Consider the following 72,089-nt stretch of genomic DNA (forward strand, 5'->3'; position numbering starts at 1 on the left):
ATCGATTTTGAATATTCCCCCCCATCAATTGATGTGACAAAATGTATGTCATAGGGTTGCAATCTGAAATGATAGTGGTCTTTCGGACCAGGATATAATGGAAAAATATCTGTACAACTTGAATTGTAGGCAAAGCTAGCCTTTCAGCATAAGACTACTTAACTTAAGTATAATTGAGATTGTGGCTCAATTAATAGATCGGATGTTTAGTCCCATATTCTTCTTGGACTAACACCATAGCAATGGTTGTATCTGCAGTGGCGAGATACAGGAAATAGTCATTTTGATAAATAGAGGCATACATTAATGATGCTTGGATCAAGATATATTTCGGAGCATCAAAGGAAGCTTGCGCAACCTGGTGCCAATGGAAGGGAATTCCCTTCTTGAAAAGAAAATTAAATCCTTTAGCCATTTTGACATAGTTGGGAATGAATCTCTTTAGAACGTTAGCCTTCCCTTGGAGTCTCTGTAACTGGAGTAAATTGGAAGGTGGAGGCAGATCAAGAATTTCCTTTACCTTCAAAGGGTCAAGTCTAATTCCTTCTTTAGACACTACGAAACCAAGAAAATAACCAAAATCGCAAAAAACACACATTTATGTGGGTTGAGTCGAATTTTGTAGTATCGGCACCGTAAAAAGACGGTTTTCAAATGCTGTGGGTGATCAACCCATTTCCATGAACGAGTAGGTAAATCATCTAGATAGGGTTGAACAATGTGTTTGATGTCATGGAAGGCATAATTAATTTCCCTCTAAAAAGTTTCCCCAACGTTCTTCAAACTAAAATGGAGTTTTCTATATGCGAATGTGCCCCAGGGACAAATAGAAGTAGTTTTATATTGGTCTTTTGGGCTAATATTGATATAATTATACCTGGAAAAGCCATCCATAAAGGAGAATATTTCAAATCTGGCACAGTCATCAATTATCTAGTTGATAAAGGGAGTGGGATACTTGTCTTTTGGACAAACATAATTAACATCCCTATAATCACCACACACTTGCATTGTTCCTTGTTTCTTCATGACAGGAATAAGATTGGAAACCAAACCGGTAAGAGAAACAGGGTATATGAAATGAGCATGTAAAAGTTTTTCAATTTCTTCTTTTATGGCAGTAGCCTTCTTCGGATGAATAGGACGAAGGTGTTGTCATACTGGTTTGACATGAAGATACATTTTAATCTCATGTTCAACTATACTAGAATCAATACTTGGCATTTCCTCATATGACCAGGAAAATATATCTTGGAATTCATGAAAAAGATCACGGTAAGTTTCAAGTTTTTATGGAGAACAAGATTTTCTAACATGGTTGTTTTCTACAATTCTAGGCCTGGTTGAAATATTGATAGAAATGGTTTCTTCAATATTCGATAGTTTCATTTGGAATCGATTCTGTCTATAAATACAAAATTCGAAGGGAAATCAACAACTGAAGGGTGATTTATTTCATTTGGAATATCTTCTATGTGATATGGAAGATGGGATCGATGATGATAATCTCCCCATGGTTCTTCTTCTGTCATCATTGATTGGATGATTCCTTCATTAGTAGAAAATGTACGTGAAAAAGGATCAGAGGAAGTACCATATTCTAACGAACGAACAACCAATACAACTGGTGATGATGGATTTGGATTTGTTGGGCAAGAAAAAGATATTGATTTCTATGCACGCTCAATGGGGCTTAGCGGCATGGTTTCATTACGCATATTAACTTCGTAATTGTTGGAAATCTTCCATGAATCTAATGAAGTGTAAGATATCATGTTACAAGTCTCAACTTTTGCAACTTCTGCCATTTGTGATGGTGACAATAGTGAAAAGGTACCCATTGGGGGAGAATCTTTGAAGAGACCTACTACGAAATTCTGAAGACATAGCGGGGGTACGTGAATTAAAAGAATGCTTCCAGTTGCATGTGAACTAGAGGCAAATAAGGTGAGTTGATCAATTACTGTGATTCCGCCTTTACGAGGGAAAGAGATCTATGTAAGTATGTTGAAACCATAGTAGCCATAGCGTAAACCCACAATATTCCTAGTAAATGTTGTAGTCAAGGGGGTACATCAACAACCTCAATTTCAATAGTTATAGTTTCCCCCCCTTGTACTATCTGTAGGTTACTTAAAATTGCACAATGTGTATAAGTGCGACCATCAAAAGCTTTTAATGTTGTTGGTGATCATGACAAAGGCAGTGAACCAAGTGTTTTCCAACAATTCATTGACATGATACTAGTAGATGCACCCTCATCAATAATGGTTCGGTGAATGAGTTTATGCAAAGATTTTACTTGGATCAAGAATGCTAACTGTGCTGGTAATTGTAGCGTATAACCTGCATGGTTAAAAACCAAAAGATTGGAATCCGTTAGATCAATTCCACCAATTGATGACAATAAAGCCCGCTTTTGGGAGGGACAATTTTGAAGCACCTCAAGAGTCGACAGAGCAGAAGGTGAATAAGGAAAATCTTATACTATGTTGTAATTTCTGTTGCTTGAGCTCGAGAGTTAAATGTAGATTTATGTACAACTCCCTTAGGTGGTTTTATTGTTAACTCTGGTGCAATGGGTGGTGGAATGGAGTATGGTGAAGTCGAAGTCAAAGCATTGGGTTGATCTGTGGCCTGGTTATTTGATGATGACAATGGATTACCATAATCTTTACTTCATGTAGTCACCAAAACATTAGTTTTAGGCTTCGTGGTGGATAGCATAAGAACTTGTGAAGTGGAAGCATGATCTATAGCAAACAAATGAGTCTCTCAATTCAAAAAAGGGCATGTCAACACAACGAATGTATTAGAAGTCTTATGAAGTTTTGAGACTTCATAGCAGTGAGGAAAGTCTCGTGCAAGGTGCTCCTCATTATAGATTAAACATGGATAACAAGGTTTCCTAGTCAGAGAAGAGGAATTAGATGATTTCTCTTGAGGGGGAGGATTTTGTTTTTTTTTGGCTTTCACCTTTTTCTTGCTTCCAGGTTCCTTTTCATTTTTACCTTTGTGAGATGACACGACATTTATTTCAGGAGCAAGTGTATTATTAGATGCACTAGAAGTTTGATTTTAAATAGAAAGTTTCTGACCAGATGTTCTACGTGCTATTTGGGTGCTTGAAGAACCAATCACACCATCACTGACATGACAATCCTTACTGGATGGAGGTGGAGGAATAGTAAAAGCTGGCCTAGGTGCATTTGCAATGTTATCATAGAGTGTGCCATATAGTACAACAGGTTAACAACAAAGGATTACATATTAGAATTTATAAATGGTTTAAGAAGTATACACTGGTTCATTTTGTCCAAGTAGCGTATACACTCGGGTTAGCCGGAAAAAGGGAGCATAGACATTTTCACGCACTTTCACAGAAGGAAAAGCTTGTATGGAATGGAAAATCAAGGTTTTGGACCAAGGTATTGGTCTGAGGTATTTGGTCCAAGGTATTGGTCTGAGGTATTTGGTCCAAGGTATTTGGCCAAATGTATTGGTCCGAGGTATTTGGTCCAAGGTATTGGTCCTAAGTGGTTTTGGTCCAAGGTATTGAGAAATACCTAAAACTATATAATGAGGAAAAGATCATTAGGCCATGGTGTGCAAGTCATGAATATCTTATAAAGAGTGAGATCAAAAGCAAATATGCATGTTATGGGTTTATGGTGCTTTGATCGATCTAAACTAAGGATGAACCCTAGCGGTTGATGGGGGGTGAGATCTAATGATGGATCAAGATCAAGAGATCTAAAATGAATTTTGATCATGGATATTCTAGATCTGAATGCTAATGTATGAGTTACACTGTAAATGTTCTGAGCTGGCTATGACTAATGTCTGGAATAGTTGTGATGTTCTAAGTTAGCATTTTCAGATCTGTACGCTAGTTCACTTCGGTAAAAGCATGTATACACACTGGTTCGACACATCAAAGTAGCATATACATTATGAAATGTGATATTTGAAGTTGCAGTTGGTTATGGTTGTTGATGCAGAGTTATGGGTTTTGCTCTGTGTTATCGTGAGTGTGCTTTTGTGATAGTGTTCTGAATATTCAGATTTATTGTTTGTGATTTGCTTTAGTGATGACAAATTTTCAATGATTTATTGTATAGTAGTAGTGATATATTTTGAGCTTCAATGTTGCTGATGGGTCAAGTATGAAAATTTGATGTAACGCAGCCTTCGTATTGTAGTGTTGTGTACCAGGAGTATCTAGTCCGAAAATTTATGAAACATGGTCCCTAGAGGAAGAGATAAGGTTGTAGTCTTTTGTAGGTCAACGCCTACGTACTGTTAAAAATATCAGCCAGTACAAGAGCCAGGTGGTTGGAGCTCCCTTCCAATAGTAGCTGGAAAACGAGTGAAGGTTGGAGCCCTCTATAGGCTAGCACCTACGTACTAGTAAATGGATTGGCTAGTACAAGAGATAGGGGCTTGTAGCTCACTTCCAATAGAATTTGTAGAAAAAGAGAAGGTTGTATCCTTCTGTAGGTGTGTACCTGCGTACTCATATGAGTCTTCACTAGTACAATATTGTAAATAGGTTTTTCTTATATTAAAAGAAGACAACAACAGGTGATTTTTGTCCCGCATTGGGTTTCCACCTTAAATCTTGGTGTTCATGTGTGTTGCTTACGTGTGATGGTTTAGTCTATTATTGTTGCACATAGTTACTATTTATATGGTTAATGAAGTACTAATACACTAATTAAATATCAACATATGATGAATTAACTGAATCATAAGTTTCCTAGATATGCGTTGGTTTCTTTAAACATAGATGCGTGGACACGCGTGTTACCTTCATTGAAGTAGCATATATAAATATGAGTATGAAATTAAAAAGTTGTTGATTTTATAATACTGAGTCAGCCCCCTCTTAGTATTATTTACAACAATTGGTGTCAAAGTGGGTCCTTCAGAAGAAGCTTAATCGCTTGAAGGAAGATCTTCGAAAATGAACAATCATGAAGGCATGGGATCTATTAGTCCACCAATATTCAATGGGAACAATTTTGTATATTGGAAAACATGAATTAGAGTGTATCTTCAGTCACTTGGAGCAATCGTTGAGAAAGGATATCAATATAGAGCAGCAGTCCCCACAGATCCAACAGAAAGGAAAGCAAATGAAATCAATGCCAAAGTTGTCAACGCCTTATTGGTAAGTCTACTAGAATTAGAATTCGTAAAATTCATGCAGCTCAACGCAGCCAAAGAAATCTGGGAAAAAACCATTCTGAGCTATGAAGATGAATCCCAGGTAAAACGTGCTAAACTATGAACTCTTAGAATCCAGTATGAAACTCTTAAGATGCATAGTGATGAAAGCATTTCTAGTTATCTCTTGTGAGTAGATGGGATTGTAAATCATATGAGAAATTTGGGTGAAGAGATAAAGGAAGCTACTTTAGTTGAGAAAATTTTGAGGTATTTGTCTTCTAAATTTAAGTCAAATGTGTCTTCCATAGAAGAAGAAAAGGATCTTAAAACTATTACTGTGACTCAACTCCATGGAATCCTAACTGCCTTTGAAATTAGAAAAGGAGGTCCCTCAGACATGAGAGAAACCACTTTTAAAGCATCAGAAAAGGGAAAAGAAAAGGAAGAGCATAATGAATCAGGACATGTTTCGGAAGAAGAAGATGACGTAAGGAACTCCAATGACAAATATGACATGTTGAACAAGGAGATAAAAGGTCAACCCCATCAACAACCAAGGAAAGAAATACCTCAAAGAAAAGCATTTCCACCTAACTATGGAAGGGATAATTGTTTCTTTTCTCTCATAAATAATATTGAATGTTTTAAATGTCATAACTTTGGGCATGTTGTAGTGAGATGCAAAAGTAGAAAGGTTCAAGACTGTCACACAAAAAGATCATCTGTTTCTAGGTACTTTAAGGGATATTGTTTTGATTGCAATATGTTTGGTCACAGAGCTATTGATTGCTATAGAACGAATATGAAACATCTAAGACACTACACTTGTAACAAGTTTGGACATAAAGCAAAGGCATGCAGGATAAAATTATGGCCACCATACCAAAAGGAGAAAACATCATCACAATCCAAGGTATTGAAGAAGAGGGAATTTTTGTCAGAAAGATGCGGCATAGCTTAGTTTATAGACATAATAAATCCAAGGGGAGCTGAAAGGATAAAACTTCAGTATTCCAATTCCCATACGTAGTTATTATGAAGAGAAGTTGCATATATACGTGAGTTAGAAGATCCACAGTCACGTATATTGTGTTTTGAAGAAAAAGCAGTGGGAGAGACTCAGGGAAAGGGGTCTGATATGCTTCAGTAAATTATCAAATATCTATTTTATTTTGATTGATAATGGTTATAGTTTGTTGATGATATCTGGAAGTATTTTTGGCCCTCCTAAGATTTTAAAAAGTTGATAAATAACTGGTTGATGGTGATGCCTTAAAGATTCTTACTGATATTTGCAATGATAAGATCTGACAATGAATAGATGGCACATGTTTAGGGGGGTCATATGCTTCTAATAATGCATTTTTGGCATTCTTTTAGAATATCCTTGTACATCAATATGCTTATATTTATTGATCCACATAGTTTTTTTGATTCAGGTGACTCTTTTGATGATGGACATATACAGGTTGTTGATCTTAATTCTCTTGGAAGATGCTGATGGTGCAGTTCATATATGGTGTATGATAGTTTCTGATGACTATCATGGTCTTGTCGAGATTGTTAATCCTTGTTATATATGTCATGTATATCATTCAATGTGAAGGTCATGTAAAGACCTGTGAGGTAACCCCACTATGTATGGGAAGGATGATGTAATAATTCCTATTTTTTAGTCATGTATAATCTATTGGTATATCCCCACTTGGTTGGGTGGATGAGTTAAAATTGATGTATCCCCACTTGGTTGGGAGATTGATGTATTTATGAGTCAGTGGTGATAGGACAATCATACTCACATAGTTTACTTATAAAGTCATGTTGGAAAGTATTTTTGTAGACTCTACATGTGCTCACGGGAAGCATGGACGGTTTAATTCATCTCAAAATGTACAAAAGGGGAGCTTAATCAGAGAATTTAGCATGTAGTCAGGGGGAGGATGGAAAGCATAATGTATATCAAAATGGGAGAATATCTTGGTCTACCTTTTCCCTTTATGTCAAAGGGGGAGAGTGTCTTGGTGTTGTTGTCGCCATCAAGTCCAAAGGGGGAGATTGTCGGCATTACGATACAAATGGTGTCCTTGATGGGAACTCACATAGATGATAGTTCACAGTGAAACAGGTTAACAACAAAGGATTACAGATCAAACTATAGAAATGGTTTAAGAAGTATACGCTGGTTCTTTTTTTCCAAGTGGCCTGTACACACAGTTTAGCAAAACAAAAGGAGTGTATACATATGCACACACTTTCACATAAGGAAAAGCGCACATGGGATGGAAAATCAAGGGTTTGGTCCAAGGTATTTATTGAGGTATTTGGTCCAAGGTATTGGTCTGAGGTATTTGGTCCAAGGTATTTAGTCTAAGGTATTGGTCCAAGGTATTTGGTCCAAGGTATTCGTCCTAAGTGGTTTTGGTCCAAGGTATTGAGAAAGGCCTAAGACTATATAAGGAGGAGCAAGCCATTAGGCTAGGGTGTGAAAGTAATGAATATCTTATGAAGAGTGAGATCAAAAGGAAATATGCACATTATGGGTTCCTGGTGCTTTGCTTGATCTGAACTAAGGATGAACCCTAGCGGTTGATGGGGGATGATACCTAATGATGGATCAGGACCATAAGATATAAAATGAATTATTATTATATGGTTTGATCATGGATAGTCTAGATCTGAATGCTAACACATGAGTTTCATTGTAAATGTTTTGATCTAGGTATGACTGAAGTCTGGAATAGTTGTGATGTTTTAAGTTATCATTTGCAGATCCGTACATTGGTTCACTTTGGTAAAAGCGCGTATACACACTGGTTCAACACGTCAAAGTAGCATATACATTATGAAATATGATATTTGAAGTTGTTTTTGGTTATGGTTGTTGATGCAGAGTTCTAGGTTCTAATCTATGTTCTGGTGATTGTGTTCAGGTGATAGTTTTATGAATATTCAGGTTGATTGATTGTGATTTGCTTTACAAATGATGGATATTTAGTGATTGGTTGTATAACAGTCGTGATTGATTTTGAGCTTCAAAGTTGTTGATGGGTCCAGTATGAAAATTGGATGAAACATGGTGTTCATATTGTACTGTTGTGTGCCAGGAGTATCCAGTCTAGAAATTTATGAAACATGGTCATTGGAGGAAGGGAGAAGGTCGTAGCCTTCTGTAGGTCTTGCCTACATGCTCGTAAACATATCAGCTAGTAAAAGAGCAAGGGGTTGGAGTTTCTATCCAGTAGCAGCTGGAAAACGAGTGAAGGTTGGAGCCTTCTATAGGTTGGCGCCTACGTACTAGTAAACAGATCAGCTAATAAAAGAGCTAGGGGGTTGTAGCTCCCTTCTAGTAGAAGCTAGAGAATAAGAGAAGGTTGTAACCTTCTGCAAGTGGGTGCCTACATACAGGTATGAGTCTGCACCAGTAAAATATTGTAAACAACATTTTCTTATATTAAAAGAAGACAACAGCAGGTGGCTTATGTACCAGATTAGGTTTCCACCTAAAATGATGGTGTTCATGTGTGTTTCTTATGTGTGATGGCTTATTATTTTATTAATACACATAGTTACTATTTATATGGTTAATGAAGTACTAATGCACTGATTAAGGATCAACATATCATGAATTAACTGAATCATAAGTTTGTTGGGTATACATCGGTTGCTTTAAGGATGGTTGTGCATACACACTTGTTACCTTCATTGAAGTAGCGTATATAAATCTGAGTATGAAATGAAAAAGTTATTGATTTGATAATAATGATTCACCCCCCCTCTCAGTATTATTTCCAACTGTAATAACTCCTCCTTTAACTACATCCTCGGTGATAGATTGCAACAAGGATTTGATAAAACACTCAGCTAAAAGCTGCTTTGGAACAAAAGTTTTGACCCTTCGATGACGACGATGCCACTCATGAATATGATCAGAAATTTGAGTAGCAGTGGTCAATTTAAATTTGGTCAACAATTCCGTTCTAGTTTCATATCTGATGGGTAACTGGAAGTGGGTTAGAAATGTAGTGGCTAACGATGTGAAGTTGTCAAATGAAGCTTGCGGTTTTCGAACCAGTAAGCATTCATTGGAAAAGACGTATTATAACTAAATCATCATTCAAGGAGTTGGATGAACACCATAAATGAAAAGTCATAACGTGGTTGAACATATCTTCTCCAGGGTTTCCATTGAACTTAGGAATATCAGAAGGCAATTTGTGAGGAATCACTGACCACCAAGGCGCATACAGAATGAGATCATTGGTAAGCCGATTTAAATCTTGTAATTCAAGTGTTGCGACAAAAGGAAACTGTTAGTTTAGGTTGGGTTAAGTGTAACCAGGGTAACATGGAATTACTTGGGCAATATGCCTTTGCATACCAGCATAAGGAATCTACCGCTCGTAACCTTGATAGGGCTGAGTTTTTTGAGGAGGTACGGTATAAGGTGTTTGTTTGGCACCAGGATAAATTTGCTATGGTCCAAACCCAGCATACGCTTGTTGACCAAGACCTAGGTAAATTTGTTGTTGACTAAACCTAGCATAGGGTTGTTGACCATGTCCAGGATAAGTTTGGTGCTATTGGAATTGTTATTGTTGATATTGTGGCTGCATGGTTATTGATGTAATTGTTGTTTCCCACCAATGTAAGTTTGACCAGGTTGTGAATAAATTAGACCAATATAGGTCCATGTCATCCCAGTTAATGGTAAACTAGCCTGAGGTGTTGGATTCCACGCAGAAATAGTTGTTGTCAAATGGCCTGAGAAGACTGGGTCTGTAGACCTGAAACTTGAGGTTTAGAGGTTGAAGCACTAGCTTGCAAAGGTTGACATACAATTAACTGAGCTTGCGATTGTGGTAAAGTGTTAACGATAGGCGTAGTAGGTATGGATGAAACTGGTTTCATTGATTACGATGGATACACAAGCCATGGTTAAATGGTCATTATATGTTACTACTAAAGGTTCTATGTGACTGCTACATGAAGACACACAATCCTGTAGCCATCTGCACATCCCTTATCAAACCATAGCTAGAGCATCAAATTTAGAATTCAATCACCATGACCACTTGAGGATTGCAATTTTGATCCTTTAGTAGCCACATGAGCTCATATCATCTACCACATGATACTTGATCACTCATCAAATAACAAAATCTAATTGAAAGAGAATTTGCATGAAGGACAAACTTGCATCATAAAGCATCAATCAACAAGAGAACACAAAAAATTACATATCTTTCTCAAGAAATTAGAGAAGAGATGCACAACAACCATACCTCTGTTTATAAATTAAATATGACTAGATACAACAAGCACACAAGAGAATCCTAAGAGAAGGGAAACAACAATAGCAAGAAAACCTAGAGTACCTTGCCATATTATCACATGTAGATTCAAGGTCATCAAAGGAATCCTCCCAAACTACAACAACGTCTCGCACAAAAAACACTCATGGTAAGGCACATGTACAGAAATATCTAACCACAAAATTTGAACCTATTTTAGCTTGAATAACATCGCAAGTATATCAAGAAAAATGTTTTTTTCTCACCAAAATTATTAGTAGAGCAACCTCAACCTTATTTAGAAGTTGACTTCACTTTTCCACCACGACACCCACATGTGTGGGAGAGGGACGTGAAAAAAGTGAAAAGGACTTGAGAAACTAGGTTGTTATGATTTAGTTGTCATGGATGACAAGGAGCGCGAAGTGTTAGTGAGTCTCATCTGAGTTAACAAAAAACTCTTTGAATTTATTTTGCATTCAATGAAAAAATGAGAATAAAAAATTGAAAAAAAACAAAATAAATAAATAAACTAAAATAAAGAAATAAAAGTTGGACCTACCATCTCTTGGCATGCAAATATTAGCTTCTATAGGAAGGGACAAATTTTCTATAGGAAGAAAATAACTTCTATAGGAGAAAAAAACTGCTACAGGAAGAACTATGTTACTACACAAAGGAATAGTTTGCTACAGGAAGACAAATTCTGTATAGAATAGCCACTAGAACCTTAGGAAGCAATGAAATATTCAAAGGAAATGGAAAGGGTGCAAACACAGATGCTATAGGGGAAAACAAAACAACTAATGGAAATAACATAGTTTCCACATGAAGCTTGACAATGGATAGAATTTCCCTCAAACCTTAAGGAGGAGGAAAGAATCATGAGAGAAAGGATAAGTACATATTTTCCTAAAGTACCCACTGACAAGAAGACTGCAAAACTCTTTAATTTTATAACAACACATCTTGTACTTTTTTTTTAATTAAAGTTTAGAGTAAAAAAAATGAAGTATGGGTGTTTCTTTAAGCATGATGAGAAGGGGAATTGAATTGTTTAGAAAATTAATAATGAAATCTTCTCTCTTCCAAACAATGTGAACAAATTTTTCATTCTTCCCCTATGTTAAAAAAAACTGAAGCACACATAAAAAATCCAAAACCTATGGTAGCAAAGAGGAAAGTCATCATTTCATAGTGATAAGGTGGAGGATAACTTAGAAGAATAAAAATCTCATATTGAGTGGGGAGAAATCAAAGAAAGGATAAGAAGAAATGATAGAAAAGGAGCAGAAATAAAGTTATAGGCAAAGCTAAAGGAAGAAATTGAAGAGCATGTAGGGTTCCATTCAACAGAGGAAGGTACATCCACATCAGTGTGTGCTATATGGACTTTGTATCTATGATAAACACATTTTCCATAAGTGGGTAGCTACACTTAGAAGAACATAAATAAAGTGGTTTAACCTTTTCTTATAATAGATATATGAGATGAAGGAACTTTTTTTTGAGAGATTATTTGGCATAAATCACATGAAATTTCATTTGTCAACACGTTTCGAACCAACCAGTGTGGTTAATCATTAGGAAAAGTTTAAGAATCATATCTAGCTTTGCCATTGGATGTTCTTCTCTAACTATTTAATATGCAAAGCTATATCTGATTCTTCAACTTGTCCTAATGATGAACCACACTAGTTGGTTCGAAACATGTTGATAAATGAAATTTCATGTGATTTACGCCGAAGAATCTCTCAAAAATTTTATATGGATCACAGAAGCCTCAATTCAACAATGAAGGAACTTTCTTGTGATCTTTTTCTTCCCTGATCTCCTTTGAATTGCTCCCAAAGCTCCCACTTGAACTGAATTCGCTCAATTGGTACATATCAATAGAAACAGTAAACGAAAACGATCAAAGCATATGTGATATATAGACTACTATAAATCAATGGAATCGACAAAATTGAAATAGATAATCATCATAGATATGAACAAGAATATGAGAAAAGGAATAAATTACTTTACTATTGTATAAGGAAGAGTTACACCTAATGCAGCTCAATCCCCGTGTCGCTCATCCTGCTTCAATCCAACCCTCATCACACCGAAAGCACACCAATCCAGCAGCATAACATTACTTGACATGAACTCAAATCTAAAAAAAACAGTATTTCTGTAATCTTCAAATTCTAGCCCCCTGATCACTATGATGAGTGGTCAATTTATAGGGAAATATAGGTGGTTATGTCATAAATTGGGCATTAAATGGCTTTCCAGAATTGGAGTTAGCTTCCATGGAGAAAGGGATGAGAGGATAGAGGGGTAATTGATACATAGCCTAGCCAAGGTAGATCTCATAAGATGAGATAAGATCTGGGCATCATTCTAGAATGCTCTAAAATTATAGAATATTCCTAGAATCCAATGTGAATTTCGCTCATTCTCGCCCAACGCATGTCAAAGAGGGCCTACCCACTCTGCAGCATAGTTACCCTTGACCAAGGTTGCGCTGGTGTCCAAAGGAGCCATTCCAGTAGGGTTTGAGGGTAGGAAACTTCCATGGATGAAAGAATTCAATTTGATGACTTGTCCAGGGCATGTAACAACTGAATTAGGGTTTGATGAGCCCCAAATGTATACTAATCTGAATGTTGTGAATGATTATCCCGAATATACCTGTAATAGTTGTCCCCTAAAGCATGAAGTCAAAAATGATAATGTCGAGTGATAAGATTTATGATGTGATGAGGAGGATCTAAAGCCAACGGTGACCTACATCGATTACAATACATAATATCATGATATTTTGAATTTTTCATGAATTACTGAGAGAAGGCATACCCGTGCTTAGCATATAAGATTTTCGTTACATGTATGTAAATCAAATAGTCGTCTACAGATATAGACCAATGATAGGACGACTATCTGTATAAATCCATCATATAGATGATTTAGTACTCTCCTGAAATCGCAGCTCGGATGGATGAAACTAGATCTAGGGTCTTCTATCTCGTCCAATCATTTGCTCAGGTATGAGTCTAACCATGTGAAAATGTGATATGAAGTCGAACATGAGAAGACACCATCTAAATACCAGTCAATGATTTAAGGTGTCAACAGACGCGAGCGAAATCACCGATAATGATAATGATTCTCAAGGTACTACGATCCATTATGCATCGTGTGAATATATATTTTGATGTCGAATACCATACAAAGTCTTTTGGTTGAAGACTAGTGATGTTAACTTGTTGTCAAAAGTGAGAAACCTCCCATTGATGTATGCAAGTCTCAAGGTAATGGAAGGGTGTTTTTATGTCAACTTCTTGGATAATGTGTTGATGTCGTCAAGAAGCGACTCATCGTAGGAGGGCCTTGACCCATCAATGATATGAAATGAGTGTAATGATTTGGAAGGTAGAATATGATTGACAACACAAGGTTTAGGAATGGTGGTCATGAAAATGAAGGTATATAAGTATTGCAAAGGATGAAGTTTACTGAGTGACTTCTCTTGAACATGTTGATGACACTAAATGAATTGGCAGCATTGATCCAAAACCAAAGTGATGGATGGTATGATAGACCATAGGTATGATAACCATCAAGCAGATAACCCTGCCCAAATAGTCATAGAGATGAAGTGAAAGTGTCATGTTCAAGAGCAACTTTCTACCATAAAGTGATTTATCCCTCTTCCCATTTTCCCCAGTCATTGCTGACTAGTAGCTCTTTATTTTTTAACAAGCTTGAGGAGGATAACATATGCTTGTAGTATAATTCCACCCTTCAGGTGAATCCATCGCTATGTGACGGTTTAATGAGCCTAGCGAAGGTGAAACTCAATCGTGTCATCATGGAGAAGTTTGTCGCTATTTGATGTTTTAACGAGTTTAATCACAATGAGAACTTGGTCCTTTTCATGTTTAGAGAGTTTGAAAAAGGGACAAAAGGAAAACTCCACAAGTTCTTTTTCGTAAATTTATCTCTCAACTCCGAAAAAGCATAAAATAATACAAGAGAGAACCTATTGATCATGTTCGATCAATCTATTCCTATTTCTTAAGTAATCTATCTCAGTCCAGAAAAGGTTAAATTTATACTGAGTAGATGTCATTTCCAATCCATTTATGAGATGAAAAGGACAAGCATTTGGCAATATTTTCATATTTTGAGAGTCTGAAAAGAGCTTAAAGAGTACTCTAGGAGGTTTCTTTTTCAATGTTTAACAGAGTTTGAAAAAGAGATAAAAGTATGCTCTGTGGTCAAAAGTACAATTCACAATCATGCACACCAAATTCACTATATCAGCTGTAAACTTGCTCAAAGAACCACCAAATGGATTAAAGATACTTCTCTCATAGGTAAAAATAGGTAAAAACTATAATTTATTATTTAATGAACATGAAATAACCATAAAACAAGAATTTATCAAGTCATTTTCACAATTTGATATTTACCATTCAGTTTTGTGCTCTGTACCAATTTTTACCTCGAACATCAGCAGTTGATCGCAGGAGATTATGTCAATCATTCTTCGTACCATCAAGACCAAGTAGGAGATCTACCTCTTCTCTTTGATTAAGGTCACTCTTTTTCGGTTTCAGGTAATTTTTTTAGGGTTTTAGCATCAAGAAAAAGGGTACCTGTTGTGTAGTGCACTGTCTCAAGACTTGGGGCTGCACTGGGCAATTTCGAAATTGCTTTCTTCTATTTTACCCAAAAACACTCTAGTTTTTGCGTGAAATGGATCCTATCTAAGTCTATTCTTTGATTTTAGACATTAATCAGACCAGAATGGCTATTACTTGGCATGAAAGGGAACATGAAGAATAGGATATGGTTTCCCTAAATGATCTTGGTACCATTGAGGCCCTCAGAGACTGTGGGTTACTCAAATACTTCAAGCTATCCAGGATGAGGCAATAGTTTGAACTATTGCAGTTCTTAGTTCATTCATGGGATCCAGTGGAATAGGCTTTTTACATAGGGCACAAAGTGCTCCCTATATTGATCGATGATATTTACCTCCTTACATGATTGTCAAGGTGTGGTACCCCCCTAGCTCTTTTAGGTTCTGCCCATGGGGGTGAATCAGTAAGGGACTACATTCGACAATTCTGTCGGCCAGGTACACAACCTAGCAAAGATGGGAAGAAAAACATTAGGTATGTTTGTGATTTTCCCTTACAAATAATCCTTTTCACTGTCGTAAAGTTGGTGGGTAGTGCGACACTTCATCTGGCAAACATATCATACATGCAGTATGCGCTCGAGTGTCTTGAGCCAACCATATTCAATTGGAGTGAAGCAATACTTTCTTCGATGAAAGAATAATAGTCCAAAGTAGAGAGTGACAATACAAACATTTTGAGCTATGGTTCGATCTTGATTTCTTTTAACTTAGAGAGAATTCCATTGATGCAACCTCGACATGTGTCACTGAGTTTGACTGGTCCCAGAGATCCACGAATGCAAAGATGGATCGTGTTGATGGCTAGACATGTTGGTTAGTTATCAATCTCATTTCCTCCTGCATTCTTCAGTTGGCTTCATCAACAACAAATTGTCATCAAGGAGCATCCATATGCAGGGATGGAATTTCGTGGAGATTTGGATTTAAGATTACCAGTGGGTGCTCAATGGGGTGCTATAAGTAAATTGTTTTGACCATGTGTTTTGATTTTTATTTTTTTTAAGTTTTTACATGTTTTTGTATTTTTTGATGTTTCCAAGACTAAACTAAAATTTTTCTCATGCATATAGATGTTGGCATTGTTTGACTAACAGGTCATCAACATGTGGCGGGTGAACTAGTGTAGAGAAATTTCGAAATAGAAGTTCTCCAGGATTTGGATTTGACCGAGACACTAGCGGAGTTGTAGGATCATATAGAGGGGTTAACCCTCAGTATAGCAGATGTCTAGATCGAGGAGTTACTAATGAGGCTACAATGCCATGTTGTTGGTGTACCTAGCTGTTGGATGAGGCTATTGTGCATGATAGCTCAGGCAGTGACCTGTTATCATGATCATCATTAGGTCTACTTAGAATGATTTACTGTATGAATTTTGAGTTTTGACGTTAAATGACCAACATGTCTTGGACACAATATTTTGTAAAAACTTTAAGCATCTACCTATTTTACTTTCAGTGATTTTATATGGTTATGTGCAATCCTATTCAACTGTTGATGTGAATTGAAAATTTACTTTATACATGTGTCATAAATGCCTATTTTACGTTCCTTGAAATGTGTTTATATTCAATGTAATCAAAATGTCTTTCCAGGAGATGAACTCTAAGGAACATACGATAAATAATTGGATTTCATATGGTATAAACATTTGTAAGTTGGAGTACGACAAGTTGTGAATCCAGCCTAATAATGATTTGGTGAATGCCAAGAGAAATGGAATCAGAGAGGAGTTCAATCAATACGCTATACTCAGCTATATTGTTTTTAGAACGACCAGTAAAAATCCCTTGAAAAGTCACTAACTTTCCACTTCGAGCAAATATGGCCCATGCTACAGAAGATAGGTTTTCCGTACAATGACTAGCACCATCGGCGTTACCAACAAATGGTTCCAAAGATTCTAACATCTGCAACAAATGAAGAGCGTATTACTTTACCACATAAAATCTCTAGAAGTCACATTGTGACACACACACGCAATCAAAGCATATATACAATGTTTTTTACTACACACAATCAAGCATAGTAACGTTTCAGATACAATCCATTTCGGGGTTGCGACAATTGAATTCCATCATAATCAACTAACTCGTAAGCGCCTTTTTCCAAAACACACTTAACAATATAGGGGCCGATCTATAATGGTTCAAATTTCCCTGCTCCTAATTTATCATCTTCCTTATCATAAAGCAAGACCAGGTCTCCTTCCAAGAATATGTGAGGCTTGACATTTCGATCGTATTGCACCTTAATTCATTTCTTATAAGCTTTGTTGGCCAATGCGGCTTCACGATGTGTTTCATCTAGATGGATGAGTTCTAAGAAACGTGATTCTTCATCAGAAGTGTTAGGTAACAGGCCAATTGCGAGCTTTAATGATGAAATTTTACATCGTACGCGTAGGATTCCCTCTAGCCCATACACCAACTGAGAAGGTGTGAATCCAGTTGCATTTCTTATTGAGGTTTGGTAAGCCCACAAAGCTAAGTATAAATTGAAATGCCTATTTCATTTATGAACTCCTATGTTTCGTTGAAGCATTCTCTTAAGGATTTTTTTTATGGCTTCCACTTTTCCATTAGCTCGGGGATAATAGGGAATAGAACTATAATGTGAAAGTCCTAACTTGGCAGTTAATTTAGTCATCATATGGTTTCGAAAATGTGAACCATGATCTGTAACTACAATGTGGTAAACCAAACCGTGAAACCACATGGTTGAAGAAAAAATATCAGTTGTCTCACCAATATTGTTTATTCTAGCCATCATCTCGACCCATTTGGTAAAGTAGTCCATGACGACAATAATATACCCATGCCCCCTGACCAGGTGATGGTTACATGTCATGAATTCAATGCCCCATTTTGCAAATGGTCCAACAACGATGATAGGATGTAGTGGTGCAAGTGGTAATTGAGTTTTACGGTTAAAAATTTGGCATGCATGACAACTTTTTACAACAATAATGAAATCATTAAATATGGTTAGCTAGAAGTAACCAGTCTAAAGAATCTTCTGTGTAGTACCATAACTAGATAAATTTCCACCACAAGCACCAAAATGCAATCATTCAAAACTTTCTCAGCTTCCTCATGTGTGAGGAACCTCCATAAAATCATATCGATACCACGACAGTAAAGGGTGTCGCAAATGATTAGATAATCTTTGGCTTGATATCAAATATGTTGTTGTTGAGAGTGAGAGGTATCGGTCTAGAAAGTTTTGGTTTAGAGATATATCAGTATATCTCCATACCAAGGGCAAGATGATGAAATCAGAAATAAAGACTCATCTAGAATTGATGGTTTTGTTGTTGAGTCGATGTCGGTAGAGGTAAGGTCACAAAGAAGCTTGGAAAAAACAAGAGATTTATTTGACTTGGATTTGGTGAATTCCAAATCAAATTCCTGCAAAATGACAACCCATTTCAAATATTTTTCCCCCATAAATTGATGTGATAAAATGTATGTCATAGGGTTTCAATCGAAAATAAGAGTGGTCTTTTGGAGTAGGATATAATGGCGAAATATTTGTATAGCTTGAACGGTAGCCAAAACTAGCTTTTTAACATAAGAGTACTTAACTTCCATATCATTGAGATTGCAACTCAAGTAATAGATCAGATTTTCACTCCCATATTCTTCTTGGACTAAAACCATAGCAATGGTTGTACTTCTAGTGGCAAGATATAAGAAATAGTCATTTTGCTAATTAGGCGCATACATTAATGATGCTCGAATCAAGGTATCTTTGAGAGCATTAAAGGAAGCTTGCACAACCTAGTCCCAATTGAAGGGAAATCCCCTTTTCAAAAGATGAGTAAATCCTTTAGCCATTCGACATAGTTGGGAATGAATCTCCTTAGAAGGTTAAGCTTCCCTTGGAGTCTCTGTAACTGGAGTAAATCGGGAGGAAGCAGATCATGAATTTCCTTAACCTTCAAAGGGTTGAGTCAAATTCCTTCTTTAGACACTACGAAACCAAGGAAACAAGCAGAACCAACACAAAACACACATTTATGTGGGTTGAGTCAAATTTTGTAGTGTCGACATCATAAAAACATGGCTATCAAATGTTGTGGGTGATCAACTCGTTTCCATGAATGAGTAGGTAAATCATCTAGATAGGGTTGAACAATGTGTTTGATGTCATGGAAGGCATAATTCATTGCTCTTTGAAAATTTTCCCCAACGTTCTTCAAAACAAAAGGGAGTTTCCTATATGCGAATGTGCCCCAGGGACAAATAAAGGTAGTTTTGTATTGGTCTTTTTGGTGGATATTGATTTGATTATAGCCAGAAGAGCCATCCATAAATGAAAATATTTCACATCAAGCATAGTCATCAATTATCTAGTCAATAAAGGGAGTGGGATAGTTGTCTATTAGACAAGAATTATTAGCATCCCTGTAATCAACACACGTATTGTTTCTTATTTGTTCATGATAGGAACAAGATTGGAAACCGAATCGGTAAGAGGAACGGGATATGTGAAACCATCATGCAAAATTTTTCAATTCTTCTTTCATGGCAACAGCCTTCTTTGGACGAATAGGATGGAGGCACTATCATGTTAGTTTGACATCAAGATACATTTTAATCTCATCTTCAACTATACTAGAATCAATACCTGGCATTTTCCTCATACGACTAGGAGAATATATCTCGGAATTCACGCAAAATAGCACGGTAAGTTTCAAGTTCTAATGGAGAACAAGATTTGTCAACATGGATGTTTTCTACAATTCCAAGCTTGGTCGAAAATGATAGAGATAGTTTCTTCAATATTCAATAAGTTTCATTTTGAATCGACTGTGTCTATAAATACATAATTCCAAAGGAAATCAACAATTGAAGGGTGATTTAGTTCATTTTGGAATATCTTCTATGTGATCTGGAAGATGGGATTGATGATCATAATCTCACCATGTTTCTTCTTCTATCATCATTCATTGGATGGTTCCTTCATTAGTATAAAATGTACGTGAAAAAGGATCAGAGGAATTACCATATTCCAATGAACAATCAACCCATACAATTGGTGATGATGGATTTGGATTTCTTGTGCAAGCCAAAATGATTGATTGTTATGCATGCTCAATGGGGCTTACAGGCATCGTTTCATTACACATATCAACTTCGTGATTGTTGGAAATATTCCATGAATCAGATGAAGTGGAAGATATCATGTTACAAGTCTCAAATTTTGAAACTTCCACCATTTGTGATAGCGACGATAGCGAAAAGGTACCCATTAGGGAAGAATCTTTGAAGAGACCTACTCCGACATTCTGAAGAGATAACAGGGGTCTGTGAACTAAATAAATGCTTCCAGTTGCCTGTGAACTAGAGGCGAAGAAGGCGAGTTGATAAATTACTGTGATTCCGCCTTTATGAGTGAAAGCGATCATAAGAAAGTAAGTCAAAAGCATAGTAGCCATACCATAAACCCACGGTCTTCCTAGTAAAATTTGTAGTCAAGGGGTCCATCAACGACCTCAATTTCTACAGTTACAGTTTTTCCCCCTACTTTTATCTGCAGGTTACTCGAAATTCCACAAGGTGTATAAGTGCAACTGTCAAAAGCTTTTAACGTTTTAGGTGATCATGACAAAGGCGGTGAACCAAGTGTTTTCCAGCAATTCATTGACATGATACAAGTATATTCACCCTTGTCAACAATGGTTGGGTGAACGAGTTTATTCAAAGCTTTTAATTGGATCAAGAATGCTAATTGTGCCGATAATTGTAGCGTATAACCTGCATGGTTAAAAACCACACGATTGGAATCTGTTGGATAAATTCCACCAATTACTGACAACAAAGTCTGCTTTTGGGAGGGATAGTCTTGAAGCACCTCATGCGTCGACATAGAAGAAGGTGATTGAGCCAAATCTTATACTATGTTGTAATTTTGCACTGCTCGAGCTCAAGGGTTAAATGTATATCTATGTACAACTCCCTTAGGTAGTTTTATTGTTAATTATGGTGCAATGGGTGGTTGAAAGAAGTCTGACGAAGTTGAAGTCAAAGCATTGGGCTGATATGTAGCCTGGTTATTTGACGACAACAATGGATTACCATAATCTTTACTTTGTGTAGTCACCAAAACATTAGTTTTATGCATAGTGCCAGATGTTATAAGCACTTGTGAAGTGGAAGCATGATCTGTAGCAACCAAATGAGTCTCTGGATTTAGAAAAGCGCATGTCAACATAATGAATGTATTAGAAGTCTTATGAAGTTTTGAGAATTCAGAGTGGTGAGGACAGTTTCGTGTAAAGTTCTCCTCATTATAGATTAAACATGGATAACGAGGTTTCGTAGCTAGAGAATAGGAATCAGACGATCTCTCTTGAGGGGGAGCATTTTGTTTCCTTTTGGCTTTCCCCTTTTTCTTTCTTCCAGGTTACTTTTCATTTTTACCTTTGTGAGATGACCTGACATTTATTTCGGAAGCAAGTGTATTATCAGATGCACTAGAAGTTTGATTTGAAATAGCAAGTGTTTGACTATATGTTGTACTTGCTGTTTGGGTGCTTGAAGAACCAATCACACCATCACCCGCATTAGAGTCCTTACTGGATGGAGGTGGCAGAATAGTAAAAAGTAGCCTAGGTGCATTTGGAATCTTATCATAGAGCATGCCAGACTGGGTGTAAATCAAATTTAAGTATTGGGCACGAGAAATTACTTGTTGTTCAGTAACTGTTGGCATTATGATACAGGTGTTTTCCTTGATAGAATCTCACATAGATGATAGTTCACAATGCAACAGGCAAACAACAAAGGATTACAGAGCAGATTCCAGAAATGTTTTAAGAAGTATATGCTGGTTCATTTTGTCCAAGTAGCGTATACACAAGGGTTAGCAGAACAAAAGGAGCATATACATTTGCACGCACTTTCACAGAAGGAAAAGAATGTATGGGATGGAAAGTCAAGGTTTTGGTCCAAGGTATTGGTCTGAGGTACCTTTTCCAAGGTATTTGTCCAAGGTATTTGGTCCAAGTTATTGGTCCGAGGTTTTTCGTCCAAGGTATTGGTCCTAAGTGGTTTTGGTCGAAGGTATTCAGAAAGAACTAAAACTATATAAGGAGGAGAAGATCATTAGGCCATGGTGTGCGAGTAATGAATATTTTATAAAGAGTGAGATCAAAATAAAATATGAATGTTATGGGTCTCTTGTGCTTTTCTTGATCTAAACTAAGGATGAACCCTAGTGGTTGATGGGGGATGAGATCTGATGATGGATCAGGATCATGAGATCTAAAATGAATTATTATTGTATGGTTTGATCATGTATAGTATAGATCTGAATGCTAACTGTGAGTTACTCTGTAAATGTTCTGACCTGGGTATGACTGAAGTCTGGAGTAGTTGTGATGTTCTAAGTTAGCATTTGCAGATTTGTACGTTGGTTGGCTTTGGTAAAATCCCGTATACACGCTGGTTCGACACATCAAAGTGGCATATACATTATGAAATATGATATTTGAAGTTGCAGTTGGTTATGGTTGTTGCTGTAGAGTTCTAGGTTCTGCTTTGTGTTCTTGTGATAGTGTTATGAATGTTGAGATTGATTAATTGTGATTTACTTTGGTGACGACATATTTTAGTGATTGTTTGTATAGCAGTGGTGATCGATTTTGAGCTTCAATGTTGTTGATGGGTCCAGTATGAAAATTTGATGAAACGTGGCCTTCATATTGTTGTGTTGTGTACGAGTATTCAGTCTGAAAATTTATAAAATGTGGTCCCTTGAGGAAGAGAGAAAGTTGTAGCCTTTTGTAGGTCAGTGCCTACATACTGGTAAACATATCAGCTAGTACAAGAGTTAAGGTGTTGGAGTTCCCTTTCTGTAGCAGCTGGAAAATGAGTGAAGGTTGGAGCTTGCTCTAGGTTGGCACCTACATCCTAGTAAACGGATTGGCTAGTGCAAGAGCTAGGGTGTTGTAGCTCCATTCCAGTAGAAGTTGGAGAATGAGAGAAGGTTGTATCCTTTTGCAGGTGGGTGCCTGCGTATTGGTTTGAGCCTACACCAGTACAAGATTGTTAGTAGGTTTTTGTTATATTAAAAGAAGACAACAACATGCAGTTTTTGTCTCGCATTGGATTTCCACCTTAAATCTTGGTGTTCACATGTGTTTCTTATGTGTGATGGTCTATTATGTTATTACTACACATAGTTACTGTTTATATGGTTAATGAAGTACTGATGCATTGATTAAAGATCAACATATGATGAATTAACTGAATCATAAGTTTTCTAGATATACGATGGTTTCTCTAAAGACAGTTGCGTGTACACGTGTGTTACCTTCATTGAAGTAGCGTATATAAATCTAAGTATGAATGATGATGATATTGATTTGATAATACTGATTCACCCCCCGTCTCAATATTATTTCCAACAATTGGTATGAGAGTGAGTCATTTAGAAGAAGATTGATCGCTTGAACGAAGATCTTTCAAAGTGAACAATCATGAAGGTGTGGGATCTATCAGACCACGAATCTTCGATGGGAACAACTTGGTATATTGGAAAACATGAACTAGAGTGTATATTCAATCACTTGGATCTCATGTTTGGGAAATTGTTGAGAAAGGATATCAATATCCAATAGGAGTCCCCATGGATCCAGCAGAAAGGAAAACATATGAAATCAATGCCAAAGTTGTCAATGCCTTATTGAGAAGTCTATCAAAATTAGAAATCGTCAAAGTCATGTAGCTCAACACAACCAAGAAAATATGGGATAGAATCATTTAGAGCTACAAAGATGACTCCCAGGTAAAACATGATAAACTACAAACTCTCAAAATCTAGTATGAAACTCTCAAGATGCATAGTGATGAAAGGATTTCTAGTTATTTCTTGCGAGTAGATGGGATTATAAATCATATGAGAAATCCAGGTGAAGAGATAAAGGCAACTACTTTAGTTGAGAAAATTTTGAGATCTTTGTCTTCTCAATTTGAGTCAAAATTGTCTTCCTTAGAAGAAAAATAAGATCCTCAAACTATTATTCTGACTCAACTCCATGGAATCCCAATTGCCTTTGAAATGAGAGAAGGAGGTCCTTCAAACATGAGAGAAGCCACTTGTAAAGCATCAACAAAGGGAAAATAAAAGGAAGAGCACAATGAATCAGGACACATTTTAGAAGAAGAAGATGAGGTAAGGAACTCCAATGCAAAATCTGAAATAGTCAACAAGGAGATAAAACGTCAACCCCATCAATAACCAGGGAAAGGAAGACCTCAAAGAAAAACATTTCCACCTAAGTATGGAAGGGATACTTGTTTCTTTTCTCAGACAAATAATATTGAATGTTTTAAATGTCATAATTTTGGACATGTTGTAGCCAGATGCGAAAACAGAATGGTTCAAGACCGTCACATAGAAAGATCATCAGTTTTGAGGTACTTCAAGGGATATTGTTTTTCTTGTAATATGTTTGGTCACAAATCTATTGATTGTGATAGAAGGAATATGAAACATGTAAGATGCTATGCGTGTAACAAGTTTGGACAGAAATAAAAGGAATGCAGGAGAAAATTTCAACCACCATACCAAAAGGAGAAAACATCATCACAATCCAAGGTATTGAAGAAGATGGAATTGTTGTCAGAAAGATGTGGCATAGCTTAGTTTGTAGAAATAATAGACCCAGGGGGATCTGAAAGTATAAAACTTTAGTATTACAATTCTCATACGCAATTATTATGAAGAGAAATTGCATATATAAGCGAGTCAGAAGCTACAAAGTCATAAATATTGTTTTTTGAAGAAAAAGCAGTGGGAGAGACTTAGGAAAAGGGGTCTGATATGGTTCAGTCAATTACCAATTATATGTTATGTTCTAATTGATGATGGTTATAGTTTATTGATGATATGCGGAAGTACTTTTGGCCCTCATAAGATGTTAAAAAGTTGATGAATAAATGGTTCATCGTGATGCCTTAATGATTCTTATTAGTATTTGTAATGACAATATCTGACAATGAACAATTGGCACAGGCCTAGGGGAAGCATATTCTTGTAATAATGCATTGTTTGCATTATGTTAGAAGATCTTGGTACATGAATATGCTTATATTTGTTGATCCACATAGCTTTTTTGATTCAGATGACCCTTTTGATGATGGACATATACAGGTTGTTGATCTTTACGCTGCTGGAAGATGCTAATGGTGCAGTTCATATATGGTGTCTGATAGTTGCTAATGACTATAGTGATCTTGCTTATATTGTTAATCCTTGTTATAAATGTCATGTATATCATTCGATGTAAAGGTCATGTAAAGACCTATGAGGTAACCCCACTATCCATTGGAAGGATGATGTAACAATTTCTATATTTTAGTCATGTATAATCTATTGGTATATCCCCACTTGGTTCGGTGGATGAGTTAAAATTAATGTATCCCCACTTGGTTGGGAGACTGATGTATGTATGAGTCATTGGTGATAGGATGGTAATATTCACATAGTTGAGTTATAGAGTCATGATGGAAAATATTTTTGCAGACTCTCCATGTGCTTAGGGGGAGCATGGGTAGTTTAATTCATCTCAACAAGTACAAATTGGGAGCTTAATCAGAGAATTTAGCATGTATTGAGGGGGGGCATGGAAAACATAATGTATATCAAAATGGGAGAATATCTTGGTCTTCCCTTTACCCTTGATTTCAAAGGGGGAGAGTGTCTTGGTGTTATTGTTGCCATCAAGTCCAAAGGGGGAGATTGTTGGCATTATGATACGAGTTTTGTCCTTCATGGGAACACAAATAGATGACGGTTCATAGTGCAATAGGTTAATAACAAAGGATTATACATTAGACTCCAGAAATGGTTTAAGAAGTATACATTGGTTCATTTTGTCCAAGTAGCCTATACACACATGTTAGTAGAACAAAAGTAGTGTATGCATATGCACACACTTTCATTAGAAGGAAAAGTGCGTATGGGATGGAAAATCAAGTTTTTGGTCGAAGGTATTGGTCTGAGGTAATTGTTCTAAGGTATTGGTCCGAGGTATTTGGTCCAAGGTATTCGTCCTAAGTGGTTTTGGTCCAAGGTATTGACAAAGGCGTAAAACTATATAAGGAGGAGAAGATCATTAGGCCAGGGCGTGTAAGTAATGAATATCTTATAAAGAGTGAGATAAAAAGAAGATATGCATGTTATGGGTTTCTGGTGCTTTTCTTGATCTGAACTAAGGATGAACCCTAGAGTTTGATGGGGGCTGAGATCTAATGATGGATCAAGATCATGAGATCTAAAATTAATTATTATTATATGGTTTGATCATGGATAGTCTAGATTTGAATGCTAACACATGAGTTACAATGTAGATGTTCTGATATGGGTATGACTGAAGTATGGAATAGTTGTCATGTTTTAACTTAGCATTTGCAGATATGTGCGCTGGTTCTATTTGGTAAAAGCACATATACACACTGGTTTGGCACATCAAAGTATCATATACATTATGAAATATGATATTTGAAGTTGCAGTTGGTTATGGTTGTTGATGCAACATTTTGGGTTCTGCTCTCTGCTCTCGTGACTGTGTTCTGGTGATAATGTTATGAATATTCAGATTGATTAATTTTGATTTGGTTTAGTGAGGACATATTTTCGATGATTGGCTATATAATAGTGGTGATTGATTTTGAGGTTCAATGTTGCTAACAGGTCCAGTATGAAAATTTGATGAAACATGGCCCTCATATTGTAGTGTTGTGTACCAAGAGTATCCAGTTTGAAAATTTATGAAACATGGTCCTTGGAGGAAGAGAAAATGTCGTAGCCTTCTATAGGTCGACACCAAAATAATGGTAAACATATCAGCCAGTACAGGATCCAGGGGGTTGGAGCTCCCTTCCAGTAGTAGCTGGAAAGCGAGTGAAGGTTGCAGCCTTCTGTAGGCTGGCACCTACATACTAGTAAAATGATCGGCTAGTACAAGAGCTAGGGGGTTGTAGCTCCCTTCTTGTAGAAGATGGAGAATGAAAGAAGGTTGTAACCTTCTGCAGGTGGGTGCCTACGTACTGGTATGAGTCTGCACCAGTACAAGATTGTAAACAGGTTTTTCTTATATCAAAAGAAGATAGCAGCAGGTAGTTTTTATCCCACATTGGGTTTCCACCTTAAATCTTGGTGTTCATGTGTGTTTCTTATGTGTGACGGTTTATTATGTTATTACTGCACATATTTACTGTTTATATGGTTAATGAAGCACTGATGCACTAATTAAAGATCAAAATATGATGAATTAACTGAATCATAAGTTTTCTGGATATACGCTAGTTGCTTTAAAGACAATTGGTTGCTTTAAAAACAATTGTGTACACTTGTGTTACCTTCATCGAGGTAGAATATATAAATTTGAGTATTAAATGAAAAATTTATTGATTTGATAATACTGATTCACCCCCCTCTCAATATTATTTTCAACAGTAACAACTCCTCCTCTAGCTACTTCCCCGGTGATAGATGGCAAGAAGGATTTGATAAACCACTCAGCTAAAAGCTAATCAAGAGCAAACTTTTTGACCATTCGATGATGAAGACACCACTCATGAATATGACTAGAAATGTGAGTAGAAATGGTCTATTTAAAGTTGGTCAACAATTCCATTCTAGTTTTATATATGATGGGTAACTGGAATTTGGTTAGAAATGTAGTGGCTAAGGATGTGAACTTATTAAATGAATCTCATGGTATATCAATATTCAAATTTTCATCCGGACTAGTAAGCGTTCGTTACAAAAGATGTAGTCTAACTGAATCTTCATTCAAGGAGTTGGATGAACACCATAAATGAAAAGTCATAATGTGGTTGGACGAATCTTCTCTAGGGTTTCCATTGAACTTAGGAATACCATAAGAAAATTTGTGATGAATTACCGACCACCAAGCCGTATAGAGAATGGGATCATTGGTAAGCCGATTTAAATCCAGTAATTCGAGTGTTGCAACAAAGGGAAACTGTCAGTTTAGGTTGGGTTGAGTGTAACCAAGGTAAGATGGAATTGCCTTTGCAATAGGCCTTTGCATACTAGCATAAGGAATCTTCTACTGGTAACCTTGATAGGTGTAAGTTTGTTGAGAAAATCCGGTATAAGGTGGTTCTTTGGCACCAAGATAAATTTGTTGTTATCCAAACACAACATACGCTTGATGACGAGCACCTAGGTAAATTTTTTGTTGACAAAAACTAGCATAGCCTTGCTGACCAAGTCCAAGATAAGTTTGGTACTGTTGGAATTGTTGTTGTTGATATTGTGGCTACCATGGTTATTGATGTAACAGTTGTTTCCCAACAATGTAAGTTTGACCAAGTTGTGAATAAATTAAACTAGTATAAGTCTGAGTCATTGCAGCTAATGGTAAATTGGCCTGAGGTTGTTGGATTCAAGGCACAAACAATTGTTGTAAAATGGCCTCAGAAGACTGAGTGTGTAGGTCTGAAACTTGAGGGTCAGAGGATGAAGGACTAGCTTGCAAAGGTTGAGATATAATTAACTGAGCTTGTGACTCTGGAAAAGTCCTAATGATAGGCGTAGTAGGTATGGATGAAACATATTTCATTGGTCATGATGGATACACAAGCCTTGGTTGAACAATCATTGTAGGCTACCACTGACAAATAGTCGTTATAGAATAAGTTGGACCTAAAGACGACAAGATATTGCCATATGATTGCCCCCCAAAAAATGGAGGATAAGAAGATTGGGCATATTTTTGATCCAGGAGGATATTGGTGGCCACTCGCTAACTCCACTTGGACCCCCACCATTGCTTCTTTCAGTTTTTTAGTTTCATTAATTATAGCACAATTTACTATTTTGAGCAGTTTTTTGGGTCCTAAACTTCCATAGCCATTTTGAGGCCCTAAACAACATTTTTTGGGAAATCTAGTACCAGCAATTTTTTGTCTAAAAATGTCTTTTCCGTCGTAGTCCTCAGGGAGATATTTCCAATGAGCTATAATGTTCATCAAATGGAGTTAATGTGACCAAGTTGCGAACCTGGGAAGTTGGCTATCCAACTCACCCCAACGGGGCCCATAAACTCTTGTTGTTACATCTCCTCGGGTTAGGGTTTTGGTTGTTTAGGGTTTTCTCTTATTGTTCAATAATAAAAATTCCCTTGAGCCTCATTGTAAGATAGTTCATAGGCATGTAGCCTTCACATCTCTTCTCAGAGATAAGCTACCATTGCCCTAGCAGGTTTATTTCCATTCCTGTTTGTAAGCATATTTCAGTATTTTACATTAATGAAATGAAGTATTATTTCCACTGCATCTCTGTGCTTATGGTTATCTCTATAATTTGTTGCATTCATGTTTAAATCTGGATCAGTGGTATCAAATTGGTCTGCTTTTCTTCTCTGTTTCTCTTTGCATGTCCCCGACGAGGTCGAGATATAAGGAGTTAGGGCTTGAACTGGTCGAACCTTTACAAGACCAACCTCGCAAGTCCCGATGGCCTCTAATGGAGGATGGAAAGAAAGATGAGGGGGTAGGAGATCCTATCAAAATCTTGCTTGAAGAAGCCCTCGAGTGACAAGGAAATGTGATGATGGACAACTTTGTCCAGATCCTTCAGTAGCTACCCAGGGGCGACGCATCGACTTCCAATAGCATCTCTGGAAATGCCACACTGTTTAAGGTACAAGTTAATTTTGAAATCCCCATATATGAGGGTTAGATAGATGCAGATGTTGTCGATGAATTGTTAAATTTGCTAGAGGGTTATTTTTCTGTTAATGATTTTTCCGGTCGGGAAAAGATTATTTTCACTCTTCTTAAAGTAGCCCCCCACGTCAGGGATTGGTGGGAAACCTACTACGAGAAGAAGGATGAAATTAGAGGCTCAATATTTTTAGCCGCACACGCTTAGAATTCATTCTGAAATGCCATCAAGGAGTAGTACTACCCTGTTGGAATCTGTGAGGATCAATACATAAAGTGGACCATGCTGTGGAAAGGAAGGGACCAAGACGTGCCAGAGTTTACCAATATTTTCCATACCCTTCACACAAATTTGGGTATCAAGGATACAGAGTAGCATTTGGTACTGAAATAACGTGGTTGCTTGCACAAGTACATCTAGGAACAAATAGAATTCGTAAACATCTCCTCGCTCAGCATGGCATACCAGTATGTCGTCAAGGTCGAGTAAAAGTTTAAACAGAAGAAGCGAGACTTTGGATTTGTGAATCCGAAACAAGGGAAAGGTGCCCCCAAACCATAGAACAAAGGAAAAAGATAAGGCAGGGTGGCCCAAGACAACCCGGAAAAGATGCAAGCAAAGAACAGTGCCGCGAAGCTGAAAAAGGACACGGGAAAGTGGTGTGAGTTCCATAAGAGCTCCATTCACAACACAAGTGAGTGTCGGGCTAGGTAGTCACTGGTGGCCGAGCTAAAGGTTTCAAAATGAGATGCATGTTCTGACTCTGAGTAAGAACCAGATAAGGGGAATGAAAAAGGGAAGCAAATTATCGATGTGGAGCCCAACGCCACCGTTGCCACCTCAAAGATCCAAAAGGAGGAACCCAAAGATCCAAAGGAGTAGGAGCATCTCTTCCATTCCCAAATTTGGGTAAAGGGCTCCCCACTATAATTCATTGTCGTCAGTGGGAGCCAAAAGAACCTCATTTCGGCAGAGGTCATGAAGCATTTGGGCTTACTGACCACAACACATCCACAACCGTACACCATCAGGTGGCTTCACCAAGGACGGGATCTTCGCGAGAGCCATCAGTGTCGCCTTCCATTGTTGTGAAACCAGCTCACAAAAAGATAGAAAAGAGAGATCAACGCCTTATAATTCAACCTCTTCGAGGGGGAAACCTCCTTTACATTACAAAAATGAGCAATTCTTGGATGATACAAATGAAAAGACCTCCTTTCTATATATAGGATTCTAAGGGGTCATAACATAATTAGAGTCGACAAAACAATAATAATGTAAGGGCACAATAATAACAATAGTGGGCTTCTATGGGGCACAATAGTAACAATATGGGCACTACATGGGTACATCAATATAATAAGTGGGTTTTACTAATAACAATAAGAGGTTAGACTAGTAGTATAGGGGCCTAACATGCCCCTCTCCTTCAAAAAGTGTTGTCCTCAACGCTTGAGTAGTTCTTGATGCTTCTGTATAAAATTCTTGTCCTCCCATGTGGAATAGTCAGTGGGTAAGTTCTTCCACTTGATGAGATACTCTAAAATTGATCTATTTCATAGCTGTCGGGTTCTTGTTTCTGTGACTGCTCTAGGTTCCAATATGATTTTTCCTTCCTCTTCAATTTCTGGCAATATTGTTTGAATTGGGATATTTTGCAACTTTTGAATAAGTGGACATACTTCTTCATCCTTCCATTCATCCCTTGCTTCATTTATCCAATCTGGTTGAATAATAGAAATAGCACAAAATAATGCTTCCACATCCTCATCCTTGAAGAGTCTTCCCATTCGGTAAGGTCGCCATTTTTTAAGTGCATGTAGTATTGCCAACATTTCCTTCTCATAAATAGCTTGCTTGAGATGTAGCAGTAAAAATACCCAATCACCTAAATCAAAACATTTTTCACTACGATTTTGATCTACCTATTACTTCATTTGATTTTGCACCGAAGTGGCGTTATCCTTTAAAAGTTGGAGAACTTGGTGTTCATGCTCGATGTGATCTTTCACTGCTTGAACCTTTTTCTTATTGATATGTCCTTCTATCTCTAGAGTTTGAGGAGTGGCAATTTCTTCCAATCCTTTACAAGATATGGTCGGATTCATTTCTCGATGCTCGATGTGATCTTTCACTTCTTGAACATTTTTCTTCTTGATATGTCCTTCTATCTTGATAGTGTGAGGAGTGGTAATTTCGACCAATGAATTACAATATATGGTTGGATTCATTTCTTCTTTCTCTAGGGTGGGGTCCTGGCATATATCCTCTTCTTTTGATGTTTCCTGATCCCTTTTGTCCTCCTCTTCATATTCTATGTAAAATAATTTCTTCTCATCACACTTATTACCTTTAATGCATTTGCTATCACAATTGTAACAAAGCCCTTTTTCTCTTTTTTCTTCCAATTGTTGTGGTGTAACGCTTGTAGGTTGTGGAAGGCTAGGAGAAACAACACTTCCATCTTTATAGTTGTGAGGGGTATGCTTCCTAGTTTCCATAATTTTTCTTTCCACTATGTTACAAAGCCATTTTACTCTTTCCAATTGTTGTGGTGTTGCTCTAAAGAAGGTGTTGCTCTTTGTATCCTCATAATGTGCTACCATTTCCTCCGTGAAAATTGACCATGTAACAAGTTGTTTATGAGAACAAAGCCCTTCATACCATAAAAATTGATCTGGTTCTAAATATGAAGATGAAATACATACATTTTGTAACAGTGGTACACCATGTAGATCAAAATATTGCTCCTTCTGAAGTATCCAATTTACTAGATCCTTGCCATCAAACTTCCTCATCTTGCTTTTTCTTGATTTTAGGAGCTCGATCTTGAAACGATTGTAACTCTATACTTTCAGATCTTTAAGTTCTATCATTGTGACCTGTAGTAGCCCTTTGCGTCCTATTTCCAATACCACCAGTCTAATACAAATTGGATTCTCCAAGGAAGAGTTATGCATAATCTCCCAAGATGACCTGATTATGGACTAGTTCAGTAGAGCGAACTTGTATGACGTGCCACAAGTCACTGTTTCCACCTTTGGATCTGAAAAAGATATAAAAGAAACTATAGTTCATCCTATTTATGTTCCTTCTTACGAAATTTCAATCCGATGCTCAGAGAGAAGGGTATGATGATTTTCCCTAGGTCACCTGTTTGGAATTTAATTCAGGAGTCTTCAAAAACACCAACTTCCTCAGATCATATCTCCACAAATGTAGCGTGAAAATCTCTGAAATTTGGACCTGAAGTTTAGTGCGATTTCTTCTCAAATGGGTTTTTTTTAGCTTCTGAAACATTGAAGAAAAAAATTTATAGTGAAAATGCCACGATGACCTATTTGGAGTAGCGAAACCCTAGAATCCAAAGCTCTAATACCAAATGTTATGGAACCAGCTCACAAAAAGATAGAAGAGAGAGATCAACACCTTAGAATTAAGCCTCTTTGAGGGGACAACCTCCTTTAATTACAGAAATGAGCAATTCTTAGATGATACAAATGAAAAGACCACCTTTCTATGTATAGGATTCTAAGCGGTCATAACATAATTAGAGCCGACATAACAATAATAATGTAAGTGCACAATAATAACAATAGTGGGCTTCTATGGGGCACAATAGTAACAATATGGGCACTACATGGGTACATCAATATAATAAGTGGGTTGTACTAATAACAATAAGGGGTTACACTAGTAGTATAGGGGCCTAACATCCATACAACATCAAGCCCTTCACAAATGAGGTATTGTGAGACATTTCTCCCCTTGAAGTTTGTGATCTATTGTTATGACAACGATACTTTTGGAATCAACATACTGTGTATGAATCAAGTGCCCGTGTTGTTATTGCTACTTTGGGAAGTAATTTGTACAGGATACCAGGGGTAGCACCTCCTACCGCCATCTCTTTGGTTACTGCAAAACAATGCCGTAAGCTCATCTCCAAAACCAAGAAATTTGTTTTCTTGATGATATGCCCTCAAGGAAAAAAAAAAGACGGTGGCCATGACCTCCAAACAGGGCCCCTCCCCACGACAACTACAGATGGACAAGGTCGTGGAGGAGTACGAGGACATATTCACCTCCCCCATAGGGGCTCCTCTGCACTGTCAAGTCAAGCGCTCCATTGATTTGACCCCAGGTGCGCAGCTGCCCAATGGACCAATCTATTATCGCTTTGTTCTATAGAACGATGAAATGAAGAGGCAGATTCAGAAGCTGTCGCAAAAAGGTCACATCCGTCCAATTTCATCGCCCTATTTGAGCCTGATCGTGTTGGTACAGAAGAAGGGTGGGACTTGGAGACTCTGTATTGACTATCGGGCGTTGAACAGGATCACTGTGCATAATAGGTACCCAATCCCATGGATTGATGACCACTTGGACCAATTGAAGAGGGAAAAATATTTCAGCAAGATCGATTTGAAGTCAAGATATCACCAAGTACCAATTGAACCCTTTGATGTGTGGAAGACTGCCTTCAAAGCCAAGGAGGGCCCTTTCCGAACGGTTGGTTATGCCTTTCGGACTAACGAATGCTCTTGCAATCTTCATGAGGCTAATGGATTACATCTTGCAGCCATTCACCAACTCATTTGTAGTGGTATACTTGGGTGACATCCTGATCTTCAACCAGAGTTGGGAAGGGCACCTCCACCACATTCGACAGGATCTCCAAACATTGTGGAAACACAACTTACGTGCCAATCTGTAGAAATGCACTTTTGGCATGACCCAGGATCAGTATCTGGGATACATTATTGATGAACAGGAGGTCCATTTGGATCCAGCCAAGATCCAAGTCATTCAGGATTGGCCATCTCCAACCACTCTGACAGAGCTTCACAGCTTTCTAGGCCTTGCCAACTTCTACCACAGGTTCGTGTTGAGATTTTCTCATATCACTTGGCCCTTGAGTCAAGTCACCAAGGAAGGAGTGAAAGAAAAATTCTTTTGGTCCGATCTCAACAAAAGGCATTCATAGAGTTGAAAGATTGCCTCTGCTCAGCCCTAGTTCTTGCATTACCAGACTTGCAACAACCATTTGAGGACGAGATGGATGCCTCTGACTATGCTATTAGGGTAGTCCTTACTCAACATGGGCATCCGATGGCATATCACAGTGAGACACGTTCAGACACAGTCCAAAAGTATCCCACTTATGACAAAGAAATGTATTCCATTGTGCAGGCCTTCCGATAATGGAAGCATTACATTTCAGGGAAGGAAATGGTCATGCACATAGACCACCGACCCCTGCAGTTCATAGAAACCCAAGGGAAATTGTAGAATGATTTCCATAAGAAGTGGTCCACATACCTGCAACAGTTCCATTTGAATATCAACTATAAGAAGGGAAGCACAAATAATGTTGTAGATTGCCTTAGTCAACCACTGATCATGGCGTTAACCGCCGTGCTCAACTCTTCTGGGCACGAGACTTTTGACTGGCCACTGCTCTACAAAAGCGACCTGGAATTCGACCACACATACTAAACACTCTTGGAGGGTCAACATGTTCCAGATTGTCATCTCCTCGATCCCTTATTATGCCACCTGTTAGAGTCGGTCTAGTAGCCCTCCATCAGCGATCAAAGCTCTTTTCATTTGCATAAGTAGGTGTCTCATCAGTGTCTTGCATTCCACTAGGCATGCCATAACCCTGATGGAGGAGCTGGTGTCTTTATTCCCCTCTTGGCACTACTGGATCAAGTTGTTTTAGTCATTAAACTTTTTCAACGTTATTTGTCTTGTCTTGAGGTCAAAATTTCTAGGTCTAGGGTTTAGGTCAAATTTATCTTCAAGGTCATGTCTCTGAAGGTCAATAAGTGCCCAGCAAGCCAGAGGGATGATTTTCAAAATGTTTCTTCGAAAAATTTCATCTTGTACAGTTAATTTTCACCTTGGATTTAAAAACCCTGTTTTTAAAGCCAAGGTCATTTCTCAAAATTTTGTAAAAATTGTAAAAATTCAAAATGATTCAAAGGACAGCATATAACCCTGGCTCCCTTGCCAAGGTCCCTCAGAGCCTATCCCTGCAAAAATTATCAAAGAAAAGCATCAAATCAATCAGTTTTAGGACAAAAGGAAACCAAAAAGTCAAGTTTATAAAGTGTCATGGAGAAACATTATAAAGAGGGTTATGACATGAAATTAATTCAAACAAGGCTATAAAAGCCCTAATCTCCCTCCATCAAGCCTCATTGCGCATTCAAGTGATAGAGCAATTATTTCCAAGAGAGTTTTAGCGAATTGTGTGAGTTGGGAAGGCGCGCGACGCGTTGAACCAGGTGCGCGACCCGTTGAAGGCGCGCGACCCGTCAGGGCACCTCCAGCAGTGTAAAAATTACACAGGCGTGACCCGTTGGGCAGTGCGCGTGACCCATCAGGGTTTCCTCCACAGAAAATTACCAGCAAGCTGCCAAGCGACCACAAATTGTTCAAGCTTGTTCGGTAGGCCTTCAATCATATAAATTATGGTTTGCTAAAGCTTGAGAAGATCATGATAATATTGTAAGAGCCTTCATTTGCAAGTACAGACTCCATGTGCTTTTGCTTGAAAATATCAAAGTTGCCAGGGTTTGTTTTGATGTTTTAAGGTATTCCTTTTCATTCCTATTGTTCCTACATTTTCCCACCTCCCATTTCTTACTCCCTTATCACTGTTATTTAATTTCCCTACCAAATATATTAAGAAATCAAAAATCAAACCCTAAACCCTACCTTCCATAACATCCTTGCAAATGAAATTGTATGATGATGTTGATGTCATGATTCCTCTCTTTAACCCCTGTTTCATATATTTTTTCCAATTTCCCTTCCAAGTCTCCCTTCCCTAACATTTCCCTTGTGCTACTTGTCCCCTTGAAACAACATTTCAAAACAATTAAAACAGCAGATTTCAAAGCAGAAGAAACAGTACATTTCAGTCACTTTGCCCCTGAAACCATGTCAGAAACCGAAACCGACTATGAGAAAAGTGATGATCGTGAGTCAACACCAGAAGTTGAGCCTGCTCCGGAACATGAAAAAACATTATTGGGCCCGAATGCACGTATGCAAGGCAAAGATGAAGGTGCTCCAAAGGCGGTTGGTCAAAGCACAAAAACAGAGAAAAAGGCCCGATCCCCTCCATATCTTGGCTGAGGCTTCCTTGAAGGAGCATGGCACTAAATAGCTCATCCCCAACACAAATTCCAAGAAATTTTGAGCATTTTGGGTGATTTTTGGTTTTTAAGGCAAAAAACAGGTTTTTTCGCTTGACGGGTCTCACCCCCCGCGCGACCCTTTCACTTGGCAACTCTATTTTCAAAAAACTCAGCATTTCTAGATTTTGCATGAAAAGTTACACATTCTCACCCATTTCCAAGAGATTTATTGAAGTTTTGGGCCTCCTGAAAGTCAAAAATCAAGCAAAAAATGACTTTCTGCCACATTTTTGACACACAGAAAGCAGTCTTGGGTGATTGCACTTTTGGAGGGGTAAATGACAACCAAATTCAGAAATTCTAGTTGGGTTGGAAAGTCGACTCACAGACCATTCCAACAAGCCTACTCTTGCCTCATTTGGACACGTGAAAGTGCCCCAAAAGTTCTCTCAAAGGCGCGCGACCCGTCAGGCAAATTGCTCTGGATTTCAGCCTACAGCGCAGCAAAACGCAGTTTTGACTGTGTTTGACTTTTTGGAGTTGATTTTTATCCTTCTTGTTGTAAATGATGTAAATTTATGACACTTTTACACTTATGTATCTCTTCTGGAAGATTCATTCATGAGATAGGTGAAAATTAAATGAATGAATTGCTTTCCTAGTTTATAGAGGCAAGTTGTTTTGACTGCCTAGTTTTCAGTGCTTAGTTTAGAATTGGTTGAAATAGCTCCTAGGATAGTGAGCTCGACCCCTAGAGGCAAGGGAAGAGGTTTGCTTGCCTATATTATGTATTTTATCAATCATTTTGAGAGGTTGGATGGTTGGACTCTTGAGGGAGAAGTTCTTATTGTATTACTCACTGTATCTCTGCAATTTTTGGCAAAGGAAGACCAGGGTTTTGCAGTCCTTTTTGGGATTCTTGTGGTCACATGTATTGATGGTGTGTTTCTCTTTCTACTTGTAAGTGTGTTATGTGAATCATTTCCTTACTTTTCCTTCTGCACATTAGGCAAATGAAGTGTTAAAGTAGAACTCATTACTGTCATGCTCTGCTTTTAAGTTTTCTTAATATCAATGTTTTCGACCGTTTAAAGGGAATTAAAGGTTATTTCTTGCTCTCTTTAACTCCTCACCGGTCATTCTCATCCATCCATCTCTATAAAAGGCATCAATATTGTTTCCTACCTCGCCCCAAAGAACCCCCTGCGAAAACTGTGTCCAATCCCCGCACCTAAAATTGCCATTTCCCCAATTTTCCACCAAAAACCCTAAAAATCGCAAATCAACCCTTTTGATCAGTTTACTAGCCTAAAATCATTGTTACCCTATTGGTTATCTCGCCCATTGAAGATCTTTATCGAGATAGACCGGAGAGAGCCCTCTCCTGCCCCGTAGGGATAGCTATGAGGCTAAGTGGTTTGATGTTGCCTTGAGGTTTACCTTTCTCAGCCTGAGGTGAAATTTCAAGCGTTAACACCACATAGATCACCTTTCTGTTCCTTGAAGTGAGCATGCCAAGATGATTTGGGAAGCACACTACAGTTGGGCTGCTAGGCATTTCAAGGTCGAAAAAATGGTGGTAGTACTGCAGAAGTATTTCTATTGGCCGAATCTTTGATAGGATGTCGAGAAGTACATCAGATCATGCACTTCCTGTGCCATTGCCAAACCGACCATCAAGAAGCAAGGCCTCTATACCCTGCTTCCTACCACTAGTCGACCTTGGGAATCCATATCCATGGATTACATGTTAGTGCTTCCTTCCACTAAGGATGGAAATGACTGTGTTTTTGTGGTCGTCAACAGGTTCTCAAGGATGGCCATTATGGCAGCCTGCAAGAAGAATATCACAACAGAAGCCACTGCTAAACTCTTCTTTGAACAAGTGTGGATACACTTTGGGATCCCATAGTCTATTGTCTCATATCGGGATAATAGGTTCCTCAGTACATTTTGGTCCAGTCTCTGGTCAATGCTGGACACCAAACTCACTAAGTCCACAACCTTCTATCCTCAAACTAATGGCCAAATGGAAGTTGTCAACAGTATGATCGTACACATTCTGCACATGTACAACTCAAATCATCCACGCACATGGGACAAGAGCCTCCCCAATGTTCAGCACAACTACAACCGTACTCTCGATAGCTCGACTGGCCACAACCCTTTTTAGGTGGGCTTGGGATTCCAACCACTATGTCCCATTGATGTGTCCATGCCATTTACAGCTACTCATGTAGATTCGGCTCATGTCCAGTCTAAAACAGATAAGGCAAATAACTTCATTGAGCACATCCAATATATTTGCAATTACGTCCATGACATTCTAGACAAATCAAATGCCAAGTACAAGCAGTGACATGATCAACAACAGGTGCCACACAAGTTTCAGATGGGCGACAAAGTCTGGTTGCATCTACAAAGGGAACGCCTTACCAGAGCCTATCGAAAACTTAGACTACTCTGATATGGTCCTTACACCATTACCAAGGCTATGGGAGACAATGTATTTTAGCTTAGCATTCCCTGATTCCTTGGCCTGCACCCAGTGTTTAATGTGGACAGCCTTTGGCAATAATTTCAACCATTACTAAACACATCCGACATTGTAGAACAACTCACGGCCACAGAGTTAAATCCATATCGCATGGAACAAGCTGCAACTGATCGGATCATGGACACAGAGATCAAGCATACTTTCCAGTAGAATATCCAACTGTATCGAGTTGTTAAAGTAGGCCAACTCCTTCACCAGGGCAAGTGGCACACGAGGGACCAAGTTCAGCAGAAGTTCCCTCATCTCATGGAGGAACTCAATGCAATGGGGACCATTGCTTCCTAAGGGGGGAGGAATGATCTAGGTGGATATTGGTGGCCACCCTCCAATTCCACTTGGACCCCCACCATTGCTTCTTTCATTTTTTCAGTTTCCTTTATTATAGCACAATTTACTATTTTTAGCAGTTTTTTGCGTCCTAAACTTCCGTAGCCATTTTGAGGCCCTAAACGAATCTTTTTGTGGGAAATCTACCACCAGTTATTTTTTGTCTAAAATCATGTTTTCCGTCGTAGTCCTCGGATATATCTTTCCAATGGGCTATCATGCGCGCCAAACAGAGATAATATGACCAAGTCACGACCCCGGAAGTTGGTTGTCCAACTCACCCCAATGGGGCCCATAAACTCTTGGTATTACATCTCCTCGGGTTAAGGTTTTGGTTGTTTAGGGTTTTCTCTTATTTTTCAATAATAAAAAGGCCCTTGAGCCTCATTGTAAGATAGCTCAGAGGCATGTATCTGCCACATCTCTTCTAGGAGATAAGCTACCATCGCCCTAGCTGGTTTATTTCCATTCCTGTTTGTAAGCATATTTTAGTATTTTACATTAATGAAATGAAGTCTTATTTCCACTTCATCTCTATGTTTACAGTTATCTCTACAATTTTTTGTGTTCCCGTTTAAATCTAGATCGATTGTTCTCCATATCAAGGTAATCTAGTGTAAATTGGATACATTGGATGGTAACCAGATGGACCAGATTGAAACTGACTTGTTGGATCAAACTATTCAGTATCCGTAAGTGAAGAACTAGGTAAAATTCTTGTGGATGAAATGGGTGAAGACCATGGAGTATAGGTTACACTGGAGTGAGTTCCAGATAATGATTGGTAACCCGGTGGGACGCATAGAACACCATATATATGTGACTCAAGTGTTGTGGTAAACATAGGACACGTAGCGATAGTAGATGTTGTCACATCTGTAATAGATGTTATAGTCTGGGATGTTGTTTCAGCCATAGTCAAATGACCCAAAAAATGTCCTAACAGATCTACAGTAGTTTGAAAGTAAAGAGGATCAAAAGGAGCAGTAAACTAAGGAGAATAAGGATAAAGATAAAGCCTGGGTCCAAAATGAGTTGGAGTACGATGTGTTTCTTCTTCAGATTCCTATTCAATAGCAATCAAAGCAGGTGAAAGGATTTCGCTGTTAGGTCCATAATAAATTTTTGGTGTTTGACTATTCAGTAAAGGGGAAGTTTCAACAGTTATAGATGTCTAAGGATAAATCGGTCGATCGTCTTTCGATACGAGAAGAACTTCTAATTGTTTAACTTTGAGATCCAAGTGTTCTAGTAAAAGAAAAAATGGGTTCAAGTTAAGCTTCTTGAGCAACTTCTGGTTCAGAAGTAACTTCTTATTGAACTGTGATAAGTTCAGGATCAACTTCTGGTTGAACAGATTCAAGTTTAGAAGTGATTTCTTATTGAACAATTTTGCATTGAGGATCGACTTCTTGTTGGACAACTTCAGTTACCATTTCAGTAAGTTTAGTTTTATTGTCCTCAGGCAATTGTAAATGTTCCACTTTAGTAGCAAATGAACTAGTAATTGTAGGAGTTATTGGGGTCATAATACTTACCGATATAGGTGACTCTGTTAATTTAGATGAAGAACCATAAGTTTGTGATGTACTAGACTTAGTTAAACGAGACCGCTTTTGTCGACTAGGTGTAGCTTTAGGGGGTAAAGGAGGTTTACTCACTTTCCTTCATGAATGACAGTGTAAAGGTTGATGTTCCTCCATGATTTCTAATTGATTTTATTACAAGAGAAATAAACAAAAAGAGGGTAGTCTAGGCGAAAGGATTACCAAGAAACTGTGAACTACAATATACTGCCTCAATAAACTAAGGACTTAACATATGTGTAGGCAACCTTCCCGAATGTTGTGTTCATTGTATCACAGTGTACAAGGTGACTGACTTGGTTACCTAAGGATGGATAGCAACCTAATGTAGTCCTCCCATATATATGTGAAAGTACGTGGAGGCCCAATCTGTGTTAGCGTTGTTGAATGTGAAACCACACAATGAGAGCATTCCTTTATACTTTTCATACTATAACACCACCCTATATACCGAAGGTACATGGACAAGCTATGATATACTTATGTATGTGGAATGAGCTATCACACTCAGAACGTATCACAAACAATTAGCAATAACTACTATGTTTAACAACGTCGTAATACGTCTCTAGCCTAGAACCTCTAAATGTTATGCATTAAGTTACAATGCTCCATTAGGTTAATTGAGTTAACTTTTAAGTTGATCTTGTTTAAAAATTTTCATTTTAGGTTCACCGTGTGATGTTTCTGAAATTCCTAGAATGCAACTATGATGAGAAACATTATTTTCATTTAATTTTAACAATGAGAACCTTAACTAAAAGGGGTAGAGAAATTATAATATTTAATCAAAGAGCGTAGAGCACATCTAATGCAATTTTCCCTATACTATTCCTACAATCACACACAGTACTCTAAATGCACGAGGAATGTTTTTCTTTTCTTTCATTTAATGTTTATATGAAAAAAAAGAAACTAAATGCACAAATAATCAATCAATACTTTTCGTAAGAAACAAAGACTTTACTGCAGTTCCTTTTTCAAAGAAATGAAGACTTTATGACACTTCTTTTTCAAAAAAGACTAATAAATCATAAGATAAATTTTGTTAATGAATTGATAATGATAAAGAAATCACTCAAGAAACATTAAACGATCAAGGCCAAAGTAGGGCTAGGAGAAGAAATACAAACTGATTTTAGAACCATAGAAAACATTGATCTTTGAGCAAACAAAATCAGAAGCAAATTTGGAAGAAACCAAGCCAAATGTGGGTTTTTTAGCATAACAGGGATCAGCGCAGCCTAGAGTGGGAGACTTTGCACTGTATTGCACTATCTCTAAGCTAAGATGCTCTTTGGCGCACTGTGTCAAGACCAACACTACACTGGTGCCAGAGAGTCAAATCAAGACACATTCAAGGATTTTTTTTGACCAAAAACACTTCAAAATGATTAAAAAGACACTAATGAAATCAATTAAAATCTACTAGGATGTAATATGATGAGGATAAACTACGAGGAATGACATTTTTTCCCCAATATGGTCTTCAATTTGTTATATGGAATTTGTATCTGTGGACAAACACATTTTCCCTAAGTGGGTAGCTACACTTAGAACAACAAAAAGAAAGTGGTTTAAACTTTTCCTATAATAAATAGATGAGATGAAGGAACTTACTTGTGATCTTCCGCTTCCTTGATCTCCTTTGGATCGCTTTCGTTGCTCCTACTTGAACTGAATCTACTCAACTAGTACATGTCAACAGAAACAGAAAACCATAATGATCAAATCATACATGATCTATCTACTATAAACCAATGGAATTGACAACATTGAAACAAATAATCATCATATATATGAACAATAATATGAGAAAAGGAATAAACAACTTTATTATTGTAGAAGGAATAGCTACACCCAACGCGGTTTGATCCCGTGTCACTCATCCAGCTTCAGTCCAACCCTAGTCACACCAATCCAACAACATAACATTACTTGACATAAACTCAAATCCCAAACCAACAATGTTTCCCTACAATCTTCAAATTCCAGCCTCCTGATCACTATGATGAGTGGTCAATTTATAGGGAAATGTAGGTGGTTATGTCATAAATTGGGCATTGAATGGATTTCCAAAATTGGAGTTAGTTTCCATGTAGAAATGAATGAGAGGATAGTGGGGTAATTGGTCCATAGCCTATCCAAATTCGACCTCATAGTATGAGATCAGAGCTCAACATCCTTCTAGAATTCTCTAGAATCAAAGAATATTCCCAGAATCCGATGTTAATTTCACTCATTCTCGCCCAGCGTAGGTCAAAGAGGACCTAAGTGCACTGCAGTGCATGCCTGAATGGTAATACCTTCCCTGCAGTGCAATAACCCCTAAACAAGGCTGTGTTGGTGTCCCAAGGAGGCATTTCAGCAGGGTTTCAGGCTAGGAAACTTCCATGGATGAAAGCATTCAATTTGATGACTTGTCTAGGGCATGTAACAACTGAATTAGGGTTTGATGAGCCCTAATTGTATTGATTTGAATGTTCGGAGTGATGTGCCCAAATAGACCTGTAACATTTTATGGCATCAAAAAAGTTATATGAGACCTAATACAAGAACAAAATAACAAGAATATGAGTACGTTTATCATAGGGTGAGCAGTGGTTTCAGTAGTGGGGTATGATCGGCCTCGAAATTAGACATAAATTAAGGCCCATCTAACCTTTCCTAGGCACACAAAGGCTATGTTAAATCTCTTCTTCTACATATAATAATATTTTCTTAGCTTTAATATGTTCTTAGGAAGGTTTAAAGATAATTTCATATTATGTGCCTAATATTATATATATTTGCATAATATTGAGAGAATGTGGAGTAAATTATGAATGAGATAATATAGGGACTTTCTCCGTACTGCATTAGGATCAAAATTGGATTATAAATGAACAATATAATATGAGATTATTTCACAAATTCTGCATCTCAAGTGATTGAGAAAATTTACGAATGTGTTCTGTGCAGTTAAATGTATATTCCTAGTGTTGGGAATGAGATCCACTATTTGAGGGTTTTTGGAGGGGAAAGCTCCTCTATTTCAAGGAGAATGCCTCTTAATCATTTTTTATAAGTATATATTCAAATTTTCCTCTAAGGTCATGTATTTCTTTGTCTTCTTGTGGAGAAAAAATGTTATTTAGTAACTCCATTATCATTTCTAGCAGGGATGTACTTAGATTGATTCAAATAATGAACTCGAGTGTCATTTTTAGCCCATAAATATTATTTTCCTACATAGGACTATGTTTTTATTTGTAATTATCCATCCCAAGAGACTAATATCCCTCTTGTACAATCTGTTTATTTCCTTTGAATTTCATTTTCACTTGCATCTCTTATTTTTGCATTTACTATTGATGCTTATGTTGTTGTAGGTTACATTGGTTGAATTGTTGAAGTGAATTTTTCTTTAGGTTATTTATATATTCAAAAGCATGATAAATCCTTATAAGAACTTTGAGACGACATATTCATCATTGAGCTACTTGGATTGGTCTACTAGTTCACAAATCTAGAATTTCTAGAAATCCCTTGTAGCAAAATAGTAATAATTTTATGTTATCTTTTACAACATGTTAATTAGATTTGTTTGAGTTTATTCCACTTGTATAGGGTCATAAAAATATTAAATTTTAATAATAAATTTCACCATATATCATTTTAATTTGATTATATTAGGCATTTGGTAAGCTAACTAGGTCACTATTTTTCAATTTCAAACTTTTAGAGTAGTAATTTTATGTTATTTTTTAGCACATTTTAACAGGGGTATTTTGGAGTAATTAGACTTGGAATAGAGTCCTAATGAATCCTATTTAATAACATAAAATTTCACATCCCATTTCCATTTGATTTACTTATGCATTGAATAAGTTATCTCGCTCCTGTAGAAAATGAGGGTATCTTCTAGCACCTCTTTTAGCACTCCTGTAGCACATGTAAACTTAACTAGCTATTCTCCAAAAGCTTGGTTTTTTTCCCTTAGCGTTTCTAGGAAAACTAGTGTCCATTAAGAGATGCTAGTCCCACTAAGATGGGTAGCTATCTTAGAAACAAACAACTCAAAGTAACTTGTGTTTTCCTTTATGAGAGATGGATGAGAGAGAAGCAGAGAGTACCAACCTCAGTCTTTCACTTGGCTCCTTGCTTGTTTCCTCTCCCATTTGATAGATCCTCACCACTCCTTTCTCACTTTCCCACTTCAAAGAATACCTGTAGAGCCAAAGCAGAAAAATACCATCAAAGCATAGAGATCTATAACCATAAACAATGTAGAATCAAATGTAAATTAACCATACAAATGCATACATAAATACAAGATTCAGAAATATACAAGCATATGGAGGAAAACTAAAATATCTTTATTGATAGAAGTAGTAGAAGAGAGGATTACAACCCAACTGTCTAATCTAGTGCCATCCTCCCAGCATGAAAGCTCTCTTCACCTCATGAAAATCTAGATCACCCAACAATACAATGTCTCAAAGAGAAACCAACAACACTTCCTTACAAATTACAAAATTCCAGCCTTTGGATCTCTAGGATGAGGGATCCATATATAGATGTTTGCAGGGGAGTGAGTCAGCTTCTGGGATTTTGATTAGCATCATTTGGCTGATATTTCTTGTTTCCACTTGGACATTTCATTATCTCTTACTCATCCCTAGACAAATTCAGAGCGGCAAGTGTCATATGAGCAATTTCTAGAAGATTCCCTGAGTTTCCACCTAGCAAACTGCCTCTGCCATTTGTCTGCCCTCGCTCATTGCACCCTACAAAAGGGATTTTTAGTATGCATCACACCCTTTGTGTGTAGCAGGTGAGATACATCTCACCCTCAGCATGGAGCAATCTGTATGGTCCAGTTTTGACCAGTTCTGAGTAGTTTCTCAGGGAGAACTTCTAGGAAATGATGTAATCAGTTGACCTTGATCCTTTAGGGTATGGAGCAACACTTTTAGGGGTTTGACAGCCCTTGGTTTATTGACATATGTGATTGGGGTTGGAGTGCTGAAATATGTCTATAACACTTAGGCTTCAATAATTACCTATAGGATTTGAACCATGATTGAGTAAGACCAAAATATCTCTTAATCCTTACCTCTTGTCCATTGCAATTCACACCTACAGTTATGGTTAGTGGACAAATTCATGACTTGAAGATCATAATGATGATTTCATGATTAGTTCATGAAGTACCTTATGAACTATTTTGAAAAAATATATCTTGAAAGGAATGATTAAATAATGATTTCTTTTGGTTTCATACATCTTATGTTATGGTTTCCCTTTCCAACATTTTTATGTCTATTTCATAGACTAGTTCCCTTTTGATGTACCATTCACACTCTGCAAATAGGCTAATGTTTACATTTTTGCAAATAGGATTAACCTTTACATTCATGCAAAGTATAATAGCCATTCCTTTTTAAAAAAGTAATTACGATTTCCTCTCTACAAAATTAATTAGATTTCCTTTCCATTTCTGCAATCAGTTTAGGCTTGGATTTCATGACATTCACTTCATTGCATCATATCAATGAAATAAGGGCACATTTCATGCTGCACATATAGTTTCGACACATTTCAAGTACGTACGAACCCCAAGTTTATAATTTAAGTCGATAGCTTCAGGAGTTACAACATTCTTGTCACAAACATGGGGCTAATAAAGAGTTTCTCTTCAACTCTGTCAAGTGGTAATGCATATTAATTTTAATTTTGATGATAGAAGAGATTTTTTTCCCACATTCACACTCATTTAGAACAAGGTGCTCCTTTTCAGTAGGAGCGTAAATTTGATAAATAAATCATTTGTTCGGTGGAGATTGCAAGGTGGTAGACATTTGTTTTTGATTCATGAAGATGATAATGATGGTGAAGAAATTTGTGTTTTGACTTCAAGTGTTTTTGAAGAAATTTCAGGTAAAAGAAAAAATTGATTACAGGAAGGTTTCCTTTGGCTACTTCTTTCTCGCCAACATTGCATGCCTACTTAAGGAGGGTAAATTGAGACAATTTCGCAGCTAAAGTTGCATGACTCCCCAAAATTATTTATTTTGTCTGAAGAAAAGTTACAGGATTTTAAAATGAAATTTCACTATTATTGTCATGGCGAGATATATTTTGAGTGTTCTCATTTCTGGACAAGGTATATGCTACTAATGAGGCCTATTCCAACCTAACGTGTAATGTTTAAAATTTCTCCACAGAAGGTTGATGATCTTCTTACTTTGTTGACGAGCGTAGGTATGCAAACATGATACAAAATAATTTTGAAGTTAATAAATCTTAAGAACCGAGAGAGGTAAATATTGAGAGTACATGTCGATATTCTATATGGATGAAAACAATAATAATTGAAAATTTATATTGTATCATCCCATATGGTGAGAATTTTCTGCCAAAAAGAATACTAACATCATATTCTAAAGGTAAGTTTCCAAAATATTGTAAGAAATTAACCTAGAGTCTTACTTATTGTTTCCAAAATGACAGTCTTCATATTATCTTATAGAAATCAATTTTAACTTAATAAAATTCCTTAAAGGTGAAATCAAATCATATGTGTGTTAAAAAGGTTGTCAGATAAGATAATTTCGACTCACAGGGGTCAATAGTCACGACACACATCGTAACATTAGGATATGATTTTCCAAGAGAATCGCAATTTGTGAAAACTAATTTAAACCAGAAAGAAGCCTACTATAGAAGGTACATCATTGGTTTGAAAGTTGGAAAAAAAAAACCTTACACATCTCTAGCAAAAAAGAAAACAATATAAAATTAAAAGTAACTTGAGATGTTGCATGACAATAGAGGAAGAAGAGTAAACAAAAGTGACCACGATGCAAGTGAAATAATAATTAGTCACGTGACAGTAAAAGCAAAGTGTAAATTCTAGAAGTCATGCATAGTAACAAAAGAAGAAGAAAAATATTTCATGTGATAGTAAAGTCAAAAAATAAAAGCTCAGAAATAACACACAATAATAGATAGGGTGAAACAATGTATTTGTACAGTAAGAACTAGACATATAAATTCCTAAGAAGAGCACCAAAGGAAACAATATATCTTTGATTAAAATTTCATAAAGCAAGATATAGTTACACAAAATGGTGGTTTCAACTCCTCTTAAACACCATAAAAAACACATAAACACCATAAACAACACATATTATATATGTTTTTCAACTCACTACCTTCACACTGTAAAAAACTATAAAAAATATGTTTTATGCACCCACCAAAATTCTTTCCATGATTCTTTTCTCAAGACTCTCAAGTTCATGTTGCGAGACAAAAAACTATATGACATCTCACTAAAACATGCATTAATACAAAAAAATTATGAAATTTCTTGTGTGGTTCATTCTTTAGTTTTGCAGTAAAGAATGGTTATTTACCATTCACCAAACTTTCATATATATTTCTTTGTTTCGAATTGAATCATGTAATGCAGTAATGGAGAGCTTGTATACGAGTTCATAATTTCATTTACATTCTTGTCCTACAGAAGAAATCAAAATACGCAAGACAATTTGTTGTGTGCTCCTATTATGTATACAATATCAGACATTAAGATTTGGTAGGTGTGAATAATTCCAACAATCCCCATTAATCATAGTTATCGAGTTCAAAATTCCCAAATAGTTTCCTAAATGGAAGAAACTATCTTTGGTCAATGGTTTTGTAAAGAAATCTGCAAATTGTTCTTGTGACTTGCAATGTTGCAAATCAATTTCTCTATTGTAAATAAAATATGTAATAAAAAATACTTAATGTCAATGTGATTGCTCCATTTGTGAAAAAACAATTCTTGGATAGTCTAATTTCCTAATTCCTTTCACAATAGTTTGTTGACATTCCTTCTTGTTCATGCCACAAATATTTCAACATTCTTCTCATCCAAATGGCTTTACATGCTACCATTGTCGCTATGACATATTCAACTTCAACTGTTGATACTGACACTATTGGTCATTTCTTGGAAGCTAATGAAATGGATCCTAAACCTAAATAGAAATAATAGCCTAATGTCCTCTTTCTATAATAAAAATTTATTTCCCAATCATTATCAGTGTAGCCAACGAACCTGAAATCACGTGTTGCAGTGTATACAAAACCATATTTCTTTTCCTCATTAACATACCTTAAAATGATTTTGGCTTCTTTCCAAGGTGACTCCTTTGGTGTCTCTATGAATACTAACACCAAACTCACTACATACATTATATCAGGCCTAGTTTCTATCAAATACATAAAACTCCTAACCATACTTTTGTATCATGTCAGATTGACACTGTTGTCACTATCTTATTTTCTTAATTTCAAATCCATGCGAGTTAAAGTTGACATAGGCTTGTTGTTCTATGTATTAAACCTCTTCAAGATGTTTGATGCATGTTTTTTTCTATAAATAAAGAAGCCATTCTCTTTTTTCTTCACTTCTATGCCTAAAAGGTACCTTAACGACCACAAATGTATCATTTCAAACTCTCTTTTCATGACTTATTTGAAATCAACAATGAGGATATCGTCATTTCGAGGGAAAATTAAACAATGTACATATAAAACAACAATAAATAGCTTACCATCATTGTGTTTCATGTAGAGAGTAGGATCTTTTTGACATTTGATGAAGCCATTATGCAAAATGTAACCATTTATCATGTTATACCATGTGTGTGGTTCTTATTTCATCCAACAAGAATTTTTCTTTAGTCTGTACAATTTGTCTTCTTGTCCTTGAACTTCATTACCAGGTTTTTATCCCACATACACTTCCTATTTCAACATTCTATTAAAAAATTTTGATTTTAGGTACTGATCCGAATGGAAAATGGCATCAACCCATTGTACTCTTCCACCCATATTATTTATCGACCCATGGAATTTACCCATGGTATTGTAAGTGACATCCACCCATGGTATTCATTCACCCATGGTAATTGCTCATGGTATTGTGACATCCACCCATGGAATTGACTCATGGTATTGTGACATCCACCCATGGAATTCACCCATGGTATTGTAACTAGAAAAATACTATAAGTAACAAGTCACATTTTGTAAAAGGATAGATTGTCTGCCACAATGTAGCCTTTACAATTATTATCAGTTCTAATAAAAACATGCTTTGTTGTTTTGTTTATTGGGAATTCTCCTCTTTTTCTTCTGGAAATTCAAGTTTTCAGATCTTGGGGGTCTCTACCCCAAGAACCATTTCAATCTTTCATATCTTGGGGGTCTCCCCCCCCCCCCAATATCCATTTCAATTTTTTAGATCTTGGGGGCCTCCCCCCAAGATCCGGATCAGTGGTATAAGAGCAGCTTATGATTCATGGGAATGAGAGTTTGATGCATATTTCAGTTTCAAATTTTGCAGCAATATTCATCAAACTTCAAGCATGTGCTACGTCCTCCACATAACACTTTATTGGGCCAACCAAGAATATTTTTTTGGGCGGCGAGTTTGAAGATCAGATCTGAAACATTTGGTACAAAATTAAAAAAAATATATCATATCTGGATTCCTTACAAAAAATACCAAAATTCAAAAAAAAATTGGCCGAATCAGAGTCCAGATGAGGGAGATATCGATGATTTAAAATCAGCTACTTCGTAGAATTTTTTTCTAACAACAACTGGTGGACGGCGAATCTTCTATCATTTTTTGAAGTTTTGTGTAGAATTTCAGAAAACATATTGTAGATCTGAGCTCCTCTTGAAAAATCACCCAATTTCAAAAAAAAATGGGTCGAATTGGAGTTCGGATGTGGGAGATATCGTTGATTTAAAATCAACTATTTTTTCAAAACTTTTGTGATGGCAGAAAACATTGCAGCGCGAATCAGAGATTCTAGGGTGTCCAGATAAGGATTTCCAACACATGGGAAGATTCAAAATGATCCTTCTACTTCTAAAAACACGTTATAATAAATATTTTGAGTTATATTTGCCGAGTTATGTTAAAGACGTGCCCTCCCACCCCACTTTAGTAAGAACTTGCTTCACATTCATCAGTTTCAGCATAGCAGCATTCGGCCTGGGTTATTTGGAGACATGCCCTCCCACCCCAGGCTATGTAGGCACCTGCTATTTCATCAGCAACCAACATCACGGTTATGCACAAACCCACACTTCGTCGAAATCCATTTGCTAGGCCGCACACTGTCGGTATCACAGTTGGTCACAAGCATTATAGGGTATCTCTATCCTCAGATCTTCTTTCGTCATGGTTATGCGTCATCCACAAACCAACACTTTATCGAATTCCATTTGCTAGGCCGCACACTTTCAGAATCACAGTTGGTCACAAGCATTACAAGGTATCTCTATCCTCGGATCTTTTTTTATCATGGTTTTGGGTTAACCACACAAAACCCTTATCTTCAGTGGCTCTTCATATTCAACAAAGGCTTCGCAAGAGGGAACTTTATGCAATGGGGACCATTGCTTCTTAAGGAGGGAGGAATGATTCGAATGGAAAATGGCATCAACCCATTGTACACTTCCACTCATATTATTTATCGACCCATGGAATTTACCCATGGTATTGTAAGTGGCATCCATCCATGGTATTGTAAATGACATCCACCCATGGTATTCATTCACCCATGGTAATTGCTCATGGTATTGTGACATCCACCCATGGAGTTGACCCGTGGTATTGTGACATCCACCCATGGTATTCATTCACCCATGGAATTCAGCCATGGTATTGTAACTGGAAAAATACTATAAGTAACAAGTCACATTTTGTAAAAGGACAGATTGTCCGCTATAATGTAGCCTTTACAGTTATTATCGATTTTAATGAAAACTTTCTTTGTAGTTTTGTTTATTGGGCATTCTCCTCTTTTTCTTCTAGAAATTCAAGTTTTCAGATCTTGGGGGTCTCTACCCCAAGATCCATTTCAATCTTTCAGATCTTGGGGGTCTCTCCCCCCAAGATCCATTTCAATTTTTTAGATCTTGGGAGCCTTCCCCCAAGATCCGGATCAGGTACATTTGATATAAATTTCATTTATGTTGTGCATTAATTAACAACACTCTCTGCATTGTCTCCATTCTTGCAATTGGCACAAATTTCTATGCATAATGTCTTTCACGCTACTGCTTGTATCCTTTCACAACCAGTCTTTCTTTGTATCTTTCAATCCTTCCTTCAACATTTCTTTTGGTGTTATAGACCCACTTGAGACCTATGACCTCTTTTCCTTCTAGAAGATACACTAACTCCCACATGTCATTCTTTTCTATTGCCTCTAGTTGTTCATTCATTAATGCTACCCATTTTTATTCATTGATAACATATTCAAAATGAATTAGATTACATGAAAAAAGAAAGAAACTAATGAGCTTCATTCTGCTAATAAATTTCACTTAAATTTATGAATTTTTTTCTTCTCATGCTTTCCAAATAGGGACTTACCATTTCACTTGATGTTGAACTTGGAGAAGGTGGAGTTGTTTATTTATGTTGCGCACTTGGATGATTATTTAGTTTATTACGTGGAATTGTCCTATTGCTTGTTGACAATGTCATTTAATTACTTCTTTGTGTAGGTGGTGTCACTGTTGAAGTATTACTTGTTGTCATTGATTTCTCTTTGTCTTCATGTGGTACACTTTCTTTTAATTTGATTTTATTCGCTAAACTTCCATCCCATTCTTCTTCTTCTTTGAACTACATAACGTTTTTTATTATGACCTTAACGGATAATGGATTTTAGAGCTTGTGTGCATTGGATTCATCACTATATCCCATAAATATTAATTTCTCCCCCTTGTCGTCCAAATTTCTTAATTCATCTATGACCTGTCCATAATTCACACATACAAACACTCTCATGTATTATGTTTTCTTCCACTCCATTCTTCTTCGGGAATCATATTCTTGAAACTTTTGGTTGGGCACCTATTTAAAATGTGTGTTTCGTAAGAGAGAAATTCATCCCAGTGATTTTCCTTCAACATACTCCTTGTCATTTCCATAATGGTCCTACGTTTCCTTTCTACGACACCATTTTGTTGAGGTTTAACCCGTTTTGCAAATTATTTGTGAATTACATGCTCCCTGTAAAATTGTAGGAAGTCATTCGAGATGTATTCACCACCTTTGTTAGTTCTCAAAAGTTTGATGTAGTGTCCACTTCGTTTCTCAACAAGATATTTTTACTAACATATTATTTCAAACACTTCACTTTTCTATCTTAGGAAATAGACCCATGTCTTTAGTGTGTAGTCATTTATGAATGTTAAGAAATAATAGCTTCCACCAATTGATGTTGTATGCATTGGTCCATGAAAATCTAAATGGAAAATTTCCAAAGGTGACTTTTCCCTTATTGAATTTTCTGCTAGAAATGATTCTCTTTGTTGATTTCACAAGATGAATCCTTCACACAATCTGTCCAATTTCTCTATTAGTGGAAATCCTTTTACAATTTTTTTCCTATGCCACAAATTTAAATCTCCAAAATTAATATTCCTAAATGGTAGATTCCATAACTAATTTTCATCTTTGACCTCTGCTTAGAAGTGTGTTTGTGTGAGAAATGCAAGTTTTCTTCCATCTTGTGAATTCATTGAGCGCTGTGCTGGTTCACCTTCTTGCTTAAAATCTGATTTTATCTTCGGGAAAAATTATATTGCTTGTTATTTCAACTTTAAAATCAATTTATTTCTCAGGAATTTATCCAAATTATGCATTCTCCATTTTTGAAAAGAACATTGTATCCTTTTTGAATGGGTTGTCCAATACTTATCAAATTTTCCTTCAAACTAGGAACAAAATATACATCGAAAATATACTTTTTCTTCCCCTTCTTGGTAAGAATGTTGACTCTTCCTTTGCCCATAACTGACACATTGTTATCAATCCCTAATTTTACTTCAAACTTTACACTTTCATCCAAATTGGAAAGTGTTTCTATGTATCATAACACGTGATTGTTGCAAGCTTAGTCTAGAAACTGTACATCGTTTTCCCTTTACTATGTTACATTGAAAACTAAAAGCATGTTGTCTTGGTTCTAATTTTGTTTAGTGAAATTCTCATTTGGTTTATTACTAAGATCATGTTTTTTCTTTCTACATTAGTTTCAATTATGTCCATACTTCCTTCAATAATGACATTGAACTTTAGACTAATCATAGCTCTAACCTTGTGCTTTATTTTTAATTCTTCCTCTTCCACTTTAGCTTGAACGGTTTCTTCTTCCACCTTTATGTGGGTTTATTCCTCTTCCTCTAGCATTTAATCTTCCTTTGCCTCTACCTTGACCAACTGAAACTTGTGTCTTGAAGGCATATTCCATTAAAGAGTTTTCTATTTGAATCAACCTATGTTCATGAGAAATAAATTATCCATGAAGCTCATCCCATGCAAATTATGATATATCCTTTGTCTCCTCTATGGAGACACAAATAGGGTTAAATCTTGATAATAAAATTTCCCAAATATTTTCAACTATTCTCATATCTTCGAGTGTCTCACAATGAGATATCATTTGAGTAACCAGTATAATAATTGGTGCGAAAAATAAGTCTATTGTCTTAGACTCAATGCATATTGTTTCAAAATATTTCTCAAAGTTTGTAACTTTGCTTTCTTTAGTTTTTCCATTCCTTGATATGTTTTATGGAGGATTTGGATTATAAAGGTTATAATGCATAAGATTTATACCTACACAATAATTCTATGAAATGTATAACTGAGTATCATTAAAAATATATAAATGTTCTCTCTCTCTCTCTCTCTTTCTCTTTGTGTTTGTGTGTGTGTGTGTGTGTTTGTGTGTATGTATATGTATGTATGTATATGTATATATCATTGTGAGTGATTTTGCAGTCACATTTCAAACGATGACAGTAGAGCAGCACCTATGTTTTGATTGGATAAGTGCAAAATCACCACTCTTGTAAACATTTCAAACATATGTTGAGTATTTTAAACTCTAAAACTAGCAGCATGAGTTACACACCAATGGGATCCTCGACTCTTTTATAGATTTATTGTTACAGTCAAACCATATATCCTGCATGTTGTGTAGGAAAACTCGATACATTGCACATGTATTATTTTTTTACCATTTTCATTCAATAGTAATGTTATTGTGTTGTGGTCTATGGGTTTTGGGAGTAGCACTAGTGTTAGTTATAAATAACCCTACTATGAATATCGTATGTAAAAAAAAATCCCATTAGAAACCACATGTCCCACATATATTATGTGAAAGCACGATATGGTGTTCATATGTCAATACCTATATGTATTTAAGTTAACGACCACAATAGTAATTGGTAGTCTTTGATCGTTAATTGGAGTGATGGTGTTAGTATACACGATCTAAATTTCCTTTATACACATTACCCTTGATTTTGTTGAAAAATATAGGGCATCCAATAAATAACAATTTCTCTTCTTGATAATTGATTTTGATGCTCTTTTTCTTCTTAATATTATAATTCTTTGTTAGATTATTAATGTGTTATTTCATCAAGAAAATTATCAATATGAAACAGCAAAAGAGACGAGTCACACAGTATATAGGCTTCTCCCACCAGGCCTAAAACCTCTAACCTCTTGAGAGGAAAATCTCATCAAAATTCTTCTCCTAGACTTCCGATCGATAACTACCAAGACCATTACATAGACTCTTGACTCTAGTATCCTTCCAAGAACATTGTCACAAAAATTGATACCCTGCCTCTTCCTTCGTTTTTCCTTTCTCACACTACTTTCCTCCGCTTCTTCTAGAGAAACTCAGTCTCATTCCTTCCTACTACTTATCCTCAGCTTCCCTAGAGAATCTCGGTCTCTAGGTATTTATTTTGACCTCCCTGAATGGTCTTTCTCTAACTGCCATAACTTTTCACTTCCCAGAATACTGTGCTACCCAAACTTGACACTTTCCAGAAGATTCTACTGCCCAAACTTCGCATTTCCCAAGAATATTTTGATGCCTAAAAGAAAATTCATTGTCCCAGAAGATTCTGCTACCTAGAAGAAACTTCGTTGTGCCAGAAGAAACCCTTCTTGTCTTCATATATCCTTCAAGAAACTTCGCTTTTATTTCATTTGTACTCCTCTTTCAGCTCCTTCTTCACTCTCTCTTTTTACCCTACCTTCACACTTCTTCTTATCTCATGTGAGTCAAGTTACTTGTCTTCAAATAGAGGATGAGTTATGATATATATACACCTCCTTTTCTCCCCTTTAGGACAACTTGAAAGATGAAGTTAGGCCAACTTGATCTACCATATTCCGTATTGCTTGTATGCTGACTTGAAGGTGTTTGGTGATAAGTTTGTGGAGGGTAATTTACATATATAATATTGACCTTTTAGAAAGTGTAACATTACTTCATTTACATGACAATGACTCTTACATTATATGAATAGATGGAAAATAAATCATAAAGGATCTCAATTGGAGTCTTGAATAAAAAAAGAAACCTTGCTCATGAAACCCATGAAGCAAGTCAATAAAATAATTTTGTTTTTCTTTATTTACATATTATTTCGTAAAATCACATTTACATGCCATTATTAAGACTGAACCTAGTTACACTTTTCAACACTCCCTCTTAACTAGGGAGGTATTTGTAATGGTAGCTTGGAGTTTCTCAAAATGAAGAATCTCTTAAGAAGAATTCATATTTGTAACTCATTTGTATATCATCATATCAACAAACATTGTTACATGAAAGGCCTTGAATAGTATTTCCATCTCTCTCTCTCAAGATCTAAGCTCAATTCTAGTGAAACCAATGATTTATAGGAATTCTCATCATTAACTCTCTCAAAACATACCCCACGTGGGTTGTCTTAGGGTGTGCTCCATGAGAACTATTCTTATCTTGGACTCCCCAATCGTCAAAGAATATCGGTCCTCCATGACCACAATTTCCTGGGATGTCGTATCTCATCCCCAAAGAGTATAAAATTCCAAATTATTACACAATCCTCCATTCTTCCGTTCGAGGTGAAGAATAGAATGGCATATCTTTCTCTCCCTTTCAAACCAAGAGGACATATTCCATTAAAGGAATGCACTCATTCCTATCCCACAGGAATGTACCTAAGCTCCTTTCATAGGAATTTTTCAAGTTTCTAGCAAGTAAGAAACTTCTTTTCAGGCTCCCTCTTAGCCATGGACCTACCTCAACTCCTCATGTGGAGATCATGGAATAATCAACTAAATGAAGAGCTATTCATTTGTTATCATGAATTTATTCTTCATCAGGGAGTCTTCATCGTTTGGGATCTTCTACATAGGACACATATCATCCATCACTTTTATGCATGATTTAGTCATTTCCTCAACTCATCAAAAAGTGATCCATCAGATTTTTCCATTAGGCTTTGCTTCATGTCATTCTACTTTCATGCCATATTTCTCATAAGGACATTACATCCTTCGATATGGTCTAGTTGGAATTCATCCACATATTTTCCTTTGGAAGTCCTACATAAGCCCATGCAAATATTAGTTTGAAAATTAATGAACACTTTTAAATAAAAATTACCTTTGTGATGATCTTTGACCATGACATCTTGTAGGTACCAACATCCTACGTGAACATTGACACATCACCCACTAATATCCATTGTCAAGGGTCTCTATCTTTTTCATCTTTCATGAGTCTACACATCCTTCCAATAGATATTCTAGTCAAGTTCTCTTCGACTTCAGATTTTTAGTGCCTTCTACCTTCGTTACATATTATCATGATCTCTTCCTATCTTTTCTCACACACTTCATTCCCATAAGCGTCCAATCAAAGCTCCTAAATTGTAGTCAACTTCCTTATGATTCATATGAGAACTTATTATGTTGATTTCATCTAGGGTGACTTATTCTTTGCTGCAATCTTTTGGAGGGAGAGATTCTTTCTTATTTTGATCATATTTCCAAAGATGGAAATATTTATACATATTATCTGCAACCATATGACATGAATTTCATAATAATCTATGTAAGAATACATACCTCATCTTCCTTTTTGTCATCCAGACTTCTTGTAACAAATTTATTTGAAAGGAATTTATCCTTCAGACCTATTTTATTGTTATGTCATCATACAATCCTTCACTGAATCCCATGAGTTGGAATTCTTGATACCTTTTCTTCCTTTCTCGATTCGTGAATCCTTTGATGAGGATTCCATTATATACACTTGAGGATATTTCATATCCTCACCCGACAGATGTTTCATTATTGACCATGATGATCCTATACAGTGATGACCTCTTCTTCCCTAATTATGTTTCCTAAGAGCTTCCTATTCTTTGTAATCAATAGAATTTGTACCAGACATACTTTTTGTTTCCCATGTCACGACCTCTTAGCTCTACTGCTTATATTATGATCATACCTTCTAATCATATGCATCATATCTTATATACATTTTTTTCTATCTATTATTTTATAAGTGAAAAGTACATTTCAATGAAGAAAATCATCTTAGTCATAGTAGAGATATTTTACTTCTTCATTCTTTAATTAATTTGACTCAGGCTCTTTCACTTCTTCAGTAATGTGGGCTTCTTCCCTATTTATTTTTTCCTTACCTCATTTAGGAAAACCTCTTATGTAGTTACCAAGTTCCTAACATCAATAGCATCTTACTGTATCAATGTTTCTCTTTTTCTTTTGAGGACCGAACTTTCCAAATTTCCCTCTTCTTCTTGTTGTAGTAGCATATGATTGATTCTTCTCATTTGGTACAACATCAAACTTTTCCTTCAGTCTGGTTTATTTATTTGATAGAGTGACCATAGATATTGAATAGAAGTGGTCTCTTTCTTCCCATATAAGCTTGAAGTGAGCTTACTCCATTCTTCTGGTAATGCATTTAGTACCATTGTGGTAATCTCTTTATCGGACATAGCTTCTCCTAGTTCTTGTAGTTAATCTCGAATTTCTAATATCCTCATGAAGTATGATGTTATTCCATATTCCTTGGATATATTTATTTTGTAGAGTTCTTTCCTCAATGATATTACTTCTCCTGCAATAATCACGGAAAACAACTCTACCAATTTGTCATATATAGCTCTTATAGTTTCCATCTTTGATACATATGGAATTAGAGAGTATTTTATAGATTCTATAGGAATAATTTTGGATCTCACTTCTCCCATTGTGTATCTAGCATGTGGTTGAGTATCTTCCTTCAACGGTTGGGTTCCTGATTCCTTGATGTGATCCATGACCTCATTTTCAATAAGATTTAGATCTATCCTTTTCTTCCATGCAAGGTAATTTACACACCCAAGAAATTTATTGCTTTCCTTGCAAAAAGATATTTTGATATTATCATATACATTCATAGAGTTACTTGACTGATTGTGATTACTTGCTGTTTAATCTCAATGTTGATAGAGGATATAATTCTTGAGTGATTAATGAAGGAAATATTGACTCACGATCTTTCTTAAATGTTTTAGATTTTATTCTATCTTAAAGAGATTCTACTTATTTAATTATGTATAAGTGATGATCTCTAAAGCTCAAGTCAAGGGTTTTTGATATTCCTTCTTGAAGATGACTTCAATATAGCAGATGTAGATCTAGGGTTTCATATTGATGAATATATAGATTTCTTTATTGGATTACTTTGACTTTCTTTGATCCTTCTCTAAATTTTCTCTCTAGTGTGGTCACTTGCCTTCACTGCCCTTCCTTGTCCTCAAAACCTAAGATCAAATAACATTTTTAGAAATCTATGACATTCAATAAATAATAATTTATCTTCTTGATAATTTATTGTGATTATATTTTTCTTATTAATCTTATAATCAATTCTTTGTTAGCTTATTAATTTGTTCTTTCATTAAGACAGTTACCAATATGCAGTAAAAAAATAAGAAAATGACATAATATATAGGCTTCGTTTTACATATAATTTTATCATTGTCCCTATACACCCCGTTCCATGATCCTGCAGGACCTCTATAGTGAATCCTACATGATTTCCCTTCATGAATAAACTCCCATTGTGTCCCTCTTCATGAGAAGAACAATTCCCTTTTGCATCATTTCCCAAAAATATTCTCTTTTTCCCAGTTTACAAGACCGATGCTAATGAGTAGTGTCTTCCTCATGTTGATATGAAGGGATTAACATTGTCCCATGTACCAACTCAAGTGATTGAGCCTTGTTCTAGTCGTGCCAATCCTCTTGTAGAAAGTTTTTTAAATAAGGAGTCGAAGCTTCAAGCTCTAGAAGCTTCGTAACCGAAGTCTGGTAAATGGTTGGGCTAGATAGAGTCGAAGATGCCAGTTTGGGCTCCTTTCCCCTATAAGGATGGAACTACCTCAAGAGATAATACCTTCTCCCATGAGAATAGGGACCATCTCCCATCCATTCATGCTATATAAACCTCCCTTTTTCCCAAGCACAAGATAGTGTTAATGTTGGTGTGCTAGTTGTGTGTGAAGGAGAAGTGTGAATTTGGTTTAGTGTGAAGCCTAAAGGGAAGAGGCTTAAAAGTATCATTGTTGAGGCCATCATGGAATGCTAACGGAAGTATGTGGGAACCTTTTTTTGTCTGTGGAGAACAAGAACGTCAAGACAATGGTTGTAGTCTCTCCTTGATTCAATATATATGCAACTATCGATTGATTTCCTACATAATGTGTCATCTCACATGTTTATGGTTTATTGTTTCTTGAATTGTTAAGTAGGTTGAATTACAATTTGTCTATCATCACGATTGTTATTTGCTGTTGTTTACTTGTTTTAGGTGTTCGAAGAAGGAAATGAGAGATGGATGGAGTGAGCAAGTAAGGTCATAATCAAATGGGATAAGTGTACTAAGGAATCAATCCTTCTTTTTGCTTGTTTGTAATTCATAGGTTTTGTGTGAACTTTTGTAGTATCACAATTTTCCTTTAGCTCTATCTTCTCTACCTTTTTTACTGCTTTGGGTTTGAAATTTACAATAGCAAGTATGGTCTCAACCTTTGAATTTTTTTTATTTTTTCCTTGCATCCTTGTTTAGCGTGCTTATTTTGCTGACAGTCATGCCAATCAACATGATATACACAGAAACATTTGTGTCGACCCCCTTCTAGCGCTTATCGTTAGTTAGGTAGTCACGCCGATGCCTATAGGTAAAGATTAGGGTTCACCCCAAATCTCGACCAATGTGTCTTTCTCTCTTGATTTCTTCCTTGTAACTTATTTAGGCTATGTTCTCCCTGACTAGAAAGCTTCATTTAGCTTGGTTTGTGTGCTTGCTTGGTTTAGCCCACCCTCTTATGTGTTAAGTTTGGTCTTGTGTGAAGTTATTTTTTATTTTTTCTTTGAATCCCTTAATCAACACTAGTTGTTAGTTAGGTAGTCACGCCGATCAAGCCATCATCCCTAGTTGTAGTATTGGTTAGTCATGTTGGCCATGACTATCGACGCTAGTTGTCAGTTAGGCAGTCACTTCGATCTCTAAGTTAAGAAAAAATTGGAATTTCTGGCATTCCAGTGCTAATGTGTCTTGACCCTCAAACTCTCTTCATACTCCCAAAAGTGACTAGGATGCTTTGTTTTCTGGTTTTGATTGATTGATTGGCTTGAAGTTTCATTACTTGACTTTTTTTTTTGAGTTTTTTGAATGGTTTCTATGACCCTAAGGCATCTAGGTTAATTACCATTCATTTGCTTGTTTACTCATTGTATCAAGTTGTTGATTTGATGCTTCATTTAATCCTTCTTTCAGTCGCAACATCTTCATTGCTTCATTTTCAATTGAATGAGTGAAAGGGTCTCATTTGTTCTCTTATTTTGAGTGTCACTTTTCTCTTTCCAGACATAGATTACATTGCGTGGTTTGTCAATCGAAGCATTTATGTGTTTGGTTTGTTTGATTTGGGGAGGAAGTTGGTTTTAGTTTCATTTATCCTGATTTGGTTTTAGTTGATGCTTGTTTGTTCGGAATTGGGAAAATTTTCATTAAAGTGCTTTATCTGAAAGATTGATTTTTCATTTTATGAAAAGAAGAACATCATTCTAGTTTACTTAATTGAAAATATTTCATTAGTAGCACTATTGAGAAACTAGAATTGCATCATCATAGGCATGGAAATGAAATGAAACTTATTTTGTTGTTAACGAAAGATTAAGTGCATTTAGGACATATCTTAGTGAAAGATTTCATTCATTGATTGTCGCATTGATTGTGTTCTCTCTATCCCTCAATTAGTATTGATTTTCATGGAAGACAAAGATCTGTTTTCTCATATAGCTACATGTACGAGTTTTTTCAGATGATAGCAGTAGGGCCTTGTAATTGAAACCTAATTCAAGATCAACCATTAAAATTTATTGAATTAACCAAAGGAAGCAATGAAACTTAACACTCACATTTAGTGGTCTAGGCTAAAGACGTGTTCCAATGTCTTTAAACCTAGCATCTATCATTCGCATTGGCACTAGACAACGCTAGTACTAACTTTTGCTCCCCATACTGTCGAGTATATAAAGGGAGACCCAACTAGGCTGCAATCCTTTATCCATAGGAAGCCAAGTGCGCTGCCTTGTAAACATGATACACCAAACACAGCATTCGGGGAGATTATCTGCCCCTACTTCTTGGTTCGTTGAGAGGTATTTTGCAGTTCACGGTTATGTGGTAATCTTTTTTCCTAAAATAACCTGATTAGTAAATTTTTATGTTTACTGACTCTTTAAATTTGGAAATATCATCGAGCACTTGTCCGTTCAAGCTCGTTAATTCCAAAAGTGACTAGAGTCACCTTTCGTCCTTTTCTCAATTCTTAAAATATGAAAAGGAAAAGTTTTGTTTCACTGTCTTAAAATTAACGGCCCATGAAATATTCCTGGATAAATTTATCTTCCTTAGTGATTCTTTAGGGTCGATTCAAATGGCAACATTCCCAGAGTCCACCAGTCAAGGATTCCTCTCGGATGGGAATCCTGGTCCTTTTCCTTCTTTTGGAAATGCTAGTGCTCCTTATATGGAAAAATTGTCCCTCCTTGGGTTAACCATTGGTTTACCTATCTAGTTATTTTCGACATCGGTGGTCCCAAGTGTTCAAACTCCTTCGCCGCCATCTCCTTCATTAGAATCATGTCATGATGACTCTAAGGTTGAACCCTCACCTTATTTCCCCATTTCTTCACCCTCCTCTTCTACTTCGCTTGGTGAAAGTTTGAAATCCAGTAACCAAGAGGCAAAGAAGAAGAAGAATAAGAAGTCAAATAAGCAAGAGGTAAACCATGCAACTATTACTCCAAATGTACCCCTCGTCGACAAACCTTCTGATCCTTTATGGAAGGTAAAATTCCCTTGTAGGTTGTGTACGGATGGCCATCTCCTTCGAGACTGTCTTGGCATTCCCAGAGTCTTAGAGGTATGGTCTCAAAATCTGAACCAACCATCCCCGTTGACCTCTGCAGATCATGTCAATATTACATTTTCAGCTAGCGATAATAAGAATAAAGGAAAGATTAGATTCCCTTGTACATTATGTGAAGGAGAGCATATTCTTCACCTTTGTCCTCTTATGGATAAAGCTTCCAATGTTTTGGAAAACCTTGCAGCTCCTCACCCCCAAATTCCTGTTGGTTATCGAAGGCCTTCTTCTAACCCTCTCCCAATTGGTCAAGAGATTAACTTAGGTTCATCTCTTTCTTGTCCTGATCTTCCTGAATGAGACTCTCTTATGTCTTTTACGGAACAACCATTGGTTGAAAAGAGTGTCGGCTTAGTTGCGCAACCAATTTCTTACTCTGTTCCAGGAGAGAGTGGTGATCATACTACTCATGGTCTTCTTGTTTCCTCAGATTCTCATGAATCGAAGAGTGACCCTCCTACCTTGATTTTTCAAGAGAGTCCTTCTCCTATTCCTGTACAACATGGGGGTAATCATACGATGGCCCCACCAAGTAGTTATGTCATTTCTTTCGATCGGAGTTGCTTGACTACTTTGCACCTTCCATCTTATGTGCCTTTCCAGATCATAGTACAAGCCTATAATATGGTAGTACATGGTAAGCTTTGGGTTCCCCACAACTTGTGCCTATCACTCAGAAACTATTAGCTTTCAAAAGAGGAACCAGTCAACCCTTGGGGGTCCTTTCGAAGTTCCCTATGACATTGGGAGGAAAGATCGTCTATATAGATGCAATGGTTGTCCAAGGTCCCTTAGATTTCAATCTTATCCTTGGACGTGACTATGCTTATGTCATGCGAGCTCTAGTTTCTTCATTTTTCCATGTGGTTTGTTTTCTGCAGGAAGGGAGAATTGTAACTATTGATCAAATGTCATTCATTGGTCACTAGGTGCCTCCTTTGCAACCATCGTCCCCCATTGGCTCTTGTTTGCAAGCAGTATCTTCCCCGCCACAGGTCAATTATGTGGCTATCCATTCCATCTCCACATTTGTTGATGATTACATAGATGGTATAATACATTATGTTCTGGGGGCATTGGAACCCGATATGTCTTTGGTACTAAATGACATGCATTCTTCCAAGAGTCTGGTTCTTCCATCTAGGGAATACCACTTGGAAGCCATGTTCTTGTATGGTCCATGCTCAAATTATGAGGATAGTTCTTGGTCTTGTGTCAACCTTGTTAAAAATATGAAACAAAGGGTGTGATCATAGTTCCTGGTCTTCTGTCAAGCTTGTTAAAAAATGAAACAAGGGTCTTAGGGATAGTTCTTTTATTGTGTCAACCTCATTAAGAAATGAAGCACCTCCCATTTCCAATTCAAGTATTTCCTGGATCTGGAAACTAAACCTTCATTCCATCCACCTAGTTGACTGAAATGAAGCTTGGGGGGCATGTACCTCGATTCAGGCATTATGTTGGGGCGATGGAACCTTATAGCAAGAATAGTTTTTCATTTCAGGCTTCTGTAAACATGAAACCTAATCCAAGCAGAGTTCTCCATGGTTCAAGCTTGTGTAAAAATGAACCCATGCCTAGTTTACATCTTGTTATTCCCATTTTTATCGGTTAATTTCTTCTAGATGAGCCTTGGTTATTTCATTCCATTGCCACCATCTCTTTGGCCAAACATATGATTTCACTTGGTTGTTCTCATTTCATGAGGAACTACAACAATGAGTGGTTTTATTAGCTAGCCTCTTGACCATTACATGTTTTGGGCAGTTCCACCACTGGCAGAACCAATTGCTTCCCTTTATACCACTCCTTCCTCCAGGACGAGTCACCTTTAAGCTATTTTTTGACTCATAATATTGCAGAGTACTTTTCCCTTTTGACTCATAAAAGAGAATAAAATGGGGGGGTCCACTTCTAAACTATTTTCTGACCCTTCAAACACGAAAATATTGTTGATCTATTTTCATTTTCTACTTGTTAAAGGTTGGGAAACGTCATGAGCCCAGTATACATTAACCCCTTTTTGGGGTTGGGATGCACTATTTATGAAAAAGGTACTCCTTTACTGAAATGGTCAAGCAGTTCTCTCAAGTGTCATTTTCTACCTTTTCGGGCTCCAGAGACACAAATGTACGAAGAGGGAGCATGTGGAGTTTTCTTTTCCATGTCTTTTTCAAACTCTCTAAACATGCAAAATATACTGAGTTACACCTTTGTCTAATTCATTAAAATACTAAACGACATCAGATTCGTCACCGTGATGAACATGAGCTTCTCCTTCCTAGGGATCATTAAACTTACTAGGTCAAATTCATCTGCAGGATGAACTTATAGTGCAAGCATATGTTATCCCCTTCAGGCTTGCGACTTAAAAAAAATGGGGTACCTGCCAAAAATGGTGAGGGAAAATTTGGAAATCTAATCAGTTGTGTGGGCAGCTCATTCTTGAACATGACACTCTCTGCCTCGTGTCGGGTTGGGATATCCTCCTTTTTATCACTGACCTTCCTGGGTTGGGGTATTTATTTTTACTTTCCATTTTATCTTTGCCATGTCATCATGATGGACCAAAAAGCTTCCAAAATTTTAGTCGTGTCGCCAATATGTTCAAGAGTTTTCCTTCTGTAGTTACACTTACCTCTGATTCTCTGTATCATCCAAAATCATTTTTCATCCCTTTGTATCATGTCGACGATGTGGGATACATTATGGCCCTCCTTCGACACAACCACTTCTTGTCGGCTTCAACTCATTATCCAGGAATTTGACCAAGAGACTCCCTTCGAGTACCTTAGAGCTTCCATGCCCTAATGGCAAGTTCTTCACACTCGAAAACAAGTTCACATCATTGGCTTTCAATCGGGTGATTGGCTTTAGTTGCTTTATTAACATTTCGTGAATTGTGCTAATTGTACCTTGAGGACCATTTTCATTATTGGTGGTTTCTCCCATTCCTATTAACAGTTTACATCATTGGCTGGTAATCAAGTGATTTTCTAACATGTTTGACATCGACACATCTATTCAGATGTTAGAATTTGTAGTTTGATCAGGTCGTGTTGGAGCGTAAGACCTCAGACTCAGATTAAAAATGTCTAGGTCGTAAGGTGGTGTGACACGATTGTACTGATCTGCATGTCTCTCTGAGATGGATAGCTGGGACCATACCATGATTTGCCATATGTGATCCTTTTCATAACTGGATGGCTACAACCATACCTTGGTTTCGATGTGATCATCTTTATCGAATGGCTACACCCATACCTGGATCCATTTACTGATCATTCTCTGGATAGCTGCATCCATGCCATGATTGATGTATCATTTAGTAGAGTTTTCAGTAATGTATATGTATTTGTACTTGCTTGCATGTTTTCTGACGAGAGACTCCAGTTCCCCACACTGATTCATAAAGCATTTCACCCCTCACTCTAGTTCGGCCTTCATGCTTTAGGGGGCATTTGTTACATAACATTTTGTCATTATCCATGTGATCCCCATTCCATGATCATGGAGGACCTCTACAGTGAACCCTACATGCTTTCCCTTCATGAAGAAAATCCCATTGTGTTCCTCTTCATGAGCAGAACAATTCCGTTTTGCATCATTTCCCACAAATTTTCTGTTTTCCCCAGTTTACAACACCGACGTTAATGATAAGTGTGTTCCCTGCATTGATATGTAGGGATTAAGCGCACTTGAGCCAGAGGAGATTTGGGATGGGTGACCTCCCGGGAAGTCCTGGTTACCGGGTGCAAGCCCCGGAAGTGATGATTGTCGCTATGTGATTTATTTTCACCAGTTTCAATCCCACTTCTTCACCCCTGTGAGCATCACCCGATGCAATGAGTGCTAAGTGAACTATTCAAATCATGAGAAATTAGTCACTTACGACTACCTCTCATGGAAATGGTCATACGTGAATGACTTACTTAATTGAATCCCAAAAATGATATATAATATAATGCACTGCATAAACCCCCTATACTTAAATTCAAAAAGAGTGAAGGGATCTCTACTTGAATGGTTCATGAGGCACAATACTTGTTAAGGATTTGCAAATGGGGTAGCAAGCTAAGTGGGTTTGATTGTGGGGAAAGCTCCACAGTTAAGCGCACTTGAGCCAGAGGAGATCTGGGATGGGTGACCTCCCGGGAAGTCCTAGTTACCGGGTGTAAGCCCCAGAAGTGATGATTGATGCTATGTGATTTATTTTCACCAGTTTCAATCCCACTTCTTCACCCCTGTGAGCATCACCCGATGCAATGAGTGCTAAGCGAACTATTCAAATCATGAGAAATTAGTCACTTACGACTACCTCTCATGGAAATGGTCATATGTGAATGACTTACTTAACGTAGTTCAATCCCAAAAATGATAACTATCCCTAGCACCGACTAAAGCAACTAAGCCTTGTTCCAATCGCACCGATCTTCTTTTTGAAAGTTTTTTAAATAAGGAGCCAAAGCTTCCAGCTCTAGAAGCTTCATAACGGAAGTCTAGTAAAAGGTTGGGTTAGATGGAGTCGAGGATGTTAATTTGGGCTCCTTTCCCCTATAAGGATGGAACTACATAAAGATATAAGATCTTCTCCCGTGAGAAGATGAACCATCTCCCATCCATTCATGCTATCTAAACCTCCCTTTTTCCCAAGCAAAATCTAGTGTTAATGTTGGTGTGCTAGTGTTAATTAAGTTTGGAGTAAACAACAAGCTATTGATATTTGTAGTTCTCTAGTTGTGTGTGAGGGAGAAGTATGAATTTGGTTTAGTGTGAAGCCTAAGGGCAAGAACCTTAAAATTATCATTTTTGAGGCCATCATGGAATGCTAACAAAAGTGTGTGAGAACTTGTTTTTGTCGCAGGAGAACAACAACGTAAAGGCAACAGTTGTAATCTATCCTTTATTCAATATATATGCAACTATAGCTTGATTTCCTACATAATGTGTCATCTCACATGTTTATGTCTTAATGTTTCTAGACTTGTTAAGTAAGTTGAATTACAATTTGTCTATTATCACGGTTGTTATTTGTTGTTGTTTACTTGTTTCAAGTGTTTGAAGAAGGAAACAAGAGATAGATAGAGCAAGAAAGCAAGGTCATCACCAAACAGGATACGTGTACTAAGATGCAGGCCCTCATAGTTGGTTCTAACCTAAGGAAATCCTTCATAGAATGTATTAGTTGTGGCTAGACCCATTATCACGCTAGAGGAATTGTTTATGTCTGTACTCATAATTTTGCTTCACAACACTTCTCCAGCAGGGCCAAAACCTCTCACCTATTTAGAGGAAGACCTGATCAAAATTATTTTTTTAGATCTCCAGTTTATAGGTACCAAGACCATTACACAAACCCTCGACTCTAGCATCCTTTCAAGAACCTTGTCACTAAACTTGATACTCTGCCTCTTCCTTCATTCTTCCTTTCTCACAATGCTTTCATCAACTTCTTGTCGAGAAACTTGGCCTCTATCCTTCTTACTGCTTCTCCTTGGATTCCCTAGAGAATATTGGTCTCTAGGTCTTGACTTTAACCTCCTAGAAGGGTCTTTTCCTCTAGTTACCCTATCTTTGCACTTCCCAAAATATTATGCTGCCCAGACTTGGAACTGCCCCAGAAGATTCTGATGCCCAAAATAAATTTCGTTGTCCTAGAATATTCTGATGCCCAGAAGAAACTTCGATGTCCCATAATAAACTCTTCTTCTCTTCATATAGCCTAGAAGAAACTTCACTTTTATTTCTTTCGTACTCCTCTTTTATGTCCTTCTTCTCTCATCCTTTTTACCCTAGCTTTGCACTTCTTCTTATCTCATGTCAGTCGATTTTATTGTCTTCAAATAGAGGATGATTTAGTATTTATATAAACCTCCTTCACCTCCATTTAGGCCGACTTGACATCTAGAGTTAGGCTGACTTGATCTACTAGCTTCCTTTGATCATTTGTAGGCTGACTTGACAACTAGAGTTAGGTCGACTTGATCTAACAACTTCCTTATCATTTGTAGGATGACTTGAAGAGGTTTGGTGACAAGTTCTTGCAGGAAAATTTACATAGTTAATATTGACCCTTTACAAAGTGTAACATGACTTCATTTACGTGAAAATGACTCTTACATTTTATGACAATATGACACATAAATCGTGAGGAGTTTCAATTAAATTTTTGACTCAAAAACAAAAACCCTGGCTCATGAAACCGATGAAGCAAGTCAATAATTTTTAATTTTTTTTTTTATTTACATATTATTTCATGAAATCATATTTACATGTCATTATGAAGACTGAACCTTGTTACACTTTTCAACATTTCTCATCTTTAGTGAATGAAATTGTCATGAATAACATTCATGTATTTTATTTTGAGAAATTTAACCATTTATATCCCACATGAATGTGGATATATGTAATACATTATCAATATATTTATGCTCTTACTCACTTATTTTGATGAAAATGGGGTGCATTTCTATGTTCATGGGTCACTGCATAGCCCTTTTTATTGATGTGTGATAATAATAGACACCAACAATTTATGAGAGAGATAATATTTTTACAACCCATCATTCATTCCACATTGATTGAGTATACATTCGATGTAGAAAATATTTTTACAACACACCATTCATTCAACATTCATGAAGTGTCCATTTGACACTGATTAAGAGCCATTTTTCCACCTATATCATTTGATAACAAGAACTTTTCATGACTGAACTTTCCATGTCTAAATAAAAGGGGATATTTTTCTCCTTAAAACAAGATGTAGTCTCTTTTGAATAGGGTTTAAATTATTTTTTCATATTACCCTAGAAGAAAGGAATAAAAATGAAGGAGCCCCTTTCTTATTCAAACACATTAAAATTTATAAGAAAATCCAGGGAAATTTCATAAAAATGGAACTAGAGAATATGGTAATGGAAGTGTTGGAAGTGTCAGTCACAAAATTGAGGTGCAAAAATTTAGGTGTAGTGAGTTCAAAGACCTAGTCAATCCTCAATAGGTAATGTTCAAAAAAATTTAGCAAACACTATTTTCCATGGTCGTCTCTTGCACTCAAGGTAATGTTCCAAGAAATTTCTACTAACTTGTTCATTTCTAGTAATAATTCCCATCTCCATGCCCAAGAACATTGGGCTTCGAAATGTTACTCTTTGTCATTGCGATGTGAATAGTGGTGTAATGGTGATAGAAGTGATAAGTAGATGTTGGATGGGGTATTCAATATGGAGAAGGTGAGAAAAATTGTGACTACTATAGGAAGTAGAAGACTAATGAAACATTGATCTTATTTTTATAATAACATCTTAAGTCATCAATAAAATTGGTACAAGGGTTTCATGTGATATTTGATATTTATTTTCTATGACATGGTTAATGATCATTTAATATGGTAAATCAAAATATTAGTATAAATTACTCATGAGGATGCTTTTTGGAATTGAGCCTCATTGATCTTAGGTTTGGGGATATATGTCCACTCTCCTATGTTCTATAGTTTGGGTAATAAATAGAAAAATATTTACCTTTTGTTTCCTTGGAAATTTTCAATGTCCTTTGAAACAGGTGCTTTGATCTATTATTTATATTACAGTTGAAATTTTTATCCTTGCACTTGAGTTATTGAGGAACTGGATTGCTACTAAAAATATATTTAGCCACAGAGAATTGGTTGACTCATAGATTTTGTGGTAGAGCACTCAAGTTTTATTTTTAACTAAAGGATGATATAGATCTTTAAAATAATAGTCCTTTGAGGTAGCAACATAGTATTTTTAGGTAGTGACCTAGAAATTAAACATACAACAAAAGAAAGAACAAAAATTTTAACATATCAAAATTATTTAAACAATGCCACGTACCTGAGGAAAGAATATTTATTACTAGCATTTAGAATGTCATGGCATTGCTTTAATTTCACTGATCTGAACCACTACCCACAACAAGGTGTTTCAGATGACTCTCCACCTAACTGTATTCTTAGTTCCTGAGTTTATTTCAATATCTAGCCACCCCCGAGCCCTCTACCAACTTACTATTATTAGTGATCTTCTTCCTCTAGCCATTCCTTCCTCAAGAATGAGTGAATGAATGCTTCTCATATCCCTTTTGATATATAAGTAGAAAAAAGTATTGTAAAAATCGAAAGGAGATTAGAAAGGAGTTTGCATGTTCACAATCCATGTGTCATGATGAAGCTTTTATTTC

Source organism: Pinus tabuliformis, chromosome 9, assembly GCF_031772625.1.
Source record: "Pinus tabuliformis cultivar Carrire ecotype Pingquan chromosome 9, CPIR1, whole genome shotgun sequence".
Lineage (NCBI taxonomy): Eukaryota > Viridiplantae > Streptophyta > Pinopsida > Pinales > Pinaceae > Pinus > Pinus tabuliformis.